Source organism: Oryctolagus cuniculus, chromosome 14 (genome assembly GCF_051225735.1).
Source record: "Oryctolagus cuniculus isolate XC-2025 breed Fujian yellow rabbit chromosome 14, ASM5122573v1, whole genome shotgun sequence".
Lineage (NCBI taxonomy): Eukaryota > Metazoa > Chordata > Mammalia > Lagomorpha > Leporidae > Oryctolagus > Oryctolagus cuniculus.
Genome location: NC_142880.1, coordinates 76,399,030 through 76,459,977, shown reverse-complemented (window position 1 = coordinate 76,459,977; position 60,948 = coordinate 76,399,030). Strand labels below are relative to the sequence as shown.

Here is a 60,948-nt window from a genome sequence, read left to right as displayed (position 1 = left end):
AAGGTCAAGGTGCTGATGGGCTTTGCAGCCCAGGGGAGAGCCGGGCTGCCTTCCGCTGTGAGGCCACCCCAGCAGTCTGACCTGGGCAGGACAGGAGAGATGCATGGGGGTGATGCCATCTGCTGAGAGCCACAAGGGGAGACCCGGGGGAGCTCCCAGAGCCTGGAGGGGTTTGGAGGCACTGCCAAGAGGAGCAGAACAGGAAGAAGGGGCAACCTTGAGGTGAAGCCTGCTCCGATGACCTGCTGAGTGCTGGCCACCTGCTGCCACCAGGGTCCTTGGGCCCTAACATGGTTGCATTTGTGTTAACTTTGTATTCATTCGAAAGGCAGAGAAACAGAGATCTCCCACTCACTGGTTTACTCCGCTAACGCCTGTATGGGCCAGGCTCAGAGCCAGGAGCCGGGAACACCAGCTCCAAATGTCTCCCAGGTGTCCTTGCGTCGTCACCTGCTGCCTCCTCGGGTGCACATCAGCAGGAATCTGGAATTGGGAGCAGAGACAGGTCTTGAACCCAGGCACTCTGAAATGGGATGCAGGAGTCCCAAGCAACATCGTGACTTCTCCAAGAAACGCATGCCCCTGAGCAGGTAAAACTTTAAAACAGAGGAATAGGGACCAGCATTGCGCCACAGCAGGTTAAGCTGCTACTTGCAGATACAGGCATCCCATATGAGTGCAAGTTTGAGTCCTGCCTGCTCTACTTCTTATTCAGCTCCCTGTTAATGCACCTGGGAAAACAGCAAAAGACGGCCCAAGTGCTTATGCCCCTGCCACCTATGTGGGAGACCCAGATGGAGTTACAGGCTCCTGGCTTTAGCCTGGCCCTGCCCTGGCTATTGTGATCATTTGGGGAGTGAACCAGCAGATGAAGATCTCCATCTCTCTCTCTCCCTCTTTCTTGGTGACTCTGTCAAGTAAGTAAATAAATCTTAAAAAAAAAAAAAACAGAATAGCATTATACAAAAATGGTATTACAGCTTTATTGTCTGAAGGATGATACGAATGCATGTATCAGAGGCGTTTTAAAGCTAGTCCCACATAAAATCCAGGCTTTCTCGCTCCATGTACATGCACCACGTCTTACACTAGCGGATGACCAACCTGTGGACACGACAGCGTTTCTAGCCCACAGACAGAAGCCCTCTTGCAGGCACCGGTTCCATCTCCCTGATCGCTATGACCGGCCAGAATACTCTGCGCATCCTTCCAGGGTGACACGTTCTGATTTCTGTTTCAAAGCCCAGGCCTCATGACACCTCCCTGGCATTTTAGTCCACATGGATAAGGAAGCTGGGCTGGACAAGGGAATTCCATCGCTGAGAATGCAATCAGTAGGACACGCAGCAGGCTTGCCCTGAGCAGCCACGGGAGCCTTTGCTGACCGCAGTTCTGCCCCTCATCAAATTCTCCCCTTGCCTCTCCCACGACCGTCATAGCACGGGGCCGGTGTCTTGTAGGCAGAGGGCCATCAAGGTCCTAGCTCTCTAACATGGATGGGGATTCTCTGTGCTTCTGGAGCCATCACTTCTGTACCCACTGACCCCAGAGTCCCGTTACAGCTGTAGAGGAGACGGGGACTGCTAATGGCCTGCAGCACCCGCTCCTCTTCCTGAGACCCCCCAAGGCACCAACAATGCGGCACACCTTGATTACAACCACACCTCGTCGATGACGTTTCTGTAACCATCGACAGAAAGCAGAATCAGGTGTGCAGCGGTGAGCAGCTGGTTCTCAATGGAGAAGCACAGGGGGCACCCCGGACTCCTCTGGCAGGGTAAGTCCTACAGCCCAGCCCTTTTTCTGAATGGCAGTCATGCCAGGTGTGACAATGACCACAGAACTCTGACTCGGAAACTCCACTTTCAGCCCCAAGGAGCTAGGACAGAGGTGAGAGGAGAAGCGTAGCGCAGCTGCTCTCCAAACTGGGAGGACGCACAGAACAAGCCTACCCGCTGAAGAGACCAGAGCAAAGCAGAATACACAGGCACACCCTGGGCTTCTGGCAGCGGACACACTTCAGCATGCGCTCAACGTCCATGCAAGATTTTCCATATGAAATTACAGCGGAAAGAAAAGGGAGAGCCCAGCAGGTTCACAGGATGACTTGCAGTTAGGTGCAAGGGCACACAGGTGCACACAGTTCGTATCAAGAATGAACTAAGAATGAAGTAAATGATGGGTATTCCGAGCTCCCGGGATTGTTTTAGAGTTAAGCCCAAATCAAAATTAATGATAAAACAACAGGGACACGGCAAGCTCTCCAGGGCGCTGAGCCAGCAGGCGAAGGCTGTGGGTCTGCAGGCACAGGCAGGTTCACGCTGGGATTTCCCACTGGGCACAGCTGTTGCTAGGAGCCGGGTAATTCCCCGGGAAGGTTGCTCAGGACAGCAGTGCCGGCCTCCACCCACTAGATGCCGCTAGTGCCTCCCAGTCCTGGCCGTCAAAGCCGTGTTCTCGCATTGCCAAGTGCCTGAGGCCTGCAGGGTGTGGGTGAAGGTGCCCAGGCCCTGGCTGAGAACCACTGCTGTGGAGTAAAGGCAGCCCCCAGCTTAGCTGTGGGCTCGGGCAGGAAGTCAGGAGGCCTGGGGGCGCCAGGGAGTGCTCCCTGGGGCAGTTCCCATTACGTGGGAATTAAGAATCAATGCACATCCTGCATTGATTTTTAATGAGCAGCTGATTCAAAGGTAAAACACGCTGCGGGCAGAGCCTCCCACCTGGCATCCTCAGACTTTCTACCCAGGGCCAGGCGCGACTGTTTCAGGCGCTGGGGAGTCTGGGGAGGCAAGGCAGCCGTGGCTGATGTGTAAGTGGTGGGCACGGAAGTGTTCCGATGAAGCTGCATTTGTGGACGCTGAAAAGTGACCCTCAGCTGCTTCTCACTGCCACCAAATACTACTCTTCATCTGCTTTCCTTCCCCTCCACTTACCAAGGTCAACACTATTTTTTAACGCATGGCCCCACAAAAAACCGGAGTGGGGTTCAGGCCAAGGGCCCAAGTTTGCAGACCCATGGCACAGCAGCTGCGACCAGGGGCATGCTGGGAAGCCCGGCACAGACCTGCCCACACCCAGGGAGGAGCGATCCCCCCAGAGGCCTGCCCTCTCCCATCTCCCATCTCTTGCCTCTCCCAACCACCCCTTCCTTGGTGCTTGCAAACTGCCGCTTCCGAAAACACCAGAAAGAAATGACAGTCTTTAAACACGTGGATGGCTTCTCGGCCATTCTTCTAGAATTTTCTACTACTGTAAAGGAAGGCCACCAACAGGGCACTGACCTTGCAGTCTGCGCAGTCCCCAGAGCCCCAGAAAACCTTCCAGGGGATGTTATCAGTTTCCACTGAACAGGCTAAATCACAGTCATCCTGCTTGCGTCCACACTCGCGCTTTGACAGCAAACAGCAAGCACAGCCGGGCTCTGCATGGGACCAGCTGGTGACCGATCCGGGAGAGGAAGGCACCAGCGGCTTCCGAGCATGGAGGCCCCAGGTCCTGTGAGTGCTCAGGACAGCTGGGCGTGGGGCCCGGGGACCTGGGGCTCCCGCTCCGGGCAGGAAATGCTGGCTTCCCTGAGACCCCCGCAGGGGCCATCTGAATGCAGGGGTAGGGTCCCATGCCCCGAGGGAGCCAAAGCGAACAGGGAAAGTGACCAAAGAGGCTGACGGGGCCAGGGAGGGAAACGGAAAGGAAACAGACCAGAAAAAGGAAGTGGAGAAGCAGGAGATAGGCAGGGGTGGCCAGGAGAGCGAGCAGAGGGGTAAAGAAGGAATCCGCGAGAGGGCTGGGGTGGCCGTGGGAACTGCCCCAGAGATGTCCCCAGCTGCCGCGACGGGAGAGGGGCCGAGCCATCTGGGGCCCCGCCCTCTCCCTGAAAGGCGTCACCCAGACAGGCCTGACGCGAGGACTTCGGAAGCGGCCCCAGCTGGGCTCCTCTCGCAGAGGAAGCCCACAGCACAGGCTCCCGGACTGTCCGGGGACACGGTCCCCCTGGAGCTCGGCAAAGATGGCGCCCGGGGCCCAGCTCCAGAGGAGAGTCCGGAGTGTCCACCGCAGGGCTCAGAGCTGGGCCCCTTTCAAACCAAGAGAAGATGGCATCGCGCTTCCTCCAGAGAGTTCTCTGGCCTGTCACCAACCCGACATCTTGCAGCACCCACTCCCAGCCGTGCCCGCCAGGCTCAGGGCCGGGGGAGGCCGCCGGGCAGGGCAGGGCAGGGCAGGGCAGGGCGGGGAGGGCCAGGGACGGGCTTCCTGCCTGCGGCCCGTCCCCCGTCCGGGCCAGGGGCACCCACGCTGGGCCTTAGAGGCCTCCCGCCACGCGGCATTTATGCTTGTCTCTCGGTGTGGTCCGGAAGGACTTCAGACACGAGAAATTCCCTGGTTGTCACTGAATTTTTCAAATACAGAGTCGGCGCGTCGTCCTCCCCGAGACCCGGGCCGGAGGGCAGGGGCTGCCCTGGGGCCTCGGAGCAGCCCCCTCCCCGCGTTGTGGGAAGCAGGTGCTGGGTCAGCCCAGCAGGAAGAGGCTCAGTCAGAGGCAGGGCCCCCTGGACACCCCTCCCTGGGGGGCAGTCACGCCTGGAGGGGGGGGTCACATATTCGTTCTTTTCCCCTCCCCAAATGCTTTCCCAACCCTTTCCGGCTTCCCCTGTGGAAACATCTTCCAGAAAATTCTCAAAGTTCACCACCAATTTGTCGATCAGGTCGCTGGGGGCAGAACATGATTTTAGGATCCTGTCTTCTGTGTTCCCAGCGTCATCCAACTCCTTCAGATTTCGCTCACCCTGGAAGAGAAGAGAAGATGTCCCACATGGTCATTTCGGGGCTACCCCTGCTGTCAGCCTTAGCTCCTTGGGCTTGGGGCACCAAGCGCCGCACTCCTGAGCCGCCCCTCGTTCCTCCCAGGCCCGGAGCAGGCAGCCTGTTTCCCGAGGTAAGCACTCCACATTGCAAGACCTTCCTCTTCCAGAGGTACAATGCTACCCCCAATCACGTGTTCACAAAACCCCACTTGTGCTGGAAGCACCAAAATCAGAGAGTAAATCGGTCACAAAGACAGCGTGTCCAGCATCGCCAGGAAATCAAAGGTGGCCTCATGCAGCGGCGGCGTCTCTGTCATCTATAGACCCCCAGGGCCTGGATGAGAGGCTGGCATACGGTGGGCGATTAATAAGCGCTCGCTATGGAGGGCCGACCTACAGCCTATTCAAAAAGCATTGTAGTCATCAGACAACGCTGCCTCTGATTCCGTTTACTCTTTGAAGTCACACGTGATGAGGAGAGTAAGTAGGTAATCCCACACTGACAGGGAAGAGGAAGTCGAGAGCAGGTGCTCCGAACAGAATGTCCATGTTCACGAAGACCTCTGGGGGTCAGTGTGGGGCAGCAGGCCGGGCAGACATTCAGATGCCCACATTCTCCATCTGAACGCCTGGGCTTGGAGTCCCAGCTAAGTCCCGGCTACTCCGCACCTCTGATCCAGCTTCCTGCTGATTCACCCGGAAGGAAGCAGGGGATGATGGTCCAACTGCTTGGGTTCCTGCCACCCATATGGGAGACTGATGGAGCTCCTGGTTCTGGGCTTTGGTCTGGCCCAAGCCTGGCCGTCGCAACCTTTGGGGAGTGAACTGGCAGATGGAAGATCTCTCTCTATTTCTCTCTCTGTAACTCTGCCTTTCAAATAAATAAATAAATCTTTTTTTAAAGACCTTTCTCTCCCTCTCTCTTATGATACAGCCTTTCGATAATAAGAATTCAAGTTTATATTTAGCTTATCTCTATTTTAACAATAAATTAATTCTTAAAAATTTCATCACAGTTTTCAATTTCAAAACTTAATGAAAAAGGAGGGTTTCTGCTACGGATAATTCACTAGAAAACCCCAATACTTGTTAAATAAAGCTTGGCTCTTCCACCTGCTATTTTGCTCCCCATATGCCCACGACTGCCAAGGCTGGGCTGGGGCTGGAGCCAGGGACCCAATCCAGTTGTCCCATGTAGGTGGCAGGGACCCAACCACTTGAGCTTTCACCACTGCCTCCCAGGGTCTGAAAAAAACAGGAAGCTGGAATTGGGAGCTGGAGCCGGTAACTGACCGCCCCCATGCTTCATTGTGGGACACTGTGTCCTAACAGCATCTTAACCACTAGGCTAACACCCTTGCTGATGCTTAACTGACCTCAGTTCTTCTAGCCAGGCCTTCTCTCTTGCTAACTACACAGTCAAGTCAGTAAGGGTGAGGTCAGTATCCTCTTTTCTCCTTTAGGACCAGTTCCATGCTGGCAACATAATGGGGCCTCATGAGCCTGGTGAAGCTCTTTCCTCTGGTCCAAAGCACAAGGCCAAAGTCATTCCAGGAAGGATGATTCCATTTGCCCAGCTAGCTGCTCCCCCAGGACTTTTAAATCTTGAGTTCTCTTTCTGTGAGGCCTGAGCAAAGCTCAGCCCAGAACACTTCTCCTTCTCCAGCCACCCTTGTCGGCTCCCACCCAGCTCAGTGGTTTGCATGACAACAACTGGAGTGTTTACCTTGAAATTATGTCCACGCCACGTAGCTAAACTACTTTCAGCAGGGTTGGGAACATCGGGCCAACACAAGTGAGTCAGTTTGCTAATAAGAGATAATACAAAGTGAGTCCAAGAAGCATTTTTAGACACTGCATGGCGGAGCCTGAACAGTGGGGCTTTGCTGAAGGGAATTGTGTAGCTCCCTATCAGATGAGGGCAAGCTCCCACCAAGCCCTCTGCAGATGTAAGGGGAGGAGATCTCACCCCAGGCAAAGCCAGCCCCATCCTTTCTCTCCTGCCCCTGTGTCTCCAACCTGGTCCTGCTGTTGGAAATGGTGCCACCACGTATTGCCCAGGAGGGTCACATCCTAAGCTTACAAGCTAAGTTACTGCTCTGTGATTTCCAAAGGGGTGGCTGTCACGAGCAACTACAGCATGACCTGGAGGTCACTCATGGCCTTCACCCCAGAACCAAGGAATCAGAAGCCCTGGGGAGGGGCCTGGTCCTAATGCATGCTAAAGAGGAAGAGTCAAGTGCCTAATGGACACGAATTTGTGCTGATGACCTGGTGACAACCAACACTTGGTCACTGAGGATGACATTAGCGTGACCATTACCTAAGTGCAGCTGCCCAGTGGGGAAGGGGCCCATTTGGACAGAGAGTTCTGCTAGGGAAGGACCGTGAGGGCAGCATGAAACACAAGACCCCAAAGACAAGCTTCTTTCCCCACGCTGGCCAGGGCAGGTAGGACAAAGGCCCCTGCAGCTGGCCATCCAACACCACCCCACAAGCAAGGAGCCAAGGCGTGTGACATGGTTCAGTCCCTGCTCTGCCTCTTGCTGATGACAGGGACCCCTCAAGACTTTGCAAGAAAGGGACCTTTTCTCTAACTCGAGTCCTGGATAGCAAGTGCAGCAGGTTCATCTGTGGGCAGCTGGACACCCCGGCCTCTACAAGGCCTAGACCTGGACCGTGGAGCTAAGTGAGGGTGAAAGACCTCTTGCATGGTCAGAATCTAATGAACTGGAGTGTGGCTTCCATCATCTCAGCAAAGGCGTATGGAGTTCACAAATGAATGAGCACCCCCTTCGGAGGGGAGAGCCCCCCTCCTACCATGTGCCTGGGATGCCTTCCACCCCGTCACACTTCTCCAGGCACCTGCTGTTCCTGCAGAAACTCACTTGGGCTTCTTGAGACCGTAGGCCACAGTCAGGATGAAGAGAAGGAGGAGGCTTCCTCCAACCAGAGACGTTATAAGGACAATCTCAAGGACATCTTTGGGAAAAGGAGAAGAAGCCAGTGGTAAGTTGATTTCCTTGCTTTCTTGACAAATATCAGAGATTCACTTTTTCTTCTAGCAGCTTCAGCCACACATTTCTAACTTTTCTTCCCATTCAATTCAATTCTTTTCCATTAAAAACAAAACCCTGAGGTGAGTGGTCCCCCATCTCCCTCATGCCATGGATAGATGTTGTGCTCCCAGGGCCATCTTCCAACTTCATTCATCCAGTGAATAACTGGAGCACTACCCTGCGTGAAAAACCCAACAGCCATCAGCAAGGACTGTAAGATCCCCACTCTTGGGGAGTTTGTATTCTGGGAGGAGGTTCAGGCAATACATAAGATTATTTCAGATTGAAATGGGTAAGGAGGTGCAGAGTCCCTAGGGCGAGGCGGGAGGGAGGGCAGCAGCCTTAGATTGGGCAGCCAGGGAGAAGTGAAATTTGAGCTGAGAAAGGGAGCCAGCCAGGCTGAACTAGGGAGAGGGCAAGGCTCTGAGGCAGGAGCAAGTTAAGGAACACAAACCGAGGCAGAAAGTAGCAAAAAATGGGGTTGGTTCAGACGAAGAAGGACCCTGAAAGCTGCAGGAAAGAGTTTGGGTTTTATTTATTTATTTATTTATTTATTTATTGACAGGCGGAGTGGACAGTGAGAGAGAGACAGAGAGAAAGGTCTTCCTTTGCCGTTGATTCACCCTCCAATGGCCGCCGCGGCCCGCGCATTGCGGCCGGCGCACCGCACTGATCCGAAGGCAGGAGCCAGGTACTTATCCTGATCTCCCATGGGGTGCAGGGCCCAAGGACCTGGGCCATCCTCCACTGCACTCCCTGGCCACAGCAGAGAGCTGGCCTGGAAGAGGGGCAACCGGGACAGAATCCAGCACCCCGACTGGAACTAGAACCCGGTGTGCCGGCACCACAAGGTGGAGGATTAGCCTAGTGAGCCGCGGCGCCGGCCTGGTTTTATTTAAAATAGGATGAAGTCCGGGCTGGCGCTGTGGCATAGTAGGTTAAGCCTCCACACAAACACTGGCATTACATATAGGTGCCGGTTCGAGTCCTGGCTGCTCTACTTCTGATCCTGGACCCTGCTATGGCCTGGAAAAGCAGCAGAAGATGGCCTAAGTGCTTGGGCCCCTGCATGCATGTGGGAGACCCAGAGGAAGCTCCTGGCTTTGGATCGGCCCAGCTCTGGCCATTGCAGACGTTTAGGGAGTGAACCAGCAGATGGAAGACCTCTCTCTCTCTCTCTCTCCCTCTCTCTGTCTGTAACTCCTTCCAAATAAATAAATAAATCTTTAAAAAAAAAAAGAATAGAACAAAGTGGTCGGTGGGTTTCAAGCACAGGATCCAGGGCTTAAAAATGTGGCTGCCACAAATCAATGCATTACAGAGGATCCGAGACAGCAGCAGGGGGATCTGCAATCTGCAGACCAGGCCTGGAGACTGCCAGGCTCCAAGGCAGGGTCTTGCTTCAGATATGACTCTTGGAGAAAGTTCCATCCATTGATGCAATTTGTACACTTAAACAGCGACATCAAATAGTTCTAGAACAGCAACGTTAGTTCAAAAAACGGAACATGTTTTCCAAAGATAGTAATACTCTAGTCATGTTTTCCGGAACCACACTGCTATTTTCTTTAAAAATGTTGTAAGAGCTTTCAAGAATACCCCAAGCAGACAACTTTTAGTTTGTACCAGTTATTGCAAAACCTGGCAGTGTTCCAAACTGTTTATCTAAAAGGTTGTTCTGTCTTTAAAACAGTTTTAGTACATCCTTAAAAAATAGTCTCTCTGCCACTCAAGGACTTGGCAAAATCAAGCTATTTCTCCCACTCTCCTTCCTTCTTTTTCCTTCCTCTCTCTCCTCTTTTGCATCTTCTCCCCCTTCACTGGCCATGGATGACACTGTGTTACATTTTACCTTATTTGTTTACCTATTCAATCTTTCTTGCTCTCTATTTCTTAACATAAGTGCTGGTAAATCAAACATATATCTTTTTCCTCAAAAAACTCCTTGAACAAAGGGAAGTCCCTTCCTATGTGTCACTGGTCTTTTCAGCCAAGGTTTTCCTCCATGGTCCTATTGTACAGTAGCCTCTGACATACAGAAACTGGTGCCTGTGAACTTGGGGACAGCCTTGAAGTGGGAGCTGGCTTGATGTTGAGACTACAGTTGGTGTTAACTTGATCCCTCCTCTGTAAGCTGATTTGGCCCATCCATAAAGACCTTTTCTAAATTTAGCTGTCAGTTTTCCTGTCCTCCCTCCTCTCTTTCACCCATCTGCCTTCCGGAAAGTCTTCTCCCTTAGGTACCTGTCCTTGCATTTGGCTTCTGCCTGCTTTTGGCAGTGGTCATTTCTGATTGGCCTAAGGTAAATACCAGCAAGAGGTACTCAGGGCTTCAAGGAAAGACTCACTAATCGACAACGTCTTGAAGTTTATTGTGGTCCCATTGTGTCCCCCAGCACTGGTACTGGCCATAACCCGGACAGCATAGGAAGTCTTCCGTGTCAAGGACTCCAAGTCATACTGAAGAATGCTTGAGTTGACGGTCTTGGCTAAAGGAAAAACACAAAAGTCAAACATCACAGCCACATGGGCTGGAAGTTATGTTGAGTAGCACCAAAGTAAGAGCACGGGGCCCAGCACCTCCATGCGTGACCACCTCACACTCTAACCCTTATCTCTGACATGTACCGAGTGTACTGACCATGTCAGGGCTATGTTTCTCTCTCTGCATCATTACCTGACATTTGCAACTTGCAAATTCCTCTCTTCTATGTGCTTATAAAGTATATGACAGGTTATTATGAACTAGTCACCTCAATGTGCTAAGGAAATACCATACTATCCCCCAAAATATGTACAACTGTTATTGTCAGTCAAAAAGGCATAGCAGGTGAAGCCATCACCTGCAATGCTGGTTCGAGTTCTAGCTACTCCAGTTCCAACCCAGCTTCCTGCTAATGCACCAAGGACTTTGGCCCCTTCCACGCATGTCGGGGAGCCAGATGGAGTTTTTGGTTCTTGGCTTTAGCCTGGCTCAGACATGGCTGTTGTGGCCATGTGAGGAGCGAAGCAGCCTCTCAAATAATGTTTTAAATAAGTAATTTTTAAAACATTTATTTTATTTGAAAGAGTTAGAGAGAGAGAGAGAGAAATCTTCTATCTGCTAGTTCACTTTCCAATGGCCAGAGCTGGGCCAGGCCAAAGCCAGCAGCCAGGAGCTTCTTCTGGGTCTCTCGTGTGTGTAGGGGCCTACCTTCTGTTGCTTTCCCAGGTGCATTGGCAGAGAGTTGGGTCAGAAGTTAGAGCAGCCAGGACTTGAATTGGTGCCCACATGGAATGAATGCCAACACTGCAGGCAGCAGCTTAACTCTACACTACAGTGCCAGCTGCAAAATCAGTAAGTTTTGAAAGGCAAGGAAATTAAAGAGACATTTCTCCAAAAATAATATACAATTGGCTAAGTACATAAACAGATGCTCAATAGCACTATTATAAATTATACATTATATCTACATTAGGTAAATATAAAGAATGAGATATCACTTCACATCTACTAACTATAATTTTTATAAAAATGAAAAACAACAACTGCTGGCCTGAAAGTAGAGAAACTGGAGCCCTCTTGCACTGTAGCTGGTGGCATGGTCACTGGGAAACAGACGCTCCTCAGTGAGTTTCACTAGAGCAACTCTACGATCCAGCAGATCACTCTAGGGCAGATTTCCCAAAGAAAGGAAAGCACAGACTCAAACAGGCATCTGTATGCTGACGTTCACAGAAGCATAGTCATTACTGCCACCGGGTTGAAACAACCCAGAGGCTCATCAACTGAAGAATGGATAAAGAAAGCATGGCTTCTCCATGCTGTGGAACATTATTCAGCCATGACAAGGAGAAGTGCTAATTGATGCCACTGTGTGGTGAACTGTGAAAGCATCCTCCTAAGTGCAGGTCGCCAGACACAAAAGCCACGTGTCGTATGGTTATACTTATGTGAAGTATTGAGGAGAGGGAATCCAGACAGGGGCAAAAAGCACCTTGGTAGGGGCCCAGGGCTGTAGGATGAGGGGAATTATGGGTAGAGGGCTTCTATTTCTGTGGAAATAGAGAAGTTCTGGCAATAGAGTGGCAGTGGATGCCCAACCCTTTGACTGTACTGCCACTCAAATGTACATTTTTAAATGTTTCCAGTGATAAAGTTTATGTGTGTCTGACCATAAAAAAAAAAAATTAGCCTAAATGGGAATGTAAACACAGCCCAGAATTTAGGACGTCAGAAGGCGCCATGGGCTGAAGCTAAAAGGCTGGCTTGGAGTCAGTCAGGGGCCCCGTGCTAGGGTGGGTGCTGCTGGTGCGGCTGTGTGCCCCTGCACTCTTCAAGCCAGGCCCCCCGGGAATAAGCTTCAGGGGCTCACAGGTAGGCCACCTGTCTAGAGCCGGACCAGGACTAACGGCACCAACTCCTCCCACTGCCACAGTCCCTCACATACTGTCACCTGACTCTCATCTACCCCCCACCAAAAAATAAGAGGTGAGTGCTCCTGGCGCCACTTTCAGAGGCATTCACAGACGCCGAGTGCAAGTGCAAGGCCGCAGGTCCCTAGCCCCTGTGACAGGGCTACACCCAGCTTCTCCCCGGGGCGGCAGGTTTTTAAAAACGTGATTACAGACACACTCACAGAATTCTCTTCCATCTTCAGCTTGGTAAAATATGGTGTAGTTGTTGATGAAACCATTTCTCTCCCTCATGGGAATTTCTTTCCATGTGATTCTGGCTGTCTTCAGACCAATGTTCTCCACCTTGGTCACGGGTCCTTTCGATGGAACTTGAGATTACAGAGAGACAAGTGATCAGCACTGAACCTCGCCACAGCGGGTCTTCCCCGCAAGGGCTCTGCTAGGACTCGAGCAAAACCGTGGTGCTGGAGGTGAGGGCCGAGCAGGGCACGGGTGAATGCGCTTCTTTGGGATGATTATTTTCCGCTGTCACCCATGCTAAACAGAGGAAGAGAGGTGCTGTCCGACCGGAGGAAGAGTGTTTTTTACAGACCTCTTGCTCTGTGTGGCACCCAGCTCTTCCACAGTCATAAGCTGCCTTTGCACAACAGGAGCTGATCCCCAGTGTTGAATCTAAGACACGTTAGCTTCCAAAGAGGCAGAGAGGGCGGACGAGCAAGGCACCGCTTATTGCCACACAATTAAACTTAATGTTTTAATATGTCCTGTTTAGGATGAACTCTGTAACTCCTTTGGTTGATATTTTAAAAATTTGTTTGTTTATTTATGTTTATATTTATGTTTAATTTTATTTTCATTGAAAGTCAGAGAGAAACATAAAGAGAGATAGAGAGGGGCTGGCGCTGTGGCATAGCGGGTAAAGCCACCGCCTGCAGTGCCAGCATCCCATATGGGTGCTGGTTTGAGTCCCGGCTGCCTCACTTCTGATCCTTCTCTCTGCTAATGGCCTGGGAAAGCAGTGGGAGCTGGCCCAAGTGTTTGGGCCCCTATACCTGTGTGAGAAAGCCAGGTATAGCTGTTGCCACCATTTGGGGAGTGAATCAGCAGATGCAAGACCTCTCTCTGTCTCTCTCTCTCTCTCTCTTTGCCTCTCTATAACTCTGCCTTTCAAATAATATTTTATTATTTGAAATATTTTATTTATTTTATTTATTTGAAAGGCAGAGTTAGAGAGAGAGGTAGAGACAGAGAGAGAGGTCTTCTATCCGCTGGTTCACTCCCTAGATGGCCACAATGGTTGGAGCTGTGCCAATCCGAAGCCAGGAACCAGGAGCTTCTTCCGGATCTCCCATGTGGGTGCAGGGGCCAAAGGACTTGGGCCATCTTCCATTGCTATCCCAGGCCATTGCAGAGAGCTGATCAGAAGAGGAACAGCTGGGCCTTGAACCGGTGCCCATATGGGATGCCAGTGCTTCAGGCCAGGGCTTTAATCTGCTATGCCACAGCGCCAGCCCCAAATAAATACATCTTGAGAGAGAGAGAGAGAGAGAGAGAGAGAGCAAGCGCGCGCACTTCCATGTCCTGGTTTAAGCACCCAAATATCCACAACCGCCATGGCTGGGCCAGGCCACAGCTAGGAATGTGGAACTCAATCCAGGTGTCCCATGTGGGTGGCAGGGAGCTAACTACCTGAGCCACCACTTACTGTCTCCTAGGGTCCCCATTAAGAGGATGCTGGACTGGATGTGGAGCCGGGCCTGCAGCCCACACCCTCTGGTATGGGATGCAAGAGTTCTAAGTGGCAACTCAGCCACTGCACCAAAAGTCCATCCCCCTGAGTTGATCTTTGTTAAATGATCCCCAAGTCTACCCACCCAGCCACCCTTGCTTTGAAATTCAGTGCATCTACAACCTGACCATAACTGAGTCAAATTCATATCGATTCCTACAAGATGAAGGTGCAGCACAAACGTGTCCATGGCAACCATGAATGAGTGACAGGCATTCACAGCCCTAGCTGAATGTTGTGTGGGCCCTGGTCTTCCCCTCCTCCCAGCCTTGTCTGTACGTACTGCCTTCTTTGGCATAAGCCTGGATAGAATATGGCTTGCCCACTTCGTCTTGCAACACTGGATACACAGAGATGTTATAGCACCACAAAGGTTTTAACTTATCTGGAAAAAAAAAAGGAAGAAAACAGCATAAATGCAGAGCATGGCAGAGTAAAAAGAACGCTGCACTCAGAGCCGTGGCCTAAGATGCGTGGATGACGCTCCCCTTCTTTGCACTTTCCTCCTCCGGGAAACAAGCTTGGGCTGGGTGGTTTCTACATCAACTCTTGGCCTAAGATGTCCTGATTCATTCTTAGAATCAAATCCTGCACCACTCTGGCAAAATGACAGCGCCACCCAGGAAGAGAGAAGGAAGAGATCCAGTCCCTTCTGCTTCACGGATTTTATCGTATGATTTGGGGGCCCCGCAGAGAAAAACTCAGCCCTTCTGTCAACAGCTCTGGAGAACTCAGACCCCATGGGTCCTAGCCCCAGGGCCGGCCCACCTCCCTGCGCATGCTCAGTTCTTAATAAGAACGCTTGGCCAGTGCCGGCTCACTAGGCTAATCCTCCGCCTAGGGGCGCTGGCACCCCAGGTTCTAGTCCCGGTCGGGGCACCGGATTCTGTCCCGGTTGCCCCTCTTCCAGGCCATCTCTCTGCTGTGGCCAGGGAGTGCAGTGGAGGATGGCCCAAGTGCTTGGGCCCTGCACCCCATGGGAGACCAGGAGAAGCACCTGGCTCCTGCCATCGGATCAGTGTGGTGTGCCGGCCGCAGCGCTGCTGGCCGTGGCGGCCATTGGAGGGTGAACCAACGGCAAAAGGAAGACCTTTCTCTCCTTTCTCTCTGTCTCTCTCTCTCACTGTCCACTCTGCCTGTCAAAAAACAAACCAAAAAAAACCAAAAAACAAACAAACAAACAAAAAAAACACAAAATGCTGCTATTCAGCCTTGAGTGGGAAGGACAGGATGGAGGCCTTCTCCATGTGTCTCACTTGGGCAGGGACTTTCATATAAAGGCTACTCCATGTATCAACAGCTGGGGAAAAGGCCTCGCTCTTAAATGGGCAACCAGACCCAAAGCGAGTGTCCTAGGTAGGACAGATGGGATCCAACCCTGGTGTTGTCCCAGGATGCTCAAGATATGCAGGAAGGGCTCTCTGAAGGTGGGTGCTGCACGGTGTTTCCCACCTGGTGACACCCAGACTCCTGGTCTGATACCCACAGCTTTGTGTGCCAGCTTTGCCCAGGACATGCCAAGAAGCGTGTCCCTTCGCTGTGCTTGTGGGAGCTCCTCAAGTGCTACCCACCACATTTTCAGCTGGCAGCCCTGGTGAGCAGGAAACCAAAGCCTGCGCAGAGGGCACTGGGGGGGGGGGGTCCCACACTGGCTACCTTGCTGGATTGTCCACTTCTTGGCCCCAGACACAGATTCCCAGGACAAGGCAGAAAGTTCTGAGTCCAAATCTGGGACCCACTCAACCATCCAGGCGTCCACCTCCAGGTTGCAGCTCTGCCACTCCACCACCAGCAGGCCCTGAGCCAGCCTGGCCTGCATGCCCTCGATGCACTGAAATGCTGAAAGGAGAGAAAAATATTGCATCATGGCCGCCCAACTCATCCCGCCCCCCCCCCCCATGGTGCACCAAGCACACTGGCATCTGTTCATTGCCCAAACTGTAAAACAGGCAAACTTCAAGACCCCCCCTGTAGCCGCCCCTGCTGGTGCAGTTTGCAGCCTTGTATTGTAAATCCCTTTTCTACACCCGAGGCCTTTGATGGCTTTTGCACCTTCTTTGCTGCCCCAGAATTGACCCGTTTCCAGAAACAGAGCTCATAAGAGAGCTGATGACTAAGAAGACTGACCTTCCACAGGTGACGCTGCAGGTCCAAAGGAAAGCAAAGCTCAGACAATGAATCAAGACCCAACTTCACTCCAGCGTGCCCCTTCAGGAACCACCGCCCCCTTATCTCGGAGGGCACCTGTTAGGGATTTGAACCCTGCCCCCCAGGGACTACAGAATGGGCCTTATCTGGAAGCAGGCCTGCCGCAGATGGAGTGAGTTCAGGTGATGGGCCCTGAGCCGGACCCTGGGGTGTCCTTGTAAGTCAAGAGGGATTTGGAGACAGAAGCAGACACTCAGGGAGGTGCTGTGTGAAAGCCAAGGCGGAAATGGGTATTATTGGAGCTGCTTGGAGCCTGGGAATACCAGGAAGCTGGAAGAGGAGGGGGGGGGCCTCCCCTGGAGGCTGCGAAGGAAGCAAGGCTCAGCGGGCACCCGGATCTCAGACTCCCAACCTCCAGAATGCCGAGGCGCCACGCGTCTGCTGCTCCAAGACGCGCAGCTGGTGCTCTGCCCCCGCAGCCTGAGCAGGAGGAGACCGCGCCTTCCCCTCGCCTGGCCTCTTCCCTCTGGTTCCTTTCCTGCTCTCCCTGCAGGCACATTCTTCATAAATGACTTGCTCACAAACCCTGGCCTGGAGACAAGTCAGCGCTGGGACCCAACCCTACATTCTCCTCCCACCACGCCCGCCCGGAGCCCAGAGGAGCTGGAGGAGCAGGGCTTGAAGCACGGGCTGGGCCCCAGGGACTGAGGAGCCCTCGAGGGGCAAGAAAAAGGTTGCAGGAAGCCCCGAGCCACCCCTCCAAGGGGAACGGTGCTGCAGAGAAGCGCCCAAGCCAGCAGCTGTGGAGTGAGACTTACTGCCGGGTCCTTCGTCATTCACTGAGGACTCTGCGAGCAGTCACCTCCCATACAGCCCGTCCCCCACAATGGTGGCAAATGCTGACCCTTCCTGGAGAGGGGGCCGGGGGCGCTGACTGTGCACGCCATGAATTTCTTGCAATAGTAGGAGCCCAGTCACTTTGGGTCTATCAGAGAGAGTTCTCAAGGGTTGGTGCGCTTGCCTGTGGCCAGCTGTCCTGGCCCACGCTGGATTCTGTCCTGACTCTGTCCCGCCCTCCTCCTCAGGTCTTCTCTCAGCTCAGTGGCTGAGCGGACTCCCAGAACACAGACGTTCAGGGGTCCTGCAGGCTTGTCTGTTCCAATCCCTCACGCTGAGGATAGGAACCCAGAGGCCCTCGGGCGTGACTAAGCCCAGCTCAGCACCACACAGCATCTGTGGCTAGAATTCTAACTCATTTTAGTAACACCAAGGTTACTGGTGTTACTAAAGGTTCTGAATAAAGTATCGCACCAGTTTGGAATCCTGCAGACCTTGACTGAAATCCCACCAGGGAGACCCTGGACAAATGACCAAGCTTTCCTGAACTCCTCATCATCTGTAAGATGGATCAAACCATATCTATTACAGGTCATTCCAAAGTTTAAATGAGATAAGCTATGTTATGCTTAATACATATCAGTAGATAATATATGATAATTATACTTAATGATAGCTTTACATTAAATATTACTATTATAACTACTCTCCAGTGCCTTCTACTTTATTAAACAAAATCTGGTATGGTAAAATTCTGGCATGGTAAAATGGCAGTAAAAGCTAATGTACTTTGTGATGGGGTGGGTATTGTGGGGCAGCAGGGTAAGCCACCAGTTAGGATGCCCACATTGCCTTGAGAGTACCTGAGCTTGAATACCGACTCTGCTTCTGAGTCAGCTCCCTGCCAACGTGCACCCTAGGAGGCAGTGGATGATGGCTCAGTTACATGGGCCCCTGACACCAGCATGGAAGACGCAGATGGAGTACCTGGCTCCTGGCTTTGACCTGGCCCAGCCCTGGTTTTTGTGTGCTTTTGGAGAGTGAACCAGAGGAAAAAAGATTTCTCTCTGTCTCTCTCCAACTAATAAATAAAAAGGTATCTTTTTAGAAGATTTATTTATTTATTTGAAAGACAGAGCATCAGAGAAAGGGGTGGGGAGGGAGAGACAGAGGGAAGAGAGAGAGAGAAAGAGATCTCCATCTATTGGTTTATTCCCCCAAATAGTCACAACAATCAAGGCTGGGATGTACTGGGATGTAGATTCTAAAAGAGAAGAGAAAGGGGAGACATTTGGCCTGTTGGTTAAGATACCAGCTAAGATGCCTGCATCCCATGTCAGAGTACCTGGGTTAAATACCCAGCTGTGACTCCTGATTGCAGCTTGTTCCTAATGCAGACCTTGGGGGGCAGTAGTGATGGCTCAAGTAATTGAGTCCCTGCCACTCACGTGGGAAACCTGGATTGTGTTCCTAGATCCTGGCTTTGACCTGTCCCAGCCCTGGCCATTGAAAGCATTTGAGAAGAGAACCAGTGGATAGAAAATATCTTCTCTCTCTCTATTTCTCTCTCTCTCTCTCTGCCTCTCAAATAAATTTTTTAAGAGAAAAACAGAAATCCCAACTCTCACACAACATGCATCCTACTGAGGAAGAAAACTGTTACAAAATAAATGATAAAATATATTAAATGAAAGCTAGTACTAAATGAGATAGAGAAAAAAATAAAGCAGGAAAAGGAAATCTATTACTTGCAATTCCTTCAATAAGAATCAAAGAAGGAATTTTATTCCAAATCATGATATAAAGAATTTGCTTGGGAGCAATAAAATGTTAAAAACTACTTAATCAAAGTGTCATGAATGGGGCCAGCACTGTGGTGTACAGGGTAAAGTGTACTCTGCAGTGCCAGCATCCCAGTTTTGAGTCCAGCTGCTCCACTTCTGATCCAGCTGCCTGCTAACGCTCCTGGGAAAGCAGCAGAGGGCAGCCCAAGTGCTTGGGCCCCGGCACCCATGTGGGACACCCCAATGAAGCTCCTGACTCCTGGCTTTGGCCTGGCCCAGCCCTGGCCATTATAGCCATTTGGAGAGTAAGCCAGAGGATGAAAGACCTCTTTCTCTCTCTGTTTCCTCTCTCTCTCTGCAATTCTTTCAAATACATAAATAAATCTTACTTTAAAAAGTATAATGAACAATTTATTGACAAACATAACCAAATTCTTCCTAACTCAGCAGTCACAAGGGAGGGGGAAAAGGAAGAAAATTAGAAAGAGAACATTAAGCTAAGGCTGGGGATGTGGGCAATACCCTTTGTGGAGAAACCAGTTCAAAAAAAAGCTTCAGTCCTAAGGCCAGTTTTATCTAACTCAACCCACTTCACACCCACTGAGACCAGACAGATAAAGCTGCTGCACATAGAACTTCTAGGCCTATGACTTTGGATTCTATGAGTCAGGAAGTTTCTGACTTTTAACACAGGCTTTGTTCCAAAAGGACTTTGTCAATAGGCTCATTAATTACCAACAGATTCTGTCCCGCTCAGCACCAATCTAAAATGTCCTCATTCCATTTTCTTTGCTTTGTTTTGATTCAGAGAAACAGGTACCCTTGAGAGGATGTGGACTGCTCCTTGGCCAACTGAATGGGGCCAGGCCCCTAGGAGGAAGTTTTTATCCTACTTACGCTTTTCACGGATAGCTGGGATCCTCAGCTTGGCCTCTGGGGAAGGCCCAAGAGAATTGTAAGACCTCACAGTCACCCGATAGGTCTCGCCGCCCAGACGCAGTTTGAACTGCTGGTCCGTGGTGTTCTCTGTCTCTGTGAGGTTAGGATTGTTTTCCGGAGTGTACTGAATGTTGTAGAAAAGTGTTTCCTCCAGGACTGGGGCTCCTCTTGCTTTCTGAAATAAAATTTATTGTCACCCCCCCCCCCAAAAAAAAAGGAAGAGAGAGAGAGGGAGATAGAGAGATTGAGAAGAGAGAGGCACTGATACAGTGTAGTGCGGTGGGGATGGGTGGGTTGTAGGGGTAATGTTAATCAATAGATGCTAAACTGCAAACGAGTCATCCTTCTCCAGGATGCTGTGCTGGTAACCCTCCAAGTGCCAGCGATGGATTTACTCGATGGTTCCTTGGTATCAAACCTTTTCGTAAGCCAACTCCGTGAGGCTCAATCAGGTGGATGCCTAAATCAGAGAAAGTAAACCACCCTGGTACCTTCTGGCTGTATCTTTCAATCTATCCCACATGGGCAGAGAAGAAAAAGCTGGAAACACTGCCCCTTTGCTTGTATCCCAAGTCTGGTCTCTCCGTGGGTCATCTCTTGCCTAGAGGCCTCCAAGGATTAGATAATACCCACACCTGTGTCTGTTATCGCCACATCACTCCTCCCTAGGGAGGAAGCCAACTTCACAGCACTAAGCACTCCCGGCCTGGCAGAGGACTAAGAGCTGAGATGAATAAAACATTGAGGGCTTCCCTATCTAAAGTGGAACTCCCAGGGCTCCCAGCCAAATTCTTGTTTTCAGAGTTGAACCTTGGCTCACTAACAAAATGTGTCGCCTGAGTGTCAACGTGTTGAGTAGTTCCCAAGAATTTAGGGCTTCCCAGTCGTTTACTTTCTGTTAGTAATCATGCGCGGAGGTGGAGCAGAATGACTAAATGTAAGGTCAGACAGGGTTTTAGGAGTCACTTTGTCCTTGACGCCAGCCATGGCCTAACAGATACACTGGCTCCTCCCTGGTGACTAGGATCTTTCTCTCTCGAGACAACCCATTCTCTTTTTAAAAAAGCAGCTTTTTTTGGGATATAATTCATATTCCATAAAATTTTAAGGTCTGCAATTCAATGGTTTTCGGTATATTCAGAGTCATGCAATGAACACTCCAATTTTACAGAATTTTAGGACCTTTTTTTTAAAAACCAACTTAAATTCTTTGAAAACTCTCCTCTGAGGCAAAAAGAAAGTCAATCCACAGGAGAAAAGAAGGAGGAGGACACTGAAGTCCATCTCAACTATTTTGCATGACCCCTAGCCGCTGCTATGTAGCTAAAACCACACGTGTGTAATGTCATTTGTCCTTTCGTCTCCTAAGTCATCGGTTTCTTTCTTGATAAAGGAGAAGAAAGCATAGCACTTGGGATTGATTTGCAAAGACTTCCCAACTCTACTAGCTGTACTTCCCCAAGCCACAGCCTCTGCAACTTGAGGGTGTCCCCTAGCCCGGGGGAGGGGGGTTGAAGGCAGAGAGGCAAGGGCAAGAGGGTGCTCCAACCCTAAATCCTGGGGATTTAATTCCACACAGGAAAGCAGAGCGATGTCTCCATTTTCAGAATGCGTTAAACTCACCTGGGCTTTCCTACGAATTCTGGAGACACACGAAGGCGTTTCGCATCTCAGGCCTCTCTGCCTGCCCTTCTTTCTCCTCACCTCCCTGGTATTTCTCTCCTAGGTTGCTTTCTCTAGTTGCCCTTTTCCTTCCCTGTTTATTCCCTCTTCCTCCTCCTTTTCTGTCCTTTCCCACTTTCTTTTCCCATCTCCTCTTCCCAACATCACCCACCTGCCTTCTCCTTGTTCCTCACTCCCAGGCCCACACTCCAGGAAAGACCATTTGTCTTTGCATATCCATACCCCAGTACTCAGCAGGACACAGGTGACATGTCCATTGGCAATGGCCCAAGGACATGACACACTGGTGATCTGTCCCCAGCCAGTGCTCCTCCTAGACGTGGAGTTGGAGCTGCAGTCTTACGTTGCCTTCTGGTGGGGACGGGGATGGTTTCATTGAGAAGGACATGGCACCTGCTGCACTTGGACTTTGAACCTGCCCCAAGTGTCAGAGCCTCAGACCAAAGAAGAAGGAGTCTCTAATGTGCACTGGAGCCCTCTACAAGGCGACCTGTGAACTCTGCTGAGCTGGACAGCCACTGTGAGACGTGGGGCATCATAAAGCCTCTAGGGAAGGAAATTCAGGAGGCAAAATTTCATGAATCACAGCATTCAGAGAGGTAAGAGACGAAAGGTTTTTAAACAGGAAAAAACAAAAACTGAAAGAAACAATAACCCCGACGAGGTCACCTTCCACAGCAGCCGCACTGGCCTTTTTCCATCTGCCTCAGCTGGTCTCAGGACCCGCCACAGTTCCAGGCCGTATGGAGCTGTAAGGAACGAGAGCGAGGTGCTGAACTCAGAGGACAGGGAGTTGCAACAAGAGATAGGGGAGTTGGCTGGGCTACCTGCTTGGACTATGGGGCCGGGGAGGATTTGCTTGAGATCAAGGAGGACTACGGGAGACAGGGGAGGAATAGCAGCCTTGTCATCACTAACAGGGTCCTCGTTTTATGGCTGAAGGATTGGAATCAACCAAGGGTAAGAAAGAAAGCTGCTCCTGGGTCTGATGACTTAATATAAGCTAAAAGTACAACAGACTCCACTGAATACAATCTATTACCCAAATCTAGATTGAAATGTGATCATTCCACATTCTCTAAGATATAACCTCTATCTACAGGAAAGCTTAGAATTGCACTGATAACAGTTAAGGAGATATGTGTACACATGAGTATAATTTATAACATGTCTACTTCCAGAGAGAGAGGAAACTGCACTTATAATGTTATAAAATACAAGAAAAAATAAATAAGAAGGGAACAGGAAAATGATCTGTACTAGGTTTCTTCCCGAGCTCTAAGTTTAATGCTTGCTTAATTACAGGAAAAGTAAGGAAGAATCATATTGAGTTGCCTATTTCTCATGGTCCAATAAACAGGAAACATAGAAATTCATAAGAAGAGGCAACCAAGTTCTGACTGTGAACACTGAATTCATAAATGGAATTTATCATGTGTATCCTGTCAAAAAGAACCTAGGATAACATAAAGGCCAACATCTGTAATCCCAGCTGAGCCCAAGCACAGAAACATTGCATACATACGTTTCTCATGGTTGTTTTCCATCAAACCCAAGGGCCTAAGTCCTGACTCATGCCTCTCTTGAGGAAACGATGTAGTCTAGGACAACACAGTCCAGCTGTACAGCTTTCTGATTATCTAACCATGCTGGGAGAAAACTCATAAAAGCAAGGGAGCTGCATTTCCCTGAATCTCTGGACTATGTCTCATATAACATGCCACAAGCAAGTTTGGCAAAGGATGGTTCACTGGCAAGCTACGGTTGAATACTCTGACATGTACTTCAAATGTCAAGATGCTGAGCTGCTGGTTGAAGAATGACCCAGGAGAGGAAAACAGAGATTTCTCAAGAACCATCCAGAGGGCTAGTGGTCTGTGATTTGGAGAAGAAAGGAAATGTCCCTAACTGGGGTGGCAATTGTTGCCCTTGAATCCTTTCTGAAGGAAATTGCAAGTTGTTATTAGGTGCACAGTGAATGGGATCCACCACGGAGGCCAACCTTGAAGTGTCTTGGGACTAAGAGGTTATCTTCAGGGACCTTTAAAATTTTAGGTGGCTTGGCCAGCGCCGTGGCTCAATAGGCTAATCCTCCACCTTGCGGCGCTGGCACACCAGGTTCTAGTCCCAGTCAGGGTGCCGGATTCTGTCCCAGTTGCTCCTCTTCCAATCCAACTCTCTGCTGTGGCCTGGGAGTGCAGTGGAGGATGGCCCAAGTGCTTGGGCCCTGCACCCAATGGGAGACCAGGAGAAGTACCTGGCTCTTGGCTTCAGATCAGTGCAGTGTGCTGGCTGCAGCAGCCATCGGGGGGTGAACCAACGGCAAAAGGAAGACCTTTCTCTCTGTCTCTCTCTCACTGTCCACTCTGCCTGTCAAAAAAAAATTTTTTTTAGGTGACTGGGTATCTTATAGTGAAATTACTGAACTCCAACTAAAGACAGCCTTATAATATGGAAAAAGTTAAGTCAGTAACTGTGTGGTCTCCAATAAAGGACCACATTTCTACAATTACTCTTGCAAAAGCCAAAATGTAGGCAGCACAATATAGCCGTTGGGCCCACGATCTCCCAGTGAGATCTATGGTGATTCAACTTTTAAAGATTGGAACTGTTCAGCCTTTACATATGGCTGCATTGAACGCCACTGAGTTGTTACCTTCCAAGCTCTGCCAGGAGTTCTCTGATTTCCCTAAGGAAATGCTTCTGATTTACTGAACCAGAAGACAGAATTGCCAGTAGGCAGCATTCCTAGCTAGGGGTTCAGACAAACCAGAGTAATGTGAGGCAAAGTCTCTCCCAGAACACAATCTTAGCACAGGGCTCTAAAATTGTCAGGGCTCCAAAGCTAACCCATGGAATTGGAGGGACTCTCATTCTGTTTCTTTTTCTTTCTTTCTTTCTTTTTTTTTTATTTTTTACAGGCAGAGTGGACAGTGAGAGAGAGAGACAGAGAGAAAGGTCTTCCTTTTGCTATTGGTTCACCCTCCAATGGCCGCTGCGGCCGGCGCACAGCGCTGATCCGATGGCAGGAGCCAGGTGCTTCTCCTGGTCTCCCATGGGGTGCAGGGCCCAAGCACCTGGGCCATCCTCCACTGCACTCCCTGGCCACAGCAGAGAGCTGGCCTGGAATAGGGGCAACCGGGACAGAATCCGGTGCCCCGACCGGGACTAGAACCTGGTGTGCCGGCGCCACAAGGCAGAGGATTAGCCTAGTGAGCCACGGCGCTGGCCTCATTCTGTTTCTAACTTGCAGCATCTACCTGTTCCAATCATGTGGAAAGGCAAACACAGAAATTGTAATATTGAGAGTGAGAGGGGGAAAATGTACAAAGTATTCATCATAATCCAGGCCAAAATATTCATCTCAAGGATAGATATATATATATATAGGTAAAAATAAGCTGCTAGTTAGATAATCAATCATTCTAGACATGTGACTAAAAGTAAGTGAGGGGCCAGAGCTGTGGCATAGCAGGTAAAGCCACCACCTGCAGTGCCAGCATCCCATATGGGCGCATGGTTCTAGTCTCGGTTGCTCCTCTTCCAGTCCAGCTCTCTGCTGTGGCCCAGGAAGGCAGTGGAGGATGGCCCAAGTGCTTGGGCCCTGCACCCGCATGGGAGACCAGGAGGAAGCACCTGGCTCTTGGCTTCGGATCGGCGCAGCGCGCCATCTGTAACAACCATTTGGGGGGTGAACCAGCAAAAAGAAGACCTTTCTCTCTCTCTCTCTATCTCTCACTGTCTAACTCTCAAGTAAATAATAAAAATAAAAAAAAATGAAATTTTAAAAAATATAAAAAGAAAAAAATTATTTATTTGAAAGCTAGATTTACAGAGAGAGGGAGAGACAGAGAGATCTTCCAACTGTTGGATTACTTGCCCAGATGGCCTTAACAGGTGGGCTAAGCCAAAGCTAGGAGCCAGTAACTTCATACTGGTCTCCCACATTGCTGCAGGAGCCTAAGTACTTGTAGGTCCATCTTCTGCTGTTTTCCCAGGTGCATTATCAGGGTGCAGGATCAAAAGTGGAGCAACCAGGACTCAAACCAGTACCCATATGGGATGCCAGTGTTGTAGGCGGCAGCTTAACCCCCTATGCCACAATGCCAGCCCCATCCCTATTTCTGAAGCAGAGAGATTAAGCAACTGCCTGATATCATAAGCTTTTAAGTAACAAAGCCAGGATTTGAAATGAATTATAGCGCATGTAGTAGACAAATAGTCACATGCTTACATGTAGGTGAATAACCGTGGTCATCAGGATGTTGAAATCCAGAAGAAAATAGGTTGTAAGTTTTCAAGCAATTAGAAAGGCACGAGTTGGGGTGTGTTAACTGGCATTTCTTTGTGAAATAGGGAAACAAATGGTTTGTGAATTGGAAAAGGGGAAACTAGTATTTTATGCAAGTAGGAATGTGCATTTTTAGCTGGGATAGAGAAAAACGAGTACAAACAAAGGCTGGAGTTCTCTAGTGGTGCCTTTGGTAAGTCAGGGTTGGTTTGGTTTAATTATCAAAGGCACAGAACACCAGCGGCTAGGGCTTTGCTGATTAATTTTAGCCAAGCTCTTAGAAGTAATAAATCAGATGAAATAGAAAATTCTGTTTCTGACAGCAAAACAGCTGAGAAGAGTGACATCAGGGAGTCTCTGGCTGTAATTAGCTAAGGAAGCTGCAGACTGAGCCACAGTGGCAGCAGAAAAGGGCAGTGACAGGCCAGAAATAAGAGTTGGCCTCAGGTGTGGCACCTGACGGGTGCTGCTTCTCCTGTCACCTGTTCAGCGCTGTAGCAGAGGAAGGGGAGAATTGGCTGGATGAAACCATATGAATTTCATTCTAATATTTTACAAGGGATCTCAGCTATGAAAGAAAATACAAACTGACAATTCCAATAGATTATGACCTCTAGGTCATTTACTGTGCCATTTGTGTGCTCTTTGATATTTGTAAACTTTTATGTTTGTCTTTGCTGGCCCTTTGAGATGATGTCTGCAGAATGTGAATGTGCTCCCAGACCCCAGTGGAAAGGGGCCAGCAAAGAAAGAGGTACTTTTCTCTAAAGGGAGAGAGAACTTCCAATTTGCTTATGGCCTTGTCCAAATACTAATGGAGTTTGTGGATTCAAAAGGCTTCCATAGCCTAGGCAGCTCATGTCAAGAGCCTTGGGTGATCACTGACATCATACATAAGAGTGTTAATAGTTAAATTAACAGGAGTCACTGCGCACTGACTCCCCATACAGGACCTCTGTCCTCAATGAGTTGTATTGAGAGTTAACTCTAAAACCAGTTCTCAAACAATTTGTGTGTGTGTAAATTATTGAGATCTTTTTTTTTTTTTTACAGGCAGTGTTAGACAGTGAGAGAGAGAGAGAGAGAGAGAGAGAGAAAGGCCTTCCTTCCATTGGTTCACCCCCAAATGGCAGCCACGGCCGGCACACCGCGTCCATCCGAAGCCAGGAGCCAGGTGCTTCCTCCTGGTCTCCCACGCAGGTGCAGGGCCCAAGCACTTGGGCCATCCTCCACTGCCTTCCCGGGCCACACAGCAGAGAGCTGGACTGGAAGAGGAGCAACCGGGACAGAACTGGCACCCCAAATGGGACTAGAACCCGGGGTGCTGGTGCCGCAGGCGGAGGATTAGCCTAGTGAGCTGCAGCGTTGGCCAATTATTGAAATCTTTACTTAGTATAGACTTGGTCTTCTGTGTACAAAGTTAATTGAAAATGAATTTTAATAGAAAATGGGATTGGCAGAGGGAGAGAGAGGAGCCTCGAGGAGGGGTGGGAGTGTGGGTGGGCGGGCTGATATGGTGGGAAGAATAGCTATATTTCTGAAGTTGTACTTATGAAATTCATATTCTTTAAAAAATAAATTTAAAAAACTGAATACAGAAAAAAATGTGCTCCCAAGTCACATAATTTTCATGAACAGTTTACAGGAAACTCACATCTTGACCAGCTTTATTTTAACTATCCGTGTGGTTTTATTTATTTCAGATGCAGATAGACCTTATCACATGGAAGGCACGATTCTAAGCACGGAGCGCATTGTGACTTCGACTTTTCTGTGGCCCTTTCCTACCCTGCTCCAGCACGGTATGTGAAGGCAGAACCTCAGGTGAGAAGGCCGTCAGTGGCCGCCTGGCCAGCTCCCCATCTGCTGCATGAATCCCGGGTTCGGTAACTGCCTCCACCAAGGGGTCGTCCATGCTAAGCGTGAACAGCTCCGGCAGGCAGTCCGGAAGGCATCAAGTTGGTTCCCCACAGCAGAGCATTTGTGAGAAGGTGGCAAGCATGTGTTAACACCAGCCTGGTCTCATGAGAAACTGAACCAGGATCTGGAAGAATAAGTTACCATATGGACCAGGGAGCATGGAAATTGAGCCCAGTGTGGGACTTGGCTGTGAGACGGAATGTGAAGGGCTGTGGGAGAATTCGTGATCTAAAACTCATGTCTCTCACAAAACATAACGGGTGAAGCCTCAAAGGCATGCAGGAAGGGTCAGCTGTTTGCATTTCTTGTCCATGTTTCAGAAAACCATGTGTGGACATTGCCAAGTAGTCTCCTAATTAGTCACTCATTCCTTGTGTTGGGTTGGAATATGGTTCCGGTCCTAATCCCTGGGCACTGTAATGTTGCCTTATTGGCAAAAGAGACATTGCAGATGGGGCTGAGGGGGACACCATCCCGAGCTATCCAGGCAGCCTGAAATGTTGTCACAGAGGGAGGCAGGGGGAGATTTGACCAAAGAGGAACAAAAGGTGATGATGGAAGTGGAGGTTGGAGCGATGAGGGACAGGCAATCAGCCAAGGAACACAGGCAAACACCAGAGGCTAGACCAGGTAAGGGAACGCGCTCTGTTTGCAGGCCCCTGGATGGAAACAGCCCATCAGCACCTTAGCCTCAGCCTGGTGAAATAGATTTTGGACTTCTGATCTCCAGAAGTATAAGAAAATAAATCTGTGTTGCTCTGAGCCACATGTCATGATTTGTTGGGGCAGCTATCAACAGCAAATGTGTTCATAAAATGCTCATCAGTCATCTCTCGGGGCCAGCGCTGGGCAATGCTCTTGTGAGTAGTAACGTGTGCTAAGGGTCCCTGAGCCATTTGTTCACAGCTCTGAAGCTCCACCGCCTCGTCTCACGGATAGGCATGGCTTCATACATACTTTATAGGGCTTGTCGGAGGACGGACACTAACGGTAGCAGGACGAATAACAAGGAAAGCAAGTCTGACATTTAGTGAGGGCTCATCATGGGCTAAACACATTGTTCCCTTTAATATTTGAAATAGCACTAAAAAGCAGGTTCTACAAACTCAGTTTTATAAATTACATTCTAATCTGGAAAAGGGGAATAAACAGTGAGGCTGCCTTGCCCAGAGCCGCTCCAGAGCCAGGCAGGGGCTGAAGCCCAGCCCGGCGCCCGAAGCCAAGCGAGCAGCAATCTTGAAAGGCGTCCCTGACGCATGGTGAATGGTGAGCATTCGATCAGTGTGCAGTTCCTGTCTCTTACCTTCACTGTCATGAATCATGTGACTTTGTTGTTGCTGTTGTTGAGAGGTAGAGAGACAGAGAAAGAGGAAAAGAGAGCTTCTATTTCCCAAATGCCTGCAATGGCAGGGGCTGGGCTGGAGCTCAAGCTGAGAGCCAGAAACTCAATCCAGGTCTCCCATACAGGTGGCAGGAACCCAATTACTTGAGCCATCACAACCACCTCCCAGGATCTGCATTAGCAGGGAGCTAGAATTGAAAGTTGAACCCATGGGGCTGGCACCGTGGTGTAGCCAGTAAAGCTGCCTCCTGCAGTGCCAGCATCCCATCTGATTGCCTGCTTGACTCCTGGCTTCTCTTCTTTGGATCCAGCTCCCTGCTAATGTGCTTGGGAAAAGCAGCAGAGGATGACCCAAGTGCTTGGGACCCTGCACCCTCGTGGGAGTTCCACAAAAACTCCTGGCTCTTGGCTTCGGATCAGCCCAACTCCAGCTGTTACAGCCATCTGGGGGAATGAACCAGCAGAAGGAAGATCTGTGTGTGTGTGTGTGTGTGTGTGTGTGTGTGTATAATTCTACCTTTCAAATAAATAAAAATAAATCTTAAAAAGTAAAAAAAGGAGCTGGGGCTGGTGCTGTGGCATAGTAGGCTGAGCCTCCACCTGGGGCACCAGCATCCCATATGGGTGCTGGTTTGTGTCTCAGCTGCCCCACTTCCGATCCAGCTCTCTGCTGTGGCCTGGGAAAGCAGCGGAAGATGGCTCAAGTGTTTGGGCCCCTGCACCCATGTGGGAGACCCAGAAGAAGCTCCTGGCTCCTGGCTCTGGATTGGCCCAGCTCTAGCCGTTGTGGCCATTTGGGGAATAAACCAGCAGATGGAAGACTTTCTTTCTGCCTCTTCCTCTCTCTCTGTAACTCTCTCTCTCAAATTAAAAAAATAAATTGAACCCATGTTTTGTGACATGGGTGGACATCCTAACCAATGTCTTACCCACAAGGCCCAATACTTAACCCCACATGACATTTTCGTTTTGTTTCTTACACTTTTACCTTTTTAGTAGTAGTTCCAGGGTCTACAGGAGTCGGCCTTTACGCTGTCACTGGATACCTTTAAACCCAATGATGCCACTTCACATTCAGAGTAAGAACCTCAATCCTCTGCCTTTGGATACAAAGCTCTAAGGCAGCCAACACGATCAGACGAGCACAGCTCACTCCAGGGCTCAGGTGGCTGTGTACGGGGAGGGAACGTGCAGCCTCCGCAGGCCTGGGTTCTCAGGGCCCCACACGTCTAAGCCTAGCACGTGATGAAACCTCCCAGGCCGAGGCTGAGGCAGCCACGCACCAGGGCTGGCAGAACACGGAATCAACTGGGCCACTTACCTTCCGCCTCCGTTACTCCCCTTTCTTCTCGGCTCAAGTCGCTCCAGAACTTTGACTCTCTGACCATACACTGCAGATTCACGACATACTCCGTAGACGCCTGCAGTCCTGTGAGGTTGTAGGCATAGTCTACATAGTTGCTGGGGAATTGCAGTCTCTTCTGCAAGACGAGACAGCCCTGAGAGGAGGCAGAGACAGCACTTGGCAGCCTTCCCTTTTCCCTTTTCGCCCCTCAATGCTCTCTTGCCATCTTATTTTGAGTATATATTTTTTTATTTGAAAGGTAGTGAGACACACACAGAGAAGTTGCCCACAGAAATATCCCATCTGCTGCTTTGCTCTCCAAATGCCAGCCACAGCCAGGGTTGAGGCAAGCTGAAGCCAGGAGTCCAGAACTCCACCCGGGTCTCCCACATGGAAGGCAGAGACCCAAGTACTCGAGCTGGCACCTGCTGCCTCCCAGGACATGCACTAGCAGGAAGCTGAAATGGAAGCAAAGGAGCAGGAATTCAAACCAGGCTCTCTGATACATAACATGGGCATCTCAAGCCACAACTTGAGAGCCAAACGCCTACTTACTGACCGTTTTAGAATTAGCTACTCTATGTCTCACATTTTAAAACAGATGATTTTCATGAGTAAACCTCCACACCGCCTGGGGACAATTTGTGCCTGAATGAGTGTAAATCATCCCATGAACCACACCATCTCCCTTCCATTTCCTGTCTGGAGGCTTGTGCAACAGGGGCCAGCATTGTGCCATAGACGGTTAAGCCAAAAGTGGCACCAGCATCCTGTGTTGGAGCATCAGTTCCAGGGCTGGATGTCCCCCTTCTGATCCAGCTCCCTGCTAATGCAGACGGGAAGGCAGTGGAAGATGGCTCAAGGGCTTGGGCACCTGCCACTCATGTGGGAGACCAGAATGGAGTTCCCAGCTCCTGGTTTTGGCCTGGTACAAACCTAGCCATTGAGGCCATTCGGGGAATGAACCAATAGATGGAAGAGCTCTCCCTTTCACCTCCCCTCTCTATCACTCTGCCTTTCAAATAAAGAAATAAGCCTTTTTTTTAAAAAAAAAATTCCCACCCCTAATTTATGAAAGGAGGGAAGGAAGAGGGGAGGGAAGAAGGAAAAAAAGAAAAGAAAAAGGGAAGGGAAGAAAGAAAAGGGAAAAAAAAGAAGAAAAGAGAGAAGAATACAAGTTTTGAGAGCTTGAATGTACAAATTCACCTTGACGTTCTCTCCTGGAGGGTAAAAGTAACTAAATCAATTCCTCTCTCTTGATGTCAGTTTCTCATGAACAAAATGAGAGTGTTTCTTAATAGAAGCTTTGATGCTATTTTGTTGTATTTTTTAAAGATATTTTTGAAAGGCAGAGTGAGAGAGAGAGAGAGGGAAACAGAGACAAATCTTCCATCTGCTGGTTCACACCCCAGATGGCTGCCACGCCTGGGACTTGGCCAGCTGAAGTCAGGAGCCAGGAACTCCATCCAGGTCTCCCGCATGGGTGACAGGAACTCAAGTGCTTGGGCCATTATCCATCAAGTTCCAGGCACATTAGCAAGGAACTGAAGCAGAGTAGCCATGACTCAAAGCTGCACTCCAATGTGGGATGCAGGCATCCCAGGTGGCGGCTTGTCGCTCCCCCTCTTCGTGGAGGAACGACACAGGACCCTGCACTGTTCTTTCGTCTGCTCAGCCCTCCCCGGGTTTGCTGCTGGTTCTTCCCGGGTTGGCTACTATCCCTTCCACCTCCGTGGAAGGGCAGTTCCCCCTGCCACATTCCCCACTTCCGCAGGGGAGCGGCACACCGCCGGCCGGCTTTCTCGGGGGCTGCACAGGTTCCCTTAGATGTTCCCCATAGATGTTCCCGGTGCATGCCGTCTCTCTCCTCCTTTATAGTCCTCCTCCGCCAATCCTAACCCGGCTGCCCACACGCCGAGTACGCTGCTCTCCAATCAGGAGCAAGTCCTACAGTTAATTGGTTGAACTGGAGGCAGCTGTGTGGAAGCTGTTTACTTCTCTCCCAGTGCCATATTGTGGGAGAGCAGATGCATAGAATAAGTCTTAATTCCAGTAACTCAGTCTAGTCCGGTTTGCTCCCCACAGATCCCCCTTTCTTTTTATTTTTTGGCGTTGATACGCGCCTGTCTTCGGTGTCCCGCGGCACACACTCTGCTCTACTTGCTAGAGTTGCCACAGGCTCTTACAAGTCCTATCAATCAGGAAAACCGAATCCGGGTCCTCTCTTCGCCATGTTGTGAGGAGGTTTTTAGGCACTGATGCATGCCTGTGTTCGGTGCCCTGCAGCGCATGCTCTGCTCTGCCTGCAGGGGCTTACAAGCTCTATCAGGCAAACCGAATCCAAGCCTTCTCATTGCCTTTTTGTGGGGAGGCCTTACTGATGTTAATTCGTGCCTGTCTTCGGTGACCTGCGGCGCATAAGCTGCTAGCCGCCGCAGGTGCTCATCGTGCTCATCGCCTCACTTAATCAGGCAGACCGAATCCAAGCTTTCTCATTGCCATGTTGAGGGGAGGCCTTATTTTTCTCTATTTCTCTATCTCCGGGCATTCCTATTTCTCCCATTTTACTTCTGTCTGCCAACATTCCTATTTCTCTCACTTTACTTCTAAACTTCTGTTTCTCTTATCCCTGCAGCTTCCCGCTGCCCGCCCCGAGGCTACTTCTCGGCAGCTTTCCGGCTCTGAGCCGCTTCAGCCCGCGCCTCTTTCATCTGCGCAGCTTCCCAGCTTTGCGCGGCTTGGCTTCGCGCGCTCCGCGGTCTCCACGCCCTTCGCGTCTGCACCACGGCCTCGCTCCAGCCCCGTTCCCTATCTATTCACGCCCCGTGCTCTCTCTGCACGCGGCGGCTTCCGCGAGTAACACAGCGTAGCTTACGTGTCCGCCACTAGCATTCAATCTAAGTTCCCCGGGCTAGCCTGGCGAATTCAACCCAGCATACGTCTCCGCCCCACGGTTTGGCTTCCCGTCCTTTGCTCCCAGGGCTAATCAGACGGATCCCAACCAGGCTCACGTTTCAGCTTCTGGTTTCAACTTTTCGCCCCCTATTCCCGGGCTAACTTGAGAATCCCAAAGTGGCTTCCGTTTCCGCCTTGGCCTGCCCCCCGCGGCTTCAATTTCCCTAACATTTTTCTCTACCCGGTATGTTTCCCCAAACTTTCCTCCAACGATATTCCTCCCTCATTTCTCCTGGCCTCTCCCCACAGTCCGTATCCGAGTCTGTTTGTTCTAGCTTTCACTTTCGCTTTCGACCTTAGAGATTTCTCCCAGCTTCCCCCCGTAGTCCGTATCTGAGTCTATGCCTAGGCTTTCAATAGCTTCTTCCGGCACCCTTTTCGTCCGGCTTTTCCCTAGGCTGTTTGCTAGTCTCTCTCTCCGGTATTTTCCCAGTTCTTCCCGTTTCTTCCCTCTTAAGTTTGCTATCCGACCTAGGTTTCCTAATCCGAGTCATTTCTTCCCTCCTAAGTTTCCTATCCGAGCTAGGTTTCCTATCCGAGTCACGGCACCATTATGTCGCTCCCCCTCTTCGTGGAGGAACGACACAGGACCCTGCGCTGTTCTTTCGTCTGCTCAGCCCTCCCCGGGTTTGCTGCTGGTTCTTCCCGGGTTGGCTACTATCCCTTCCACCTCCGTGGAAGGGCAGTTCCCCCTGCCACATTCCCCACTTCCGCAGGGGAGCGGCACACCGCCGGCCGGCTTTCTCGGGGGCTGCACGGGTTCCCTTAGATGTTCCCCATAGATGTTCCCGGTGCATGCCGTCTCTCTCCTCCTTTATAGTCCTCCTCCGCCAATCCTAACCCGGCTGCCCACACGCCGAGTACGCTGCTCTCCAATCAGGAGCAAGTCCTACAGTTAATTGGTTGAACTGGAGGCAGCTGTGTGGAAGCTGTTTACTTCTCTCCCAGCGCCATATTGTGGGAGAGCAGATGCATAGAATAAGTCTTAATTCCAGTAACTCAGTCTAGTCCGGTTTGCTCCCCACAGCGGCTTAACTTCCTGGTGCCACAGTGCCAGCCCCAGCATTTAGCTATTTCTGTCTGAGCAGTCACTGTTGCTAAACTCAAGTATTTAACTGCTTCAGAAAAGTAAACCACACTGACAGGCATGTCCGTTGTGTTGGTAGGCCCACAGAACTCTGGGAGAGAAGGAAGTCTGGACATTCCTTACATGTATGTAACAGGTGGGAAAAGTGGTACCTCGTTTTCAGCTCCCAGACTTAAAGGAAATCAAGCAAAAGGAGGAAACACAGTAAAGGCAGACAGCTGAGGATCCCGGCCACGCGTGGACTCCCAGCCCAGTGAGCGCCTGGAGCAAGGAGGTAGGATCAGAGACCATGCAGGCTCACTGCTAAACTCCAGATTCCCCGAGTGTCCTTTTCCTGATGGCCCTGGCGACACTGTGGCAGCTGTCAGGAGTTATGAGCGCATAACTTGGGACAATTTGTCATTTGTTATGGGCCCAGCTGGAGCAGGATTAAGACTATCGGGAGAAGCCCAACCACATGGCATCCTCCCTAAGTAATGCAAAATAAAAACTATCCGCAGGCACCACACAACTTCTATTTGGCTTCTATTTGACTTTTCATGTTTTGTAAAATGCATAATTTCCTTGCTAAGAAACCTTGTTAAATTTTCCTGCCGCTTGGCTCTCACCCTCAGCACATGCCTGGTGTTCTCACGGCTGTGCTCTGGCTCCAAAAGCTCTCTCCAGTGCATTCCTGCAAGCCTGTTCTCCCCACGCCAGCCTCAGAGGACACCAGGGAAAGCTACTTGGTCTTTCGACTGAAGTGCCTACTCCTTTTCCTCCGCTTTCTTCTCGCCAAGGTGCTGTTAGCCCTCCACGATCCGGGATCTGAAGCTCCTTCACAGGCAGGCTGAGAGGAAAAGTGCCCCACCTCATCACAGGCAGTGCAGTCCTAGAAACACTAGTAGGCTGCACTGGGGTCGAGACCAACAATCTACGCTCTGTGCCAGATGTTAGCTCATCCAAAGTGCCTTCAGGGGTGAATCAGAAGTGAATCAAATTCTTAAAACACTCTGGGGACCCCTTTCTAGAATGTTCACATGGTTTCATTATATGTGGAAGTGCAAACTCTCTGGGGCCAGCATTGTGGTTCATGAGTGCAGCCACCTGCTTTGCTGGCTTCCCATACGGGCACCAGCGCAGGTTCTGGCTGCTCCACTTTCACTTCAGCCCCTTGCTACTGTGCCTGGGAAAGCATGGAGAATGGCCCAAGTGCTTAGGGCCCTGCACCAGCTGGGAGACACAGGAGGAGTTCCAGGCTCATGGTCATTTGGGGAATGAACCAGTGGGTGAAAAATCTCTCTCTCTCTCTCTCTCCCTCTCTCTCTCTCTCTCTCTCTCTGTGTGTGTGCGTAACTCTACCTTTCAAGTAAATAAATAAATCTACCTTTCAAGTAAATAAATAAATAAATTTCAATAAATAAACTCTACCTTTCAAGTAAATAAATGAATCTTTTTTTTTAAGTATAAACCCTTGAGGGGCCAGCGCCATGGCTCACTTGGTTAATCCTCTGCCTGCGGCACCGGCATCCCATATGGGTACCGGGTTCTAGTTCCGGTTGCTCCTCTTCCAGTCCAGCTCTCTGCTGTGGCCTGGGAGGGCAATGGAGGAAAGCCTAAGTGCTTGGGCCCCTGCACCTGCATGGGAGACCAGGAGGAAGCACCTGGCTCCTGGTTTCAGATGGGCACAGCACCAGCCGTTGTGGCCATTTGAGGGGTGAGCCAACGGAAGGAAGACCTTTCTCTTTGTCTCTCTCTCACTGTCTATAACTCTACCTGTCAAATAAATAAAAAAAATTAAAGTTTAAACCCTTTAGACCAGAGCTCCAGGAAGGTTTGGAGGTTGCTGAAGGCACACTCACAAGAAGGATAAATTTAGAATCAAAAAACTTAGAGCTTAGGTTTGCCACTTAAAAACTTCGTGATCTCTGACAGGTCACTGAAGCTCTCTACACCGCAGTTTCCTGATCTATGAAACTGGGGACAGCAATGCTTCATTTACAGGAGAGTTTCCAAGAATTAACAGTTTGGGGTACAAGAAAGGACTCTATAGCTCATACAAGAACAGGTCTTGTTGCATCAGTGTGTTAGAATTTTAGGGTAAGTTTTACGTGGCTTAGTTTAGTTAAACAAACACTTATTGAACACAGACTTGTGGCAGGCAAAGGGAACACGAAGATAAAACCAAGGTCCCTGCACTTGAGAGACTTGGTTTAACTAGGGGAAGAGATCAGTATAAATGTGTTCATTGCTAAGTGCAATGACAGAAACACACAGAGGAGGGGCACCTCGCGCAGGGCCTCAGAAGGAAAAGATTCGGGCCCGAGTCCTGAAATACGAATGTGGGGGGAAAGGAGCAGAGGCACTGAGTAACAACGAAGCAGGATGTAAGCGATGCGACTCCGATTTACAAGAGAGCCAGGGGTGAGACAAAAGATGATGGAAGGGTTGGGAGGCTCAGGTCTCGGAGGGTCAACCACTTGGACATTTCTCCATCAACAGTGGGAGCCACTGTCAGAAGGTTGGAGTAAGTTAAGTTGAGCTTAGCTGGATCTAGAAAGGAGGGTGAGGGGCTGCACATGCCACCTCCAACTCACATCCTGGAGGAGAGCAGGAAGGAGGAAAAGATGGGTATAGACACAGAGGTCTTGTCAAAGAGGCGGGTGCAGAACGCCTCGAGCCGGAGCAGTTCACACCTGCTGCCCTCTGTTAGTGTTGTGCATGGTCTAGCAACTTCAGTCACTTTCGTTTTCTTGTCGAGTCCTACACCAGAGCCTGCATTGGCTCTGGGCCCAGACACGGAGAAGGAGTCAAGGGCTGCTTGCCAGGAGATCACCCCAGAAGTCCCGCTGGTTCACGGAGACCATCGTGTACGATATGAGGGGAGGGGAGCTTGTGCTATGCAGGGAACTGCCTGGCTTAGGGGTCCCCTTACTTACAAATCAAGGAGTCCAATGCTCTACGAGTCTGGTTCTAAGACAATGGTCCCACTGCTGTTTAGAAAGGAAACTGAAAGAAGTGGCCAAAATCCAATGACCAATGAAACTTGACACATATTCTTTTCTGAAAGAGCTCTAGAGGAGGAGAGAGTGCAAAGGGCACAGTGCCTGTGGGTGCCAGCGAGGGGAAGAATCTCATGGTTCCCCCTGGGCAAGAGGAAAATGGCTGAATGAATGCCATGGTAGTTAGGTATACTCGCAGAAACTTGCTTACATAGCCACACGCAAAGGAGAGTTTGGGAACAGGCATTCTGCTTAGTGGTTAAGACAACTGCAACCCACGCCAGAGTGCCTGAGTACAATTCGCAGATCTAGCTCCTGTCTCCAGCTTTCTACTAATGAGAACTCTGGGAGGCAGTTCAAGAAACTAATTGGCCAGCACCACCTGTTGCAAGCATTTGCAGGCTAGAGGAGAGACCAGCAAGTAGATCTCTGTCTCTCTCTAGTCTCTCTGCCTCTCAGATAAAATAAAAGTAAATTGTATAAAAGTACATAAATAGAATACAAAAGAAATGCCTATATGTCAAATAAAAAATCAGACTACCCAATAGAAAAAAAAATGTGAAGGATTTAAATCAGTACTTCAGAAAGAAGGAATCCAAATGTCCAGTAAGCACATGAAAATCTCATTAAAACTCAAGTAAATGCAAATTAAAGTCATGGATTACTATACAGCAATCAAGATGTATAAACTATAGCCCTATATAACATGAATGAATCTTGGGGCTGGCATTGTGGCACGGTGGGTAAAGCCCCCACCATCCCATATGAGCACTGGTTTGGTCTGAGTGCTGGGTGCTCCACTTCTGATCCAGCTTCCCACTGATGTACCTGAGGGAGCAACAGAGGGTGTTCCAGGTGCTTGAGTCCCTGTCACCCATGATGGGAGACCCGAATGAAGCTTCTGGCTTCAGCTTGGCCCAGCCCCCGTTGTTGCAGCCATTTGGGGAGTGAGCTAGTGGGTGAAGACATCTTTATCTCCATCTTTCTCTCTAACTCCATCTTTCTCTCTAACTCTGCCTTTCAAATAAATAAATCCTTCAAAAAATTTTAAACATGAATGAGTCTTCAAAGCACACTATTGAGAGAAAAAGCCAAACATACACACACATACACACAAATACAAAATATATGGATTCTATTTCTGCTGGGAACTTCCTTGGCCAAGGAACAGGAGCATAGTCCCTGAAACTATCATTTTTCATAGATGCAGTCTTAAGTGGTGAAATTATATGAAAAGCAAAGAAGTGGTTCCCATGAAAATCAGGATAGTAGCTAGCTCCGAGGAGAAGAGAGGCAATCCTTGGAAAAGCTAAGCAGGTGGTTTGTGCACCAGTGCTGGCTTCATGACAAAGTGTTACATGCAATAGTTAGGGTTTGCTTGCTTCTGTAAATGTGTCTTCTACTTCACAAAAAGAAAATAAAGAAAATGGTCAGACCACAGACTCTGTGACAGCCAACCCCAGTCATCACCCCATCCCTGGGCTCAGGATGCAGAACGCCTATGGTAGAACCCTGTTCTTTCCTCTCTAGAGGGTCTGAATGGGAAGCTGGGGGGCAAAGTTCTCCTGATCATCTCTCTTGCGTTTTCAAAGTACAAAGTGAAAAGGCCATTCCTGCGCGAAGACAGCTGTTAATGAGTCTCTTCCTCGGGTCCTCTAACAACATTTTCATGGCACAACTTACCCGACTTGTACTATTGATGGCCCAGAAGCGAAGTCTGTATAAGAAATTGGGTGGTTCGGGAGCCTGTGCAGGTGCTTTCCATTTTACTTGAAGCATTCGTTTGACGCCCAAAACTGGTTTCACACTCAAAATCTCAGGTGGTTCAGTTTTCACTGAAAATAAAAATTGTACGGTTTTCATATTCACAAAAAGATGAGCAAATGCTAATAACATCCACCCAACTTTGGAAAAACACGAAAGACAAACGAAGCCTGGAAAGGAGACACAGTGCACGTGTTAGGCTTGCTCAATGCAGACAGAAGCAGGAAGGCAGTGCAAAGGGGATGCCACTTCACCCACCTCCCCACAAGCAACGTCCCATAAAATGAGGACAGATTTCTGCAACTTCTCTGCACATTCACCTTGTAGTATCCTGTGCCAGGCAGAGGGTGGTAAAAGGAAACCACGGCAGCAGAAACTGGCTGTGGCCCTTCTCTGCTCCCCTCTCCCAGGCCTGCCTTGCGTTGATCCTAGATGAAGAACTACTCACTAGAAAAAAATGTCTGATTTACTTTGCACACTGCAAACATTCTAAACCCAAATTGCTTTCATTGAAAATAGCTGCTCTTGTGGCGTAGCAGGTAAAGCCACTGCCTGCAGTGCCAGCATCCCATATGGTCGCGGGTTCAAGTCCAAGCTGTTCCACTTCTGATCTAGCTCTCTGCTATGGCCTGGGAATGCAGTAGAAGATGGCCCAAATCCTTGGGCCCCTGCACCTGTGTGGGAGATCCAGAAGAAGCTCCTGGCTCCTGGCTTCAGATCGGTGCAGCTCCAGCCATTGCAGCCAATTGGGGAATGAACCAGCGGATGGAAGACTTCTCTCTTCCTCTCTCTCTCTCTCTCCCTCTCTGTAACTCTGACTTTCAAATAAATAATTTTTTTAAAAAGGAAAAGAAAATAGCTGTTCTTCTGGTTATAGGATTAGTATCTGGTCATTATAGAAAAAATTTATACTACAGAAAAAACACAAAGAAAAACTTAAAATAATCTATAAACCATCAACCAGAGATAAACCTACTAACATTTTGGTGTATTTCCCTCCAGGCTATTTTCTGTGTATATAGTTGCATATTTTTTTAAAAGATTTATTTATTTATTTATTGGAGAGTAGAGTAACAGACAGAGACAGAGAGTTAGGTCTTTCATCCTCTGTTTCACTCCCTAAATGCCTACAACAGCTGGAGCTGGTCCAGGAGCTTCTTCTGGGTCTCCCACGTGGGTGCAGGAGCCCAAACACTTGGGCCAACTTCCACTGCTTTCCCAGGCCATAGTAGAAAGCTGGATTGGAAGAGGAGCAGCCAGGACATGAACCAGCACTCATACTAGATGCCAGTGCTGCAGGCAGAAGCTTAACCTACCACACCACAGCACTGGCTCCATCATTTTATTTTATTTTTTTTTAAAGATTTGTTAGTTTGAAAGGCAGAGTGACAGAGAGGAAGAGACAGAGATACCCCATCTGCTGGTTCAATCCTCCAAACAGCTACATAGGTCAAAGCTGGTACAGGCCAAGGCTAGGAACCCAGGACTCCATCCAGGTCTTCCACCTGAGTGGCAGAGGCCATAGTAATTGGGCCATCTATTGCTGCTTTCCCAGGCTCATCAGCAGGAAGCTGGATCAGAAGCCAAGCAGCTGGGACTCAAACTGGCGCGTACATGAGACACCAGCATCATAGACAGTGGCTTAACCTGTTGCGCCACAACACCAGCTCCTTGCATATCTTTTAAACAAAACTGATGTTATCAAAATCATTTGTTTTCCTGTTTGAAAGAACAACATCGATAAATTAAAAAGACAATTCACAGAAAGGGAGAACATACTTGCAAGTCATATATCTTATAAAGAACTTTTACTGTGAATATATAAAGAACTCCTAAAACTCAACACTAAAAAGACAAGTCAATTAAAATTGGGCAAAGGATGTGAATGAAAATTTCTCCATGGAGATATACAAACGACCGAAAAGCACATGCTAGAAGCTCAACATCTTAGTCACTGCGTAATGAAAATCAGAACCACAAATGAGACGGACACCAGTGCAGACCCACTAAGATGGCTATAATAAAACAGACAGACAACGACAAGTATCGGTGAGGACCTGGAGGAATTAGGATCTTTGCAAATTGCTTCTAGGAATGTTAAATGGTGCAGCTATTTTGTGAAAGATTAGGAACTCAAAAAGTAAAACATAGTGTTACCATGTAATTCAGCAGTTTCAATGTCTAGCTAAGAGAACTGAAACTTACGTCCACACAAAACTTTGTATACAATTTTTCAAAGCAGCAAACATCACAATAATCAAGAAGTAGAAATAACCCAGACGTCAATCAACTCATGTCTGGGCTAACGAAATGAGCTAGAGCAACCCTGTGGAATAGTATTTGCAGCCGTAGAAAGGAAGGAAATCCTAATTCATGTTGTAACATGAGTGAACTTTGAAAATATTATGCTAAATGAAAGAAGGAAGAGGCTGGCGCCGTGGCTCACTAGGCTAATCCTCCGCCTGCGGCGCTGGCACCTTGGGTTCTAGACCCGGTTGGGGCTCCGGATTCTGTCCCGGTTGCCCCTATTCCTGTCCAGCTCTCTGCTGTGGCCCGGGAGTGCAGTGGAGGATGGCCCAAGTGCTTGGGCCCTGCACCCCAGGGGAGACCAGGAGAAGCACCTGGCTCCTGGCTTCAGATCAGTGCAGTGCACTAGCCATAGCGTGCTGGCCACAGCGGCCACTGTGGGGTGAACCAACGAAAAAAGGAAGACCTTTCTCTCTGTCTCTGTCTCTCTCTCTCTCACTGTCCACTCTGCCTGTCAAAAAAAAAAAAAAAAAAAAAAAGAAAGGAAGATGCAAAAGGCTGTATATTGTATCCTTACGTTTACATGAAAAGTCCCCAATAGGCAAATCTATATGGGCAGAAAATAGATCAGTGGTTTCCAGGAGTTGGGGGAAGAGTGAAGAATAACTAGAGACTGATCACTAATGGACGTGCAGAGTCTCCATGAAGCTGTGAGAATGTTTGGAATTAGACACTGGTGATGTTTGCCCAAATTTGTGAAAATGATTTTGAAAACCATAAAATTTTATATTTTTTAAGTGAGCTTTAGGCTGGCGCCGCAGTTCACTAGGCTAATCTTCCACCTGCAGCGCCGGCACCCCAGGTTCTAGTCCCGGTCGGGGTGCCAGATTCTGTCCCAGTTGCCCTTCTTCCAGGCCAGCTCTCTGCTGTGGCCCGGGAGTGCGGTGGAGGATGGCCCAGGTGCTTGGGCCCTGCACCCGCATGGGAGACCAGGAGGAAGCACCTGGCTCCTGGCTTCGGATGGGCGCAGCGCCGGCCGTGGCGGCCATTTGGGGGGTGAACCAACAGAAGGGAGACCTTTCTCTCTGTCTCTCTCTCACTGTCTAACTCTGCCTGTCCAAAAAAAAAAAAAAGGTGAGCTTTATATGTGTGAATTACAACTCACTAAAACTATTATTTAAAAATTATTATTATTTAAAAATGTTCTCCCTGATTGGCGACAACTAACTGAGCACCAAAGGGGAAACTTGTTGAAGTGAAATGGACACTATGAGAAACAGTGACTTGATCAGCTCTTGTCCTGACGGTTGATGTACAATGTAATACTTTATCCATTTTAGTACTTTTTTTTGTTCTAGTACCGTTGGTTGAACTCTGTAATTAACACACAATTATTCTTAGGTGTTTAAATTTTAACTGAAAAGTGATCCCTGTTAGGAATTTGGAAAACATTATGCTGAGTGAAATAAGCCAATCCCAAAGGGACAAATACCACATGTTCTCCCTGATAGGTGACAACTAACTGAGCACCAAAAAGGAAACCTGTTAAAGTGAAATGAACACTAGGAGAAATGGTGACTTGATCAGCCCTCACCCTGACTGTTGATGAGCAGCTTAATATGTTATCCCTCTTAGTATTTTTTTTGTTTGTTCTACTTAATACTTTTGGTTGAATACTGTAATCAATACACAATTCTTCTTAAGTGCTGAAACTTAACTGAAAAGTGATCGCTGTTAAATATAAGAGTGGGAATAAGAGAGGGAAGAGATGTGCAATTCGGGACGTGCTCAAGCTGACTTACCTCAAACGGTAGAGTTAGAAACATACCAGGGGATTCCAATTCAATCCCATCGAGGTGGCATGTACCAATGCCATCTCACTAGTCCCAGTGATCAATTTCTGTTCACAATTGATCACAACGATAGGACTAAGAACCAAAGGGATCACATCAACAAGAATAGTGTCTGCAAATACTAGCTGATAGAATCAAAAAGGGGAGAGAATGATCCAACATGGGAAGTGAGATACACAGCAGACCCATAGAATGGCAAATGTCCCAACAGCACTCTGGCCTCATAATCAGCCCTTAAGGCATGCAGATCTGGCTGAAATGCACATGAGAGTATTTCAGGCATGGAAAGCCAAGACACTCTGGGGAAAAAAAAAAAAAAAAAACCTAAATGAAAGATCTCCTCGAGTGAGATCCCAGTGAAAAGAATGGGTCATCAAAGAAGGAGGTACCTTTCTCTGAAGGGAGGAGACAACTTCCACTTTGACCATGGCCTTGTCTAAATATGATCAGAGTCAGTGAACTCAGGGGGCTTCCATAGCCTTGGCAGCTCATGACAAGAGCCTAGGGTGATTACTGATGCCATAAACAAGAGTGTCAATTTGTTAAGTCAACAACAGGAGTCACTGTGCACTTACTCCTCATGTAGGATCTCTGTCCTTAATGTGCTGTACATTGAGATTTAATGCTATAACTAGTACTCAAACAGTATTTTTCACTTTATGTTTCTGTGTGGGAGCAAACTGTTGAAATCTTTACTTAATGTATGCTAAACTGATCTTCTGTATATAAAGAGAATCGAAAATGAATCTTGATGTGAATGGAAGGGGAGAGGGAGTGGATAAGGGGAGGGTTGCGGGTTGGAGGGACGTTATTGGGGGGAAGCCATTGTAATCCATATTCTGTACTTTGGAAATTTATATTCATTAAATAAAAGTTATTCGGATTTAAAAAAAAACAGGCTGGATGAAAACTGAGTTAAAAAAAAAAAAACTAGTGGATGGAAGACCTTTCTCTCTGTTTCTCCCTCTCTCTGTAACTCTGCCTCTCAAATAAGTAAATAAAATCATTAAAAAAAATTATATGTTGGGGTCTGGCATTGTGGCATACTGGCTTAAACTGCTGCTTATGAAGGCAGTGTCCTAGATCAGAGCAACTGTTCAATTCCTGCTTCTCTGCTTCTGATCCAGCTTCCTGTTAATGTGCCTGGGAAGACAGCAGAGATGGGCCAATTGCTTGGATTCCTGCCACCCATGAAGAAGACCCAGAAGCAGTTCCTGGCTCCTGGCTCCTGGCTCCTGGCTTCAGCCTGGCCTAACTTTGACTATTGCAACCATTAGAGAAATGAACTTGCAGATGAAAGATCTCTTCTCTCTCTCTCTGATGCTCTTTCAAATAAATAAATAAATAAATAAATAAATCTTAAATATATATATACACACATATATATGGTGAAGTAAATTTTTGGAAGAATTTAAAAGGTCAAAATAGAATTAGTGAAACAATTTTTAAAATTTTTTTTATTTGTTTCCTTCAAGAACAGTGATGATTTGGGTTGGGGGAGCTTTTTCTTCCTTTAAGTACAATTTGTGATACAAATTGCAAGAGGAAATCGCAGTCAGCAAGATAAGTCTTGCTTCTCATTCATTTTCTCTTATTTGGTCAATTCTTCTCTCCTCCCTCCCTCTTCTCTTCTTTCCTCCTTTGCTTCCTTTGTTAAGATGACAAATTTTCTATGTATTCAAAATGTGCACCTATTATATGCTGGAGTTTGAGTCTATACTTGAATCCATAGATGTCTCTTTTTTTAAAAGGCAGTAATTCTTCAGTAAAGAGCATATTCTAATATTAAATAGCACTTACCTATGGTGTCTGTGTGCCACTCTGTCACATAAGATTTCACTATACCGTCTGCATTTTCTGCTTCCACTTCAACAGTAAAATAATCTGTATTTGTCACTTTTGGAGGAAAGAAAGAACACGAAGGCCGATTTTCACTTGCAGAACTGTTGGTCCTGCAAGTCTCCTTTTTCTTTGCATATGTGCTTTGAAGGAAAAAGCAATCCAACATGAGTACAACAGTTTGGAAACATAGCCACACTCAATATGTCAAGCAGTATTTGCTAGTTTCACTCTGGATTTATCTTGAGAACTGTATAGTCCAGAATCTGATTGCCCTTTTCTCCAAATGTCAGTAAAAATTACCTCCTCCATGACTCCCTAAGTTGCTATGGCCCTCTCCCCACCCCTGCCTGTAAGCCCATTAAAAGCTACATTGGCAATGGATTTCTTACTGGCAAGAAAAAAACAATGAACAATCCCCTAAAAATTCCAGAGTCTAGCCTTGTAAATTTTTTCTCTAAAAAAGTAAAAGATAAAAAAAGAAATGTTCAAATTTAAAAATGACGGGGTCTGGCACTGTGGTGCAGTGGGTTAAAGCCTTGTCCTGCAGCACCGATATCCCAGTTGGAGTCCTGGCTGCTCCACTTCCAATCCAGTTTCCTGCTACTATGCCTGGGAAAGCAACAGAGGATGGCCCTGTACCCATGTGGAAGACCCAGAAGCAGCTCCTGACTCCTGGCTTCTGATCAGCTCAGCTCCGGCCATTGTGGCCAACTGAAGAGTGAACCAGTGGATGGAAGACCTCTCTCTCTCTCTCTCTCTCTCTCTCTCCTTTTCTCTCTGTAACTCTTTCAAATAAATAAGTCTTTTTAAAAACTTTTAAATAATAAAGAATACTAAAATAAAGGATAGTACATACATAAATAGGATTTCAAATGATGTTTTTGAATACATCTGTATTTATTGACACAGGAAGATGTTCAGGCTCTATTGTTGGTGAAGGAAGCAAGATGCCTACTGCTATGGTTTGGCCATGGTTTATCTCCCAAATGTTGGGGCTTGGTCCTCAGTTTGGTGGCAGGCCCTTAAAGAGATAAGGTCTAGTGGAAGATCCTTAGGTAATGGGGAGTGTGCCCTCAGAAGGGACTGTGGGACCACACTCACTCTGGCTTCCTGCTTGGTAATAATAATCTCCCATACTTGGCATGAACACCCAATGATGACACCAGAGTCTAAACCTGTGGGGTTCCCCAATCTAGGACTTTCCAGCTTCCAAACCTATGAACTCCATAAATGCCTTTTATTTGTCAAGTTAGCCTACCTTGGGTATCTTATAGCAGTAATGAAAAGCACACTAATGTACACATCATATACAGAATGATCACAGTTATATAAACATATATGTAACACGTATATACCTATTTATAGCAACATCTGGAGAGACCTTCATCAACATTTTAAAATTATTACCTTTTTGGGTGGGACTTGGAGGGATATTTTGCATTCTTTATATTTTTCAGGTTGAATATTTTATTATTGGTATATATTCAGAAAACTCATTAAAACAGATAGATGATAGATAGATGAAGCTATTAAGCTGTAACTTAATGAAACAAGTGCTCATATTAGCAGGAATCAGATGGGCAGGCACAGCTAGAGACCATGGGGCCCTGAGGATTATGGAGGAGATGGAATAGGCTGGGAACACTGTCTGCAAGGCGACAGTGATAGCAGGCATGGGGAGAGGGAGCACCGGAAATCATGGGATCTTGAGAGAAGTTCAAGGGCTGTCACAGGCTATTACACGGTTAGCAGTGTGTCACGGTTACAAACATGAGCTCTGGGAGAAGACGAGCTTTAATTCCTGGCTCTGCCCCTATTAGCCAGGTGACCTGAGACAGTCCCTTAACTTCTCTGTGCCTTAGTTCTCTCAGCTGCAAAATCAAGGTGGAAACATGCCTAGCACATGGATCTGCCATGAGAATGAAATGAGCTAATACAAACGTCAGGCTCCTAGTGCTAAGTGTTGGGTGCTATTTCTGGTATTGGTCCCATTTCTGCAGCTATTCATGCTGTAGCCTTTGAGAGACCCCCTCCCCCCATTTCCACACCTCTTCGTCTCTTCTAAGTCTCAGCTCAAACACTACCACCTTCAAGAAGGCATCCACAACTCCTCCTTTTCTTCCCCTAACAGAAAATTATTGTTCTGGGTCCCTATAGGTTTTCACTTATACCAACTGACCCAGCGTAACGCGCTCTCGGAGCCGACTACAGAGAAATCCTTCCATGTTGCTTAGAGGAGATGTTCTTGGCAATAAACTCACAAACTCATTGTCAGCAGTGCAGGAGTCCTAGAAAACAGCAGGCCTGGTGACCCCAGGGCAGACACACCCAGTAGGTTTCCAGTCTACACGGCCAGCTGAGCCACAGAAGAGATGGGAGCAGTGAAAATATCCCTATGTAAGAGGAAATAGGGGTACACCTACCAAGGTTTCTGGTTTTCATTCTACTGATAATTTTATAACTGGGGCCAGCACTGTAGCACAGTAGGCTGTAGGTTAAAGCCCTGGCCTGTAGTGCTGACATCCCATATGGCCACCAGTTCAAGTCCTGGCTGCTCCACTTCCAATCCATCTCCCAGCACCTGGGAAAGCAGTGGAGGATGGGCCAAGTCTTTGGGCCTCTGAACGCATGTGGGAGATCTGGAAGAATTTCCTGGCTCCTGGCTTCAGATCGGCCCATCTCCAGCTGTTGCAGCCATTTGAGGAGTGAACCAGTGGATGGAAGACCTTTCTCCATTTCTCTTTCTGTCTCTGTAACTCTTTCAAGTAAATAAAATAAATCTTAAAAAAAATTCCTGGTCAACACTGGGGCTAGACCAGTAAGTCTGAGAGTTAAAGTCACTTGGACAGGGGGTTATTGGAACTTTATCATTCTTATTCTCCAAAACAGGAGTGAGTGGCCTTTAGCCAGCGAGTAAAATATAGTCCATCTCTATTTTGAGTGGTCCACAGGCTAAAAATTATTTTTATGTTGCTAAATGGCTAAAAATATACAAGTAAAAAGAAGATAAATACTTTGTGGCATGTGAAAATTCTATGAAACTCAAGTTTCAGTGTCAATAAATAAGGTTTTGTTACATTGCCCATTGGTTTCCAGAGTATCTAGAGCAGTTAGAATGAATAGTTCTGACTGACCTTCTTCTAAACCTAAACTATCTAATGTCTTGTCCTGCACAGAATGCTTGCTGACCCCTATTTTAAAGCAGCTGATGCCCAGTAATCCATGCTGCAAAGAATATTGTGTGCGTTTTCCCTTTCTCTCACTGTCAAACAAAGTGGACTTCCTTTACAACATGATACCTTGTGTTTAAAACAAAAAAATTGAGACAATAGACTCCTTTTTTCAAACAGAAAAACAAAAGATCATTTGACCCTGGTTCCCAGCCTGGGCTCCTTATTTCTAGGGGAACAAGAAAGAAGTGATGGATTCCACGAGTGATTTTCAAATTTTCAAAAAGAAAACTTACAATAAAACATTTAACTTTTCATTACATTTACACTTTTAAAGTTGTGATTTTTTTTTATTTTAATAGAAAGAGAACAAAAAAGAGATGCTTGCAAGGCTAGTGTTGTGACGTAGTAGGTAAACCCACCACTTGCAGTGCCAGCATTCCATATGGACACCAGTTCTAGTCCCAGCTGCTCCACTTCTGATCCAGCTCCCTGCTAATGGCCTGGGAAAGCAGTAGAGGATGGCCTGAGTACTTGGCTCCTGAACCCATGTGGGAGACCCGGAAGAAGCTCCTGGCTTCTGCCTTCAGTCTGGCCAAGCCCTGGCCATCACGACCATCTGTGGCGTGAACCAGCAGATGGAAGACCTCTGTCTCTCTCTCTGTAACTCTTCAAATGAATGGATAAATATTTTAAAAATTTCAAAATAAATACACATTTTTTTGAACCAAAAAAAAAAAAAGAAGAAGAAGAAAGCATGCTTGCAGCAGTGAGGAAAATTTGGGAATCTGTCCTGGTGGAAGACTTTGTGACCTGGGTTACATGGCAAATCCAAAACAGATTGAAGTAAGTCGCCTCTTAGTTCTGAGTTCATGGCCCTGCAAAGTCTGTATCCAGGAAGAATGAACAGTTTTGATAACTCATCCTGGAAGGAAGAGGGATGGAGTTGAACACAGTATCCTCCAGTGTGCTTATGGGCACCGCTCCGGCCGATCAGGCAGCTCTGGGAGGCAGGTACAGCGTGGCCACGTCTCCCATTCTCGGTAGCTGCAGACCCTCTCAGTATGGCTGCAGGTAGCCAAAGTCCACCCAGTGTTTACTCACAAGATGTAACTGAGGTTGTTTTACCCTATGAGTGCTTTGACTCCAGAAAGAGTCCAGAACCTTTGCCTCCTCCCTCTGTCTCCCCTGATAACACAAAAGCTCTCCTACTTACTACATTCTCGTAACTGTGTAGTTGGTGTGGTTGATTTCTCTCTCTGGACTCCATGTGCAAGTTAAATTTTTCATATAGTAGTAGACACAAGAAATGTTCTCAGGCTTAGCTGGCAGAGCTAAAAAAATCACAAAACATTGTCACATTAAACATTTTAATGAATATAGGCTCATCAAAAGCCATATTTATTGGTTAGTTGCTGGGTGTGTTTTCCTAATTCATGGAAAGATTCCTACTCCATTTCTTTAATCATTCCCTTTGAAGAGCCAGATTTCCACTTTTTCAAAAACACTTTTTACATTCTTACTCAAAATCAATATTTGGATGGCAAAAATAACTGGACTACCAGAGAAATGTTAAGTATAGCGAACTCCTAAGTAAAGCATCAAATGATAGAATCATTCTAGACAAAATGGTAGTAAACGACTTGAGTGGGAAAGAAAAGTAGAAAATCCTGAACTATCTCATACTTCAATCTTACGCATCAGCAATTTTCTTTTCCCAGAAGATCGTATAACAGAGGAAATCTGGGAAGCACTTTCAGTTGTATTTTTATATCTTAAAAATATTGCTGCCAATAGTTCCCCATCCTGAGGGTCTGAACAGAAGGTGGCTCCCCAGATCCACGCAGATGTTTACTTTAAGTGTTCCACAGGCTTCACCAAAAGACCAAGAGGTTCTTACACACACACACACACACACATGTACACACACACATGCACATACACACACATGCACACACACACGTACACACACATACACACATGCACACACACACAAAGTTAAGAAATAATATCAGTTTTAGACTGAGGGCATTATTCAGTTCTGAGGTTCAAGCTAACTTCTCTTTCTGAGCCTTGGTGAGACCACAGTCTTAAGACACAGGTATTTGTGAGACAGGAAGGCAGTTTAAGTTCTCCTTACATATTTCCCAGAAGTCCTTACCAGAGCGGCAGCAAGAACAAACTCCTCACTTCTAGCAGGTGAAATATGGATGATGGGGCAGGACTAGGGAATGAACGGAAAGTTGGGCAAAGAACCCAGGTGTCAGTGTTCTTGACAGAGGGGGACAAACATGCCAACGAGGGTGACAGAGCCGCCATGCTGTAGTCTGTCTCAGCTGGTGAACTTGGGGGTTGCAAGCCTTTCATCAGAAGCCTCATGTGCCACCCAGCACCAGCTCCAGTATGGCAGGGAGTCCGAACTGCCAGGAGGTCGCCCTGAGGTTGCTCTGCAGTGAGCCCCATTACAGGTGAGTGTAGCATACAGGTATCCTGAAATTTCTGTCTGCCTGAAGGTGTGGGGTAGGGACAAAACTGTGAGACTGGACTTGACCAGGAGGGAGAAGATCCCATACACAGAGGGCTACAGAACTTCAGGAGTAGGGGCCAGCATGCTGCCCCAAAGCCCAGGGAAGCCAGTTCGTCCCCCAGCAGTCATAGCTGAGGGGTTGGAGCACACCAGAATGTCCAGGGAAGACCACAGGGCAACACATGACTTATTCCCAGGGATCCAAGAGCCCTGCTCAAGTCCTTGACGTCACATAAACCCGGGCACCATCTTAAGGAGGAGCAGAGAGGGAGCCAGGGACTTGGGAATAGTGAGCTTCTACCCCAAAGAGGCTAAAACAGAAGAAAGTAAGACAACGTAACAAGTCTAAATGCTGCTCCCTGCCTGCCCTGCTTTGCCACGTCTGCCCTTCCAGCGGAGAGGAGACTTCTCACATCAATCAGGCTGATCACAGAAAATAAGGATACTGTGTTTCTCTGAACATCTGGATAATGCTGTCCACATTTCAACTCTGCCGGTGGTATGACCTCATAACAGGAAGGACATTTTTTATTTTCAAGACTCCAAACCTGTGCCTTTGTTTTCATATACTTGGTCTATGAGATGGGCATTGTCCACCTGGGTAGAGGAGCCCCTGAGGAAGATAACAAGGGAGATAGGGAGAGCTAGAAGCCTCCAGGCTGTATCCACATTTCGAGTTATTTCCAAAAGAGCTGCCTTCCTCCAACTCCTGCACTTGAGCCTTGCTATTCTTGTGTCATAAGTCAGCATTTTAGTTAAAGACTTTCTATGTTGGCTATCTGAGTGCTAAAAATCATGACAAAGTGGGTGATCGCCAAGTCTAAATGCTTAAGAAGGCCAAAGTCTAGCGGACTTGATCCAAATAATACCACATACCGCACAGAGATTAGAGGCTACAGCATGCACATATTCCTCAAAGGGCCCACACAGTTGGAAATTCTCCCTGAGGATTCTTTGGGTCAATAAGTAGAATATTAACAGACCCAGTACTTCACATTGCCAAGGGCAGGCAGCATGCAAAACCCCACAGGAAGGTGAACTAAGGGTCAGCCAATGATGTCCCAAGAATGACTTCCATACCAATCAGCTAATAGATAATGGCAGTGTGTACGTGTAAGTGTGCTGTGTATGGTGTCTGTAGTGTATACTGTATCTGTGGTGTGTGCAAGAAGGTGGGGGATTGGGGAAAATGGTGTGTAGGGTGTGTGTTAGGATAGATGAGTATGTGTATTCGCATGGTATTAATATATGCCAATACTTGTATAACTGTGGTATTCTAACAGCATGATATTGGCAAATGTGTGTGTGCATACACATAACTCTGACTTTAGTCCTTTGATTATGTTCTTACAAATAATCATACAGTAGTAACCCATCCCCCAATCTTCACTAATACTCATTGCACTCAGTCTTAGCAAGATTCAAAGTTGATTCTTAGCTACAGAACAAAGAAACAAGAGTCATTTCCCTGTCTCTTCAGAATATTCTTGGTCTTATACAATCATTCTACTTCATTGTTTTACTTTACTGTTTCCAGTTCAGCTTTCTGGAGGTTTTCCACACTGGACCTGCTAAAGCCTACTGGGTAAGACCTCCGCATCTGCTGCCCTGTCTTTCCCCGTATTGGCAGCCAGTGTGCCTATGTTAAGTTTGATTAAATTTCCCACCAGAAGACTGTCCCAACCATTGTGTAAAGTTGTGACAGAGCAATGAAGGGCACCATTTTCCACCCCCAAATCCAGGAATACTGGCCAATACTCAACACTGTCAGGGTCATTACAAATAAGGAAAGATGGAGAAACTGTCGCAGACTTAAAGACGGTAGGGAGACATGACATTTATGTCACCCTGAATTGGATGCTGGAATCAAAAGAAGTCATTACCAGAAAACCTAAGAAAATACATAAAGTCTTAAATATAATCAATAGTAATGTGTCACTATCAATCCTTTAATCTTGGGAAAGGTACTGGGGTAGGGTAAGATGTCACCCATGGAGGAAAGGGGATATGGGGCATAGAGAAACTCAGCAGCACTCTCACACTTTTTCTGTTAATTGAAAATTGTTCAAAAATGAGATTTCTATTTTTTAAAAAGTGGAAAACTTGAGGCTAAAGTTGTCACTTGTTCCTATCTACTTTTTTCCACACTCTCAAAAGCAGAAAAAAAAATGAAAAACCCATTACAATATTCCCTATTTCTAGAATTATTAGGGAAAACATTTTAAGAAAGATTAGAAGAGGGTTCTTGCTTATCTGAGAATTTCCCATACATAGGAGGGCGTTTTCCAAAGCTGCAAAATCCCGGTCTCCTTTCTGTGCTCATACCACTCTGGAGGTGTTCAGAAGCTAGTGTTTTAAAAACTATTTGGAAATAGAGGAAAAGCATAGCTGAGCGGGCAAGGGAAGGATATTTTAGATGGGAAATGCAGTGGAAACTAGAGCCACTTTTGTAGGACATGGTGTAGAATGAGGCAAGAAAACCACAGAGAGGTAATAGAAAAAGACGAACTGCGGAACAGGTGGCCCCACAGGAGCCGGGATACACATAAGCAGAGCCGTTGATTTGAGGCTGACTGGGAGAGACTCCATGATGGGTCTAGCCACAGGCCCGCCTGCAGTGTTGTCCATAAGCCCATGAGAGTCCTGAGTGCCGCAGGTGTGCCCCAGGGGTTGCCACGCAGGCCATCCCGGGACACAGGTCTTAGAGACTTTCTCACTATCCCTGGGTCATGACTGCCCTCTTGATGACCTATGGGCTAAGTTGTGCCCACCCCCCATCACTCATATGTTAAAGCTTTAACCCCCAATAGCTCAGAACAGGACTCTAGCCAGAGACAGGCCCCTTAAACAGGCGAGGAAGTTACGAGGCAGCTGTTAGCTGTGTAGACCTTGCCTTTGTTTCTGTTATACTGCTTTTCAGTGTTGTATTGAGCATCTTAAGTGCTGTAGAAAGATGCCACTTCTTCCTTTAAGGTTGTTTTCCAATATATATAAGGACTGGAATTGTGTTTTTGAAGACAAGCATTCAAGTATGACAGTATATTATCTGTGTTTCCACCATTAACTGTTGCTTAGTAGTTGAAACTTAAGACTATTTAATGTCATTTAGTAAAATGACCAAACTGTGGGAAAAAAAAGAAGGGGCCATTAGATTGGGTCCTAATCCAACCTGAGTCCTTACCAGAAGGAGAAACAGCAGGGGCGAGTGGGTACAGAGGGATGGCCATGTGAAGAGACAGAGAGGACTAGACCTCCAGGCTCCAAAACTGTGAGACGATGACTTTCTGCTGTTTAAGCTTTTCCGTCTGTGGACTTTTGTTGTGCTGACCCAAGCAAGCTAACATGATGCCTTCTCTGCCTTCCCAGTGCCCAGCCCCCTACTTATCCTATGGTTTCGCATTTTGTTTACTATAAAACATGACTGAATTAAGGAATCTTGGACCTGCAAGGTATTGCAGAGATGGCAGGCTCATAGTCTCGAGTCGGAACACTACAGAAATACTGTGTTTCATCGTCTCTTCTTAAATCCTTGGAATTTACGGGAAACTGTGAAACTATATATTTTTGCATTTACATGTGTTTGTCATATGAGACCACAGAAATTAACACAAACTATGAAGAAAAGCCTTTGGTGATCATACAGCCTTTTGAAAAATATGATAGGTCATCTTACCAAATTTACATATGCAAGAGTATACATGAACACCCATGAATACACACACACACACACACACACACACTCCAGGTGTTCACAAACCGCCTACCACACCCATCTGTGAATGCCCACTGCCCAGGTGTCCCCTCACGCTGCAGTGTCCTGCTGGAGGCAGTAAGAACACATTATTCATCAAAGAGCCCAGGCTGCCCTACCTGCCAGGCTGCATTTGCAGAGAAAAGGGAGCATCCACAGTGCCCAGGTCCACATCATCCCCAGGTTGACTCAGGAAGCTTGGAGAGACCTGCAAGTGTCACGGGCCAGGAGTCAGTTTTCCAGTGCTTTTCCACAACCCTACTCCAGTGCCAAACAGATTCTGGGGATTTGGTGGGAGAACGGGTAAGGAAGGGTCCTATTTTACTGAACTGTATTTTGTTGGTTACTATCATACAGGTCCCTTCATGACTACTCCATCAACCCCAGTCAGCATTTTAAAGATGTGCTATTACAGTACACTCTCCTCTTGTCCATAATCCAGTCTCTGTTTAACATAGGAAGGGTACTGACCACCAAGAATATCGTCCAGAAAGAAAGTACCATGAGTGTGTAGGATCTGAGGCCATCCCCTGACCACTGCCTCTGCCTCTGAGCAGGCCAGCCAAATGGAACAACTCGCAGGTTCACACCACACTATTTCCCTTCCCCATGTTCTGTACAGGCCAGTAATGCTCTTCTCTTCCTTTTCTGGAAAGTGAATCATTTTCTAGACTCATGCAAGGCTAAGCTCCTCTGAATTCCCACATGGACGTGAGTGGTCAGTCTCTCCCTGGTGCCCCAGCTCCACTGCTCGTTGTCTGTGCCACAGTGTCACCTGTCACATCCGTCACACAGGAGGGTGCCTGGAAGTCCACCTGTCGGCTTCCCATCCTGCAGGGAGCATCCAGAGGTAGAGCTCCTCTCCTTCTTCCTTGAAGACTTAGCATTGAGGGCAGCGCTTAAGGAATGTGATTGCTAATCAGAGCAGAAACACTGCTGACCCCTCATCTCATCCCAGGCGACACAGAGAGTGGGAGAGTGTAGGAGTAAAAGCAATAACTCATTTCAGGAAAAAGTAAATGATGCTACATTTTCATTTGACAGAAAGCGGGGTGGGGGGGAGAACACTTGACAAAATAAATCATCTTGGAAAAATTGACATGCAGCATTTCTGGATGGATAACATTTTTTCATAGACAAAGCAACTGGAACTAACTCATTGAAAAAGGCCTAAGGTAGAAAAAGCACACAGAGAATCTGGGACTGTAACAATGCAAAGGCCACCAGGAAACAATGACAGCCCGGCTACCCCACAGCAAGCTTCGTGCCTCCCAGTACTCAGTAGCAGTAGGCTTTTCATCAAAAAATAGCTGCTTTCAGACTCATAGAATGGCAGATGTCCTAAATAGCACTCTGGCCTCAGAATCAGCCCTAAAGCCATTCAGATCTGGCTGAAAAGCCCATGAGAGTATTTCAGGCATGGAAAGCCAAGACACTCTGGCAAAAAGATCTCTGCGAGTGAGATCCCAGTGGAAAGAACAGGTCTTCAAAGAAGGAGGTACCTTTCTCTGAAGGGAGGAGAGAACCTCCACTTTGACTATGACCTTGTCTAAACAAGATAAGAGTCGGAGAACTCAGAGGGCTTCCATAGCCTTGGAAACTCATGACTGGAGCATAGGGAGATTACTGATGCCATAGACAGGAGTGTCAATTTGTAAAGTCAACAACAGGAGTCACTGTGCACTTACTCCTCATGTAGGATCTCTGTCCTTAATGTGCTGTACATTGAGATTTAATGCTATAACGAGTACTCAAACAGTATATTTCACTTTGTGTTTCTATGGGGGTGCAAACTGTTGAAATCTTTACTTAATGCATACTAAACTGATCTTCTGTAAAAAAAAAAAAAAAAAGAAATTATCAATTCCCAACTGGACTCTCACTGGGATTAAACATGACAATAGGTCTGATCTGATTTCATCATCATTAAAAAAATCATCTATTATTTTTCACTTTATGTTTCTGTGTGGGAGCAAACTGTTGAAATCCTTACTTAATGTATACTAAGCTGATCTTCTGTATATTAAGAGAATCGAAAATTAATCTTGATGTGAATGGAAGGGGAGAGGCAGTGGGAAAGGGGAAGGTTGCGGGTGGGAGGGACGTTATGGGGGGGAAGCCATTGTAATCCATAAGTCGTACTTTGGAAATTTATATTCATTAAATAAAAGTTATAAAAATAGCTGCTTTGACTTAAATGAGTATAAAACATAAAAGGAAAAACATTTTTTGACAAAGACTGTGTGTCTTTAAAAATCAATCGTAATACTAATAGCACTCTTCTGTGTACAATTATTCAAGAAGTTGTCTTAATTTTCTCCATCTCTTAGGCAGAAGAGGTGCCTCTGGCTTTATTAGTTCATGTTATTTATGAGTCCCAAGAGCACATTGGAAAGAAAGGGAGTCCAACTGTGAAGATTCTATAAAACCAGGACGCTGGGGCAGGCATTTGGTGTGGTTAAAATACTGTACTAGAGCACCTGGATTGGAGTCCTGGCTCTGCTTCCAATTCCAGCTTCCCGCTAATGAGCACCCCAGGGGGCTCAATATTTGTGTTCCTGTCACCCATGTGGGAGACCTTAATTGAGGTCCAGGCTTCTGGCATCAGCCTGGTCCATCCCCAGCTGTTGAGGGCACTTGGGTAGTGAACTGGCAGATGTGAGATTGCTCTTTCTCTCTCAAATGAAAAAATATAAATACATAATTTTTAAAAGATTTATTTGAAAGTCAGAGTTACAGAGAGAGAGAGAGAGAGAGAGAGAGTCTTCCATCCTCTGGTTCATTCCACAGTTGGCTGCAATGGCCAGAACTGTGCCAATCTGAAGCCAGGAGCCAGGAGCTTCTTCCAGGTCTCCCACACAGGTTCAGGGGCCCAAGTACTTGGGCCATCTTCCACTGCTTTCCCAGACCATAGCAGAGAGCTGGATCAGAAGTGGAGCAGCCGGGACTCGAACCAGAGCCCATATGGATTCTGGACGTGCAGGTGGTGGCTTTACCCACTACATCACAGTGCCAGCCCAATAAATACATAATTTCAAAAAGATGTTGGTGGTCTCAATAAATGAATAAATGAACAATTAGGTATACAAAGGGTAAAGTTATGACAAGTAGTTTTCTATTTTAAATCTTATGTTAAATATTGAATAAAATAATATACAAGTATTTTAAGTTAATAATTATTTCTTGATTTCTTTATGATAAGAATATTGGTGAAATTTTAAAAAGAAAATAAAGTCAATAGTACTAAATCCTATCCAGAGTCAAAGCTGGGAACCCTGCAGCAGCTGAAGTGTGCTTTCTAGAAAGAGGCTGAGTCTGGCCCTGGCCTACAAATTACGTGGTGACTGCAAGCAGCCCCTCAGTCATTCAGCACTGTGCCAGCCCCGGGCTGGGGCACAGGGGGCACATGGGCAACAAAAGGAGCCGTTTCTGACTTCAAAGAGCTCATTCTAGTTGGGTGGCTTTTAACACGGGGAAATGGCAAAGGACAGGGAGGATGACAGCAGTGCTTTCACAAAGTACAAATACCAGAAGGAGCTACTGTCTCTGATGACTCCCATGTCATATTCTTCAAGTGGGTCTGAGCAGGAAAGGGGTTGAGAATCACTGGTCTCCTTGCAGAGACACAAGCATGGCCAATGGGACAAGTGTTGTGGTACAGTGACTAAGCCACTGTCTATGACACCTGTGTCCCTCACCAGAAAGCCAGTTAGGGTCCCAGCAGAGAAGGATGGCCCAAGTGCTTAAGCCCCTGCCAGCTACATGGGAGAACCAGATGGAGTCCCAGGCCTATGGCTTTGGCCTGGCCCAGTCCGGACTGTTACTGCTACTGAGCCACATGGGGAAGGATCTCCCTCCCTCCCTCCCTCCCTCCTTCTCTCTCTCTCTCTCCCTCCTTCTCTCCCTCTCTCTCCCCCTCTTTCCCTCCCTCCCTCTCCCTCCTTCTCTCTCCCTCTCTCCCTCCCTCCCTCTCCCTCCTTCTCTCTCCCTCTCTCCCTCCTTCTCTCCCTCTCTCTCCCCTTCTCTCCCTCCCTCCCTCTCCCTCCTTCTCTCTCCCTCTCTCCCTCCCTCCCTCTCCCTCCTTCTCTCTCCCTCTCTCCCTCCTTCTCTCCCTCTCTCTCCCCCTCTCTCCCTCCCTCCCTCTCCCTCCTTCTCTCTCCCTCTCTCCCTCCCTCCCTCTCTCTTCCTCCCTCCTTCTCTCTCTCCCTCCCTCCCTCTCTCCCTCCCTCTCTCTTCCTCCCTCCTTCTCTCTCTCTGCCTCTTTCCCTCCCTCCTTCTCTCTTTCTCTCCCTCTCTCCCTCCCTCTCCTTCCCTCTCTCTCCCTCCCTCCCTCTCCCTCTCTCTCCCTCCCTCATTTTCTGTCTCTCTCCCTCTCCCCTCCCTCTCTCTCCCTCCCTCCTTCATTCTCTCTCCCTCTCTCCCTACCTCCCTCTCTCCCTCCCTCCTTCTCTCTCTCTCTCCCTCTCTCCCTCCCTCTCTCTCCCTCCCTCCTTCTCTCTCCCTCCCTCCTTCATTCTCTCTCCCTCTCTCCCTACCTCCCTCTTTCCCTCCCTCCTTCTCTCTCCCTCCCTCCTTCTCTCTCTCTCTCCCTCTCTCTCCGTGTGTGTGTGTGTGTGTGTGTGTGTGTGTAACTCTTCCCTTCAAGTAAACAATCTTTCAAAAAATGATGTCCAGTATCACATGGGAAGTGCCATAATGATACCAGTGCAGTGAGCATGCAGGGCCTTGAAGGAAAGGAGCTAATGATTGAGGGGAGCCAACAAGTGTTGCCCCTGTAATGATCCCCCGACCCCCCACCAGTGTGCCCATCCTCCAGGGGCTTTTCCCTTTTCCCTCTCCCCTCCGGGGAACCACCTCAAAAACAGCTGCTTGCTGGAAAAGAATGCAAACCCGTGGAAGGTGCCTCCCAGAAGCTGATGAGTGAGTCCAGCTGAATTCTGCCTGAAAAAAACCTGCGCACAGAGGTGACCCCAGTAATCTGTGCTTGGGCAAATGGGCCATCGAAGGGCTGAGTTCACTGGAAACTCCCAGCCAAAGAAACCTGAGTGTGATCTCAGAGCATTGGATCTGGAAAATAATTCTTATTTAGTTCCAAGAAGCCACTCAACTAATTATGTCCTAAATGGAAGACTTTGGGACAGAACAGAGAGGTCAGCTTAGAATGCAGAACACAGATGGTTTAAAAGACGAGACGCCAGCAGTTGTCCCCAGCACCACGGATGGGAGGAAATGATGCATTTCTTGTCACTGGAGCTGAACACTCCTCCAGGGCAGCCACAGTGCCTCGCCGCAGGCTTGGCGAAAGGCACCTCAAAACCCAAACCCTCCCCCACTGCGGCTCTGATTGCAGTGTTCTTCGATGACTAGCCTGGCAGGAAAGGCCCGGAGCCTTCCAGCCGTGAGAAAGGCTGGTTCTCATGCATTTCATGATATGGGTATCTTGAAGGCTTAAACGAGCTGAATCAGCCTCTTCAAATCTGGGCCGCAGGAAATCCCCCCAAAAATCTGCAGAGCGCTTGGTGTCAGTGGGGGGTAGATCATAAATCACTCCCTGCATCCCTGGGTCAGAGCAGCCTTGACTGTTGAAATACGGCAGCTGTGAGTAACTGAATTTCAAGAGCGGTCAAGTCCTAGAAATATGCCGTCTCACATTGGTGGGACTGAAATTGAATACAGCATTTAGCGCCGTCCCAGGATTCTCAAACAATACTGAGAGAATGCCACGCTGGACTAAAGGACTCTGAGAGCGGGGGTAGATATGGTGGCACAGCAGTTAAAATACCACTTGCGACACCTGCGTTTCATTTCTAAGTTCAACTTCCTGCTAATACACACCCTGGGAGATAGCAAATGATGGCTCAAGTGGGTGGATCCCCGCCACTCCCATGGAAGACCCAGAATGAGTTCTAGTCTCCTGGCTCTGGCCTGGCCCAGCCCTGGCTGTTGCAGGCATTTGGGGAGTCAATCAGCAGATGGAACTCACTCTCTCTCTTCCCCTTTCAAATAAAGATATTTTTAAAGACTCTCCACGGGGCTGGTGTTGCGGCACAGTGAGGTAAGCCACCACTTGCAACACTGGCATCTCATATTAGAGTGTTGGTTGGAGTCCCAGGGTTCCACTTCTGATCCAGCTTCCTGGTAATGCAGCTGAGAAGGTAGCAGAAGTTGGCCCAAGAATCTGGGACCCTACCACCTTATGGGAGACCAGGATGTAATTCCTGACTCTTAGTTTCAGCCTGGCCCAGACCTGGGCAGTTGTGACCAGCTGAGAGTGAACCAGTGGAAGATCTGTGTGTGGGTACGCATCACTCTGCCTTTCAAATAAATTTTTAAAAGAATCGTATCATACAATGATGCTACATAAGTAACCAGTGGTGCCCTGCCTTTAAAGAGGAGTAGAAGGCCAGGAAACAAATCCCAGCAGTCATCACCGGCTA

At 48.0% G+C, this 60,948-nt stretch overlaps 1 protein-coding gene across 1 annotated transcript; it reads right to left on the bottom strand.

The window, feature by feature from the left end:
• Positions 1–980: 980 nt before the first annotated feature.
• Positions 981–54,700, bottom strand: IL31RA (interleukin 31 receptor A). The gene is made up of 14 exons (XM_017344724.4): positions 54,631–54,700; positions 49,450–49,567; positions 45,022–45,203; positions 39,041–39,192; positions 30,311–30,470; positions 22,106–22,185; positions 19,712–19,928; positions 15,702–15,884; positions 14,329–14,430; positions 12,478–12,624; positions 10,207–10,347; positions 7,688–7,781; positions 6,526–6,607; positions 981–4,781 (listed from the first exon to the last, which is right to left on the bottom strand). Exons 1-14 carry the CDS (start codon positions 54,686–54,688, stop codon positions 4,323–4,325), a joined length of 2,175 nt encoding a protein of 724 aa, XP_017200213.3. The 5' UTR covers positions 54,689–54,700; the 3' UTR covers positions 981–4,322.
• Between the last annotated feature and the right edge of the window lie 6,248 nt (positions 54,701–60,948).

Coding starts and splice junctions, on each gene's coding strand:
- IL31RA (XM_017344724.4), bottom strand. CDS start 54,688: ATGATGTGGACCTGGGCACTGTGGATGCTCCCTTTTCTCTGCAAATGC. Junction 30,471..39,040: donor CCATCAATAGTACAAGTCGG/GTAAGTTGTGCC, acceptor CTCGTCTTGCAG/AAGAGACTGCAATTCCCCAG. Junction 4,782..6,525: donor GGCGTGGACATAATTTCAAG/GTAAACACTCCA, acceptor CTTCTCTTCCAG/GGTGAGCGAAATCTGAAGGA.